This window comes from Silene latifolia, chromosome 8 (genome assembly GCF_048544455.1).
Source record: "Silene latifolia isolate original U9 population chromosome 8, ASM4854445v1, whole genome shotgun sequence".
Lineage (NCBI taxonomy): Eukaryota > Viridiplantae > Streptophyta > Magnoliopsida > Caryophyllales > Caryophyllaceae > Silene > Silene latifolia.
In genome coordinates this window covers 28,444,260-28,516,348 of record NC_133533.1, presented here as the reverse complement: position 1 = coordinate 28,516,348, position 72,089 = coordinate 28,444,260, and the positions used below count along the sequence as shown (strand labels likewise).

Here is a 72,089-nt window from a genome sequence, read left to right as displayed (position 1 = left end):
AGGGCTACGGTAGCCACTGCTTTAGCTGCTGCTCTAAAGGAATGTGGAATTAAGATTTCAGAGGATCTCGATTGTTAACCTTATGAGGGCAAAATGAAGACCGGCTTATATACTATGCGTGACTGCGTGTGTCTTGCTTGTGTGCTTTGTTGGACTTTCGTCTTTAAAACTTCAGAAGTTTGGAATGCAATGTTGTGTGTTATGTTGGGATTATTATAAATAAAATCTATCACTTTGTTTATACATTCTGCTGCAACTAGGCAAGGTATATAAGCATTCTAGACAGCGAAAGAGGAAAATTTAAGGAATTGCCGACTCAAAAGATGATCTTAGATATCTTAACTGCAACTACATTCTACATATCACGAAGCATACAAATGCTTGTGACAAATTACAACAAAATCGAAACAAGTAAAATGTAAACTTTTTGTAGTTCGTGTAACAGGAGATAGCTATTCTATCAGTGAAAAAACAATGAGTTAAGTTACATATATCATTTGCCGGAATCGCGTTAACGTGACTCCGGGAATTGACTAAAGCAGCAGTGTCTCAATCAGTATAAAATACAAAGGCAAGGAAAGTACCAAAAAAAGGGCTCAGAAATACCTGGTGTCTTGGATAAAAAAAAGGAGACCCAAGTAGACCAAGTTTAAAGCCAGCAATTAATTACTGTGGTCTTGAGAAAATAATCACTCGGTAATGTACGGCCAAGGTGTCAGAGAGCCTGCAGAAGGAAACAACCAGAATAGTGTCGACATATTTATCGTTTCACAATCAATTGTCGATTCAGAATGTCAGTTCCAGGCAACTACAATCCTCTACCATTTTACTGCTGAGACTTCCTCAGACAACTAACGAATAAGGTCGCCTCATTCAGGATGTCAGATCCAGGCACAACTACAATCCATCTACTGTTTCCTGGCATTCAAAGGACAATTCTCGCGTTTTTTCTTGGTATCACTAATATAGCGTTTCTTGACCCAAAATACCCCACAAGATTCTCCTAGTCCAAATGTTGATTCTGTTCTTACTGCACTCAATTGTCTCAAACTCGTGATTCAGAAGCTCACTAAACCTAGTTCATGGTGTCTTATTTTCAAATTTTATTGTCAAGCGGTTTATACCGGAACATTAAATCAGGGCACTGGGACACTACCATGCCCAAACTATTCAGGTGTTGAAGGCTAACACAACTATATTTTGAGACAGTACCAGCCACATTTATGATGGAATCGACAGAGATCAGGCTGCAGAACCGATTGCAAGACAAAGACTAAACAGATACATAGTACCATGGCAGTGCTTTTAGAAAACTATAATAATTGGTAATTAGATGAGATAACACGCCAACGACAAGAAAGATAGGACCATTAACATACAGCTGCTTATGCAGTGTTTTCTTTAGCTCAGGCAATTCTTAGTTGCCCCAGGCCCAGAAGCCAAAACATGCTTGTCATCAATGCTTAAGCTACCGTTTGGGTCCAGAAACAGACCACGGAAGTAATCCTCAAAGTTAGTATGGATTGTGGAACATGAGACAAGATGATGACTAATCAACAATTGCCTCAATAGCTCCTTGTGGTGACGTAAAGAGGTGCGATGCATGCAACACGAGCCATGTATTAAATAAAAAGAAGCTGTTTTTGCAGAGCTGAATGAAATTGTGTTATAAAACGCTACTGGATTCAAATAAAAAAACCACTGACTACTGAGTTCGCAAACAAACTCCATTACCATAAAGACATTTATGTTGACAAAACAGAGACACTTACAGATGTGATGATAGTTAAACACACAAGTATTTGGTTCATCAACTCCTACCCAGGCACTAAGATTGATACATACTGCAAGTCTACCACAGCTTACAAAAATTACTCCTAATTTCAGCCACTTTCCTTCCTCTCTTGAAACCGCCAATCAAGTGATCAACTGCCCACCTATCCATCATACCCCAATCTCAAACCATGCCAGAACTAGACTGAATCAGCTCAGTGATTCAGTACCAAATAGCAAAATCATTTAAAATGTCAGCATTTCTTTATGAATTGAGCAAGTTTTTGAGTCACTGTGTCCGCTCGGTATAGAGAAACCCAAGAGACCCATAAGGACTTGGTGAGTTGGAGGAACTTATTGCAGTGCTATTAATAAGCTTACTACCAAAAAAAGAGTACAATTTTTTTGTAAGCCTGCGCGGCAGGCTCAACTTACTGTTGCTGATCGTAAATCCAAAAACCGCCAATTCTATCTAATTTCTTAAAGATCACTGTCCGGTGCCCTTTAAGTTGGAGCTCACGGGCAGCAACCACACCCGACAAATCTACCGCTATTACAACTATACTAATGCCACAGTGCAAATTCTCTGTCCGCAGCTAGAATAATGGATTTCAACGTAACACCTTGCTACAGAAAAGAAAGTAAAAATTTTCACCAGTAATCCCCACAGGAGCACTTGCCTCCCTTAAAATGATGAAACCGCTTGTTGTCCCTAACAATCAACTCACGCCCAACAATCCTAGACATAATCTTGATAGCGTTGTGACAGTCGCCACAGATTCTAAGGTTCTTAATGATCCGAAGAGGAGTCCTTGGTGGGGTACTGATCAAGCCATATGCGATAGCTAATCTCTCACTGTGGTACAGTAGAGCTTGCTCCTTAGCCTCTTGATCAATATCGTGAAGAACATATCTAGTGTCTGGCACGTAACTTTGTTCCTTCATAGCAGCCTTGTATTTCTCATCATCTTTGTAAAGAGTCGGATTCTTAAACTCGGGAAGTCTGTTTCTTCCTTCCATCATATTAACCGCCATGCGCTTCTTTGGTGGAGGAGCAGGGATTTTGGTAGCATTAGCCTTGGAAGGATCGAGATGAGCTATGAGGTCATCTAGATGATCCTCAAGGTCAATATCCCCGTGAATCCTAGCATAATTTTTCAACACTTCCCAGACAGCAACTGTTGGCTGGAACGGCAACTTTTCAACATACTCCTTGGCTTCAAAAAGATGTCCAGACGCTCCGAGAACATCAAGTAAGCCCAAATAATGATCAAGGGTAGGCTCAATCCCATGGTCAGTCCTCATCTTTTCCAAATAAATAAAGCCTTCCTCAACAGCTTCGGCCCCAGCACAGGCAGCCAAGATCGCATGGAAGGTGTCGCTAGTGGGGTGCAGGCCGAGGTCCTTCATTTTCTCAAACAGCTGCAATCCCTCGTCTCCAAGGGAGTTAGTGGCATAGCCTGTTATCATCAAATGCCAAGAATCCATATTGCGTTCGGGCATATGATCAAACACACGGCGTGCATCGACCATGCTACCACATTGGGAATACATTTCAAGCACCTTATTGTTCAACCTAATGTCACCCCTAAAGGGAGAACGGAGATAGAAATCATGCACCTTTTTTGCATCGTCAAGCACCTTAACAACCCCACACTCATCAAAGAGCACATAAAAAAGGTCACCATTATCGGGTTTTGCTCCTTTCTCCATCAACTCGATAATCTCCTTAACTTTCCTTTCCATGGCCAAACTCATCAAGTTCACATTTTGGTTGGGATTCTGATTATTATTATTATTATTATTCCATTGATTTGGGGTGCTATGATTATTATTATTATGTTGATAGCTTTGATGAGTGAAATTAGGGTTTTGATTAAAAGGAGGGGAGTTTTGATGATTGAAATTAGGGTTTTGATTCAAAGGAGAGGAGTTTTGATGATTGAAATTAGGGTTTTGATTATGATTATTATTATAGGATTGAATAGGGGATGATTGATGATTGAAATCAGAATTAAAGGTGGAAAAAGAAGAATTAGGGTTTAAGAAAAATGAAAAAGGAGAGATCGATGAACGAACCTTAAGAAGGGAAGATAGGGAAAGAGGAACAATTGGAGATCGAGTACAAATCAGATGAGACGCCATTGCAGGTCTTCTAAATTCTAATGGAGGATTGGAGGAGCAGGAAAACGATGATAAACCCTAATACCTCATAAGTTTAAACACGATATCAACTAGGGCTGTTCATTCGCGGTTCAGTTCACTGAACCTCTAATTTAATTCGGTTCGACAAAACTCCGAACCTAAACCGCACCGCTAGAAATGGTTATAAACGGTTCAGTTAACCACTTTAAACGGTTATTAGTGGTTCGGTTACCGGTTAACCGATAATCGTTCTATATTACTTTTTTTTCAGTTTTCGTTAATTTTTGGGAATTTTTCTAATAGTTTAATTAAATTTTCATTATATACTATACCCAACAATAAAGTTAAAAAACTAAACTTTAGCATTAATCAATTTAAGAAATTTTAAATTTGGATACACTAAGAAAATTAAATGAACGAACAGTTTTTTATATAATATTTTAATTTTTTGCTTACTTTTTGTGAAACGTTGGTTCGCGTTAACCTATTATCTAAAATTGCGAACCTTAACCGAATCTTTTCCATAATAAAGTTAACGGTTCGGTTCAAATAACCGCTTTGTCGAAACGGTTCGGTTAATCGAACCTTAAAAATGGACGGTTTTTCGGTTTTGCGGTTCGGTTTATTCTGAACACCCCTAATATCAACTCTAAATAATCATCCAACGGCTTTCGAATAAACAAACAGTTCATCTTGCTTGTGAGTATAACTTACTACCACTAACACTCCTCTTAATTAGCCGTTTTGTGTCGGCGTGTCCGACATCGACACTTGTCGACCATGTCTAAATGTGTCGTATACCTATAAATGAGGAACGAAATGTCCAAAGATAGAAAGAGATTGATTAAAAGACAGATTTGAATGGAAAATGATAATAAATTATAATCAATGTCAAATTTTACCATCAATTATTTAAACTTAATATCAAATATTTTTACAAAAATAAAATGGTAACTATAACTATAAAATATATATTTTATTAAATTTAAATAATGTGTCACGTGTCCTCAATTTCATGGGATATCGTGTCATGTATCCGTATCGTGTCCGTTTTGGTGCTACCTAGGCAGTCACAACCTTGTGATCTCTAGATATTATCTTGACCTCCCACTTGCTCTTTGTGAGAGGTTGTGAGAGACTGAGAGGTACAAGCTTATGATGGAATAATGCCATCGAATAAGATGTCTCTTAATTAAGTGGCTTTTTTTTTTCTTTTTTTTAAAAAAAAACTTTACACCCTTCATTTCACGAAATTGAATCCTAACAAAAATGATCAAAAGTTCCTCTTTTAAGTATTAACTAAATTTCATGTCTTGCTCGGGTCATATCGCAATAATGTCTTTCGAGGATTTATCACGCGATTGTTTAAAAGGATCATTTTATAGCAATTATTTACCCATGTTTGGTCGTTCTGTGTGATAAGTAATTAAGTATAAACGGAGTACTATTTTTTTTTTTTTAGTCAGCATAAACGGAGTGCTATACTATGTTAAAGAATATGTACCAAAAAAAAGAAAAAAAACCTATGTTAAAGAATAGTACGAAATGGGATAGACTCAATTTTATGCGCAATTTACTCGTTCTAAAATTGTACATTAAGAAATTGATATGTATAATTTTTATTTAATATTAATTTTAGTAAGATAAAGGCAGTTCATAGACTATACATCTGAGGTAGTACCTCTAATTGTTTATTTTCTAAGTTTTATTTTAAAGTTTTTGAGTTCTGTCTTAGTATAAAGTTTTTGAGCACATTTACTAAAACATTACACTAAAAAAATATAATATTGCTCAAAAACTATATTTATAAATGGTAATATGCTCAGAAAAAAATATGTATATGCTCAAAAACTACAAAGTTTTAGGTACTAACTCAGATGCGTAATCCTTTTTTCCAGATAAAGGAAGGTTATCCAACACTTTCTACTCGTATCTTAGGTGTGGTAAAGAATTTCTTCTTATATGTATTTGGTCGGGATGACTATTACCGTGCGTCACTAAATTAATTATGATAAGCTGCGTAGGACTCTTATTGGGATGGTAGTATTTCAATAATGGTAAGTTACGGCCTACATGAATGAGCCCCTCATTTTCCTTGAGCTTACAAAAGTAAATTACCAAAATCATGAATTCTCAAAAAACTGAACCTCAATACATCATCATACAACCAATACAGTAACAAATGGCAGGAAATTTTTACAAGGGTAGGAACTAGGAACGTACATAACACAAATTATTTTTACTTGTGAGTTGTGACTGTCACAAATTATGACGGTACTCACAAAAAGTTTAGATAATGTTAAAAAGGAAAGGGTTGTAAGACGTCACAAGCTTTTAATCTTCACAAGCAAGACTTGGCACTCATAACACAAATACATAAAAGCCCTTAATTTTTAGGACCCAACATCAAGTGGCTAGTAGTGTTGTTTGGTATCTCCTCTACTTGTGGGTTAGTAATAGCATCCTTAAGTTCCGCCTCCTTGATCTTCTGTTTCTTGGCATTCAAAGGACACTTCTCATGCCGCTTTCTGTCATCACCAAAACTACATTTCCTGGCCAAAAACATCCCAAAAGCTGTTCCCAATCCAAACGTTAGCCCTTAATTTTTAGGACCCAACACCAACTGACTAGTAGTATTGTTTGGTAACCCTTCTACTTGTGGATTAGTAATAGCATCCTTAAGTTCCGCCTCCTTGATCTTCTGTTTCCTGGAATTCAAAGGACACTTCTCGTGCCGCTTTCTGTCATCACCAAAACCACATTTCCTGGCCAAAAACAACCCAAAAGATGAGAATGTCTGGGGCAGTAGATAGGGGAGGGTATTTATATACAGAGTATATACTTACGTAATATGTATGATCATAGTTAGCCTACAGGTCTTAGTTCACTGACTTTTCATATTTTTCGTAACCTCCAAGCTTTATTCTCCCAATCCGAGATTGGCAGAAGATGCAAGTAACTTTGATTTATTCCGTGTTGAGATCTCTTAATTTTTTTGATCTACAGATAGCTTTTTTTTTTTTTTTTGGCAACGGTGAAGAAAGTGTTTTACATTGTGGTGGTACGGCTCACTAAATCATACCTATAAACAACAGCATAAAACACGAAAATACTACTAATAACATAATCTAAAACAATAAGGTAAATGCATCGGCTGGCAATAATGTGTTGGTGGCGTACGACGGTAGGCAGGCCACAGACTTGGACTTCAAAAACATCCTTTACACTCTTCGATAGACGAGCACCGTTGGCCAAAGGAAGACATCCATCTTTGTTTGTCTTGATTGATGAAGCTTCGAAGAAATACCTACAACAAAACCCAATGAAGAGTCTCGGAGATTCATCTCCTTGGCTGTGATATACTTCCTCAGTAGACCAAAGAGCCCCCATAATCTCGTCTTTACTCGTCTTAAACGGTGCAGACTGTTCGAGAAGTACCTACAACAAGACCCAAAGAAGCGTCTTGGAGATTCATCTCCTTGGCTGTGATAAACGTCATCAAGAAACCAACGAACCCCTTGACCCAACGAGAGAGAACAAAGTACACTTACGCCCCAAGGACGTAGAAAGAAAAGGCGGAAAACAGACCATGAAAATCTGTCTCCAGAGGAGAACAAACTCCTACACTTTGGAACACCTCCCCCGCTAATCAGAACTTCGTGACCAAGACAAGCGAGTAAATAGGTGGGAAATAACTTAGAAACCCACTTGAACTTTTCCCTTACCAAAACCCTCCCGTAAAACCGCGGAGAGCTATGTGCAACACAAACCCGATGCAAAGTACCAGAAAGCCTAGTTAACCCGTGGATAAGGGGACAGGACACCCCAAACCATAAGGAGTTTATTATTTGAAAAAACAGAAAAAACGATAAAAAAGACTTAGACATCAGCTTGATGAGGATTCCACCGCATCCGACCCAAACCAACAACACAGCCAAGAAACCCGACATCACCATACCACACACATCTCAAGATAGAAAACCCCAAACCATGACCTCAGACACAATGAATGACGGAACCAACGGACCCACCAAAATCAAGACCGATTAATCAGACCGAGCTGACACAACGACACCAACGACAACACCCGACACCAAACCCAAAACTCCCCAGGACCATCGGCCCTACATGCAACTAGATCAATCCAACTGAACTCACATAATGCCACAAAAAAACGACACACTTTTAACGGTTTCACACTAGTGGGAGACACTATATGCAGATTTACCAAATTGATAAAAACATACAGGGGTTGTTTGAACAAAGCAACAAGAAGATTTGGAAAAGGAAAAGTCAAACCGCACCCCCAAAGGCAAAGATTGCAAGCAGGCAATCAAACAACACATCCCACAACACGACAACAAAGACCCCAAAACCAAAACACAAAAAATTTCTAATAATAAAACTTAAAAAAATATAAAATCAGTATTACCTCTGATATATAATCTATGAACTGATCCAAACACGCCCCCTATTAGTGTTTAAATGGTTACTAATAAATCCCGTTTTACGCTTATTTGGACACTAAGATTAAGGACAGAACTTGTCGATTTCTACAAATGATATACTTGTACACTACTTGTTGGTCAATAAACTTAATCTTGCTTTTGGAAGTAGTCAAAATCGGCGTTCTTTCATACAAAAAAAAACGACTTCAGATTGCATTGTTTATGGAAGAATACTAAGTTTGGGTGCTAAGACTCTAGTCCGATCAAGTTACAAAGGTTTTGAAGGTTACTGCAATCTTATTAACCATTATTTAATATAACATCAAAGATAAGGTCGCGTGATAAATTCCAAAACAAACTAAAACCGATATTTGATACCATAGTTAGTCCCTTTAGAAAACTATTATAACTGGTCGTCAGAAAAAAGATAAAACCAGACAAAATTTGGACCACCAACATAGTATTAACAATATATCTTCCTCTATTAAAATATCACAAGATAATCATTAGCCTTTTCCTCAAGCAATGTATTATTACATTTCTACTGTAAACATAGGAAGTAAATATCTTGTATATTCTCATAGCATTAGTATATATACCTTGTATCTATCATTCAATAAAATCATCTTTCACAATATCAAAACCCTTGTCTTATATGGTATCTAAGAGTCCTCATCGATCCTCGAAAAACTCCCTTCATCCACGCCGCCACAGCTTCAAACGCACCACCAAAACTACCCTCCCACCAACGATCAACATGACCAACCACGAAACCACCATTACCAACCCACACGACACCAACACCCCGCTCACTTCCCTGAATTTGAACCATTGTGTCAAATTAACACCACTCAACTACACTTCCTGGCATTTTCAACTAACCCACATACTGTTTGGATACAGCCTGCTCGGCTTTCTTGATGGCAACAACCCGTGTCCCTCCCCAACCATTGCCGGTTCCGACAAAACCGAGAAACCAAACCCGGCATACTACACATGGCTAAAACAGGATGGTCTCATCTTGGGTGCCCTTATGGGTACCTTGTCTGCGGCCGTCCAAGCCTTAATAGTCCGTGCGACAACCTCCAAAGAAGCGTGGGATGTCCTTGCTCGTACCTACGCTAACCCCTCAAGAGCACATATCTTACAAATTAAAGATCGACTTGACTCAATCGTCAAAACCACCGATCAAACCATCACGGACTATATGAACTCCATTAAAGCGTGTATCGATCAACTCGCTTTAATGGGAAAAGTCCTAGACCCTGAAGATATCATATCCAAGGTCCTCAAAGGCCTTGATTATAACCTCTACAAACCCGTCCTTGACACCGTCCGAGCTCGTGACCACCCCATCACATTTGAAGCACTACACGAAAAGTTGCTTTAACACGAGTTACTCATCAAACAACAACCCAACACCGATCTTTTCCAACCATCAGCCAACCCAACCTACCGTAATCACCACCACAACCGTAACAATTACTCCAACCACAAATACAACAATTCCTACAATCCACAAACCAACTACCAACCCGTCACCAATCCCAACCCACGTCCCTTCAAGGGACGGTGCCAATGGTGCCGCCAAGTAGGACATGTCATTGCCGACTGTCCTCTATTCCGCAAGCTTTTCCCCACCATAATTTTTCCCGAACCACCAACCCGTCAACACACCTCAACCCCTCAAGCCCACACGGCAACCCAAGGAGCATCGAACCCACCCAACCCGAACTATCTCTTGGACAGTGGTGCCTCAAACCATGTTACCCATGACCTCGACACCCTTGCTTGTCACTCTCCTTATTTTGGTCCCGACAACCTCATAATCGGCGACGGTTCAGCACTCACAATTGAAAACATAGGTTCATTCCGTCTCTCATCTCTTAAATTTAATACTGTTGTTCCGGGTGTAATTCCAGAGCAGATATTCGTTACCACTCGTAGCTTGTAGAATGTCGTCTTTTGGTTGAATCCTTCTTTCCTTAATTGTTCCTCTCGGCCTCTCCTGCAACAATGAACGAACTGAGGGCTTGGCTTTGTGCCAAGCGTACTCACTCCGACGCTCAAGTCAGTAAACTTAAGGGATAAGTTGTTACTTGGCTGAATGTATATTGTAGAGAGATAAGGAAGATAATACCAGATGAATAGTGTTTCTTAGGTTAAGTTGTGGATCTTCTCCTCAATGAAGGTTGAGGAGTATTTATAGACTTTCACCTTTTGTCGCGTAGTGGCCAAGTGGCCAAGTGGCTAGCGGGTGGAAAGACTGATCTACCCCTCGGCCGAGGGACCTATGGCAGGCCGGCGGGCCCTGTTGACTCACCGCCGAGGGGTCTTGGATATGAGCACGCGGGTATGTGTCCCGGTTTGGCGGTTGCCATCGAGACCAGCCGACATGCCGATGGGTCAGATCGGCTAAGGCCCTAAGTCGTTGACTTGCTGTGGATATCTTTGACCTTGCTTAATATGTTGACTTGGTCAACGGTGCAGAATATGCCCCATCAATTTGCCCCCAGCGTAGTCTATGCCGTGGTATGGGCTCCGATGTACGTTTGAGCGTATATTCTGCGCAAGTGATTTAAAAAATTTTCTGCATCGGCTTCTTCTACTGCGGCGACTTCTTTTACTTCGGCCTGATCATTCTTAGGCCGTACCATATCCCCCCTCCACATGGATGTGTAAAGGGCATCCGATGTGGAAAAGAAAGTGACGCTGGCCGAGACCAGGGTTTGAGAGTGCCGGTTGTTTTTGATTGCCCCCGGCCGGCGCTACCTAGCTTGGTTGATCAAATGGCCGGCGGAGAACAGATGCTTGGGAATTTTGTTGAGGAAGGTGAATAGGCGGAGAGATATGAATGGGCGTGTTGAAGACGCTTGGTCACTGTTGCATTGATTGACGTTCAACTGTTGCAACGATTGACATCCCGTGGTTGCATGTCCGACACGTGTGTGCACGCCCATTGGTTGACGCTTCATGGGCTTGTTCGATTTGGTCCTTCTTTATGGGCTTTTCCCTATAAATAGGGCAGTTATTCCGTGAAATTGGCCGCCAATTTCATTCTCCAAAATTTTTCTTCTCTCTAAACTTTCAAGGGCTTCTTTGTCTTCTAATTTTCAGAGTTGTTACTCCGGCGAGTGTTTTTCTTCAAGGTAAACAAACAAATTTCTTCACTTTTATTTTGTTAAATAATTATTGCTATTATGTCTTCTGCTGACGCCGGGACTAGCGCTTCTGTGCCGGAGGGTTCCCCGTCGCGTCTTGATGGGGAGGGGATACTAGACGCCATCCCGATAAGGTTTGGGGGCCCTAGGTCTCCTTCTCCCGTAGCCGATCCACCAATTTTGGAGGAGTGGGAGGATGAGGATGACGATGCTGATGAGGATGAGAAGACTCCTTCTGATGATGAGAGGCTGTCTATCCCGGATCATGGCGAGGCCTGCACGACTGGTCTTGACCGTGCTTGGTCCCATAAGTTCGCCAGTTGTTCCGGCGAGACCTTTTTCGGAGGCCATTTCTCCTTCGGTGAGGGGTACAAGATCGTTATCCCTAAGGAGGGTCAGGCGGTCTGTTGCCCTCCACCGGGTCATACCGGCGTGTACATCAAGCACCTGGAGTATGGGCTGCGGTTTCCTCTGAATAAATACGTCATGGCCATCATCAAAGCTATGAACGTCGATGTGGCCCAACTGCATCCGCTGGCCATGAGGACGATAGTTGGCTTTGTGTGGCTTTGTCTTTTTAGGGGGGAGATCCCGACAGTCAACTTATTCCGCCGCCTTCATCATCTACGGCCGTCAATCGCTGGTAAAGTGGGTTGGTATAGCGTGCAGGCGGAGCAAGGCTTCGTCTCCGTGTCCAAACTTACTTCTTGCAAGGACGGCAACGCGATGGGTGTACGTTCAAGTGCCGAGGACTACCCACCGCCTCGGTCTTTCCAGGCCACTGTTTACTTGCGGTGTGAGAACCAGGAAGAGTATGAGGAGTGTACCTCCCGGGGTAAAGTTAAAATGGGCGCTTCGATGGTCCCTCTTGCGAGGATGAGAAGCGGGCGTCTGGTTGTTTGATCTTTGAGAAGGGATGGTCTGCCCCCGCTCAGATTATTCTTCGAGGATGAGTCTGCTCTGCCACGTCGGCCTCATACCGCCCTCGGCCCGGGGTGAGTGGGGTCGGTGTGAGGCCCGTCTTTACTGTTATGCTCTTGTTTCAGAGCTTTGTTTTACTTCTTTTATGCAACCTTTGTTTGATTTCTTGCGAGACCGGTTTGGCCGGGATCTGCATGCGAGAGGACCTTGCGAGAGGTTAGGGCTTGACAAGGACGGGAAGGTCGTTAAACGATCCTACGGTGACTTGCGTGATCGTAGACCGTCTCCCAACGAACTCATGGATAAGCGGTGAAGTCACCGGATCCGGCGGCCCCAGGCAAGGGTTCTCGGGCGTGCCAAAGAGAACAAAGAAGGCGCGTCCGGGTTGGCGGCGGCGTCGTGCCGCTCCTCTTCGACCCCAGTGGTTCGGGAGCTGTGGAGGTCATCGAAATCACCGATGGGGCGGTGGCCGTTGCTAAGGCCCTTTCTCCTCTCGAAGAAGAGAAAAGAGCCTCCGTCTGCTTCCATCGTTGCCGGGAGGAGGCGACTCGGCCCGGCCCTCGAACGAAGAGGGTCCGGGGCTGGTACGGATCTAACTTGTGGTTCGGTTTAGGCGTTCGTTGGACATCCCGGATGACCTAGCTTTACGATGTGTCAATGCATGGTGACATGGATGCTCTGTGTAAATTTTTGTAGATCCTCCTTCGGCGGCCCGCGTTCTCACCGAACGGCAATTAGGGAAGCGACTGAGAAGGCTATTGAGAAGGCGGGTGTGAAATGTCATCGTTGACTCCTCAACTCAGAAGATTCCTCCCTCCGAGCTTGTGGCAGAGGGTGTGAAATTATATAAGAGGCTGGCCAAGTGGACCCAACAAGCCGGCTCCTACATCTTGGAGCAGGAGAAGACCATGGGCCAAGCTGCGCCACTGATCGCAAAGCTTAAACTTGATCTCTCTGCCGCAAAGGGAAGCGGGAAGGCTAAGGCTGGATCTCTTTCTTTGCCAAGAAGCGCGTGGAGGAAATTGAGAAGCGGTAGGGGCCGAGAGGGCCAAAGTTGAGGAAGGCGATGCCGCCACCGCCAAGATGATGGAGGAGCGGGACGGTACAAGGGTGCTTATGGCCGTGGTTGCCAAGGGGAAAAGTGGAAGGATCTGTTCCACAACCAGGCGGAGGCGCTCAGGGACGCGCAGGCTGCCCTTGCTCAAAAGGAGAAGGATATTGAAATGATTCAAGATGATCTTCTCCCCAAAATGTGCGCCCAATTCCGGGACCAGGCTGAGGAGGCGACCAGGGAGGCAATCAAAAGACTCGTCCCCGAGGGCTCTTTCCCGTGGGATAAATTTGACCAGCTTCTGGACGAGATGGGCGTCTTTGCGGAGGCGGCGGGCTGCGAGAAGAAGCGGAGGCGGCGGCGCTCGAGATAGCCGAGGCCAAGGCGGCCTATGATGCAAAGGTGAAGGAGGGTGACAGGCTAAAGGCACTTGAAAATGTCGGGCCCTCTTCGAGCCGGCCACCAAGATCTTTGCTGCTTCTTTGATGGAGGGAAGCAACAGGCATAGGGAGACGGGCGGTCGTCACCAGACTCACCCGGCGTCTCGGATAGCTTTAGCTGTTCGGGGGCCAATTATTGAGCCTTCTCTCCCTGCCATCTCTTGGCGCTTCAAATCCTAAGTCTGTAACCTTTTGTTTTTTTGTTTCCTAGCTTTTTGTAAAGCTTTGGTAGGTAGAGTTTAGGCTATCCTTAAGGGGACGGCCGTCGTCTGTACTCTCCTTGCAATTATTTTCAATAAAGTTTTATCTTTTTGGTCCTCGGCTTGGCCGGGACCTTGATCACGAACCTTTACTTATCTTCTTGCGTTATTAATTGAGTGCCTTCGTTTTTACCGTCGGCATGGCCGAGTCAGTTAGAATGCATATCTCAACTGCGTAATGTCTTTAGCATTTCTTCTAGCGTATCGGTCATTGTGTCCCCGTCGCTCTCGGCTAAGGCCGAGGTAATCGGGGTTATGGCTCGATAGCAATTCTTCTAGCGTATCGGTCATTGTGTCCCCGTCGCTCTCGGCTAAGGCCGAGGTAATCGGGGTTATGGCTCGATAGCAATTCTTCTAGCGTATCGGTCATTGTGTCCCCGTCGCTCTCGGCTAAGGCCGAGGTAATCGGGGTTATGGCTCGATAGCAATTCTTCTAGCGTATCGGTCATTGTGTCCCCGTCGCTCTCGGCTAAGGCCGAGGTAATCGAGGTTATGGCTCGATAGCAATTCTTCTAGCGTATCGGTCATTGTGTCCCCGTCGCTCTCGGCTAAGGCCGAGGTAATCGGGGTTATGGTGAAGGAAATGTAGATTCATATACATGTTAACATACTCTTATATGTCTAAATAATTTGTCATAAAATTAATTACGGATCTTATGCATGCAAACAATAATATAAATAGATGAGAAATCATGTCCTTACATAGTAGATTTCGGCTATTAGGGCACAAGAGAGATCACCTTTCTCTTCTTGTTCTTGAGCTTTTCCAATGGAAGAATAAAGATCTAAGTGTAAGATCTCTCCCTATGTATTATACCCAAGGCTTAACACTTAATCTAATTAATATTACAATACTAGTATAATATTAATTTTAGTAGAAAATTGAACCAAAAACTTTTATAAAACTCTTATAAATTTCGGTTTTTAAGAGAGAAGAAGAGAGGATTTTCTTCTCACTAGAACTTGTGTTTTTGGATGAGTGAATAGAATAGAAATAATACACTACCTTTAGTATATTATTAGGCAAAATTAAAGAAAAACAATGATCACATTTGCTTCCCCAAAACCGTGTAAGAGGAGCTTTAGGGTGAGCCAATGCATGGAGAAATTGTTCTTCACAAGGAACAATAGGCTTGCATGGCTAGGTTTCCTTTTAATCATTGTGTTTTCCACTAATTATAAGCAACATATAATTAGTATAAACCCTTCTAATTTTCGGCCCATTCTATAATATGGATTCCATATTATTTTTGTCAATTGTCTATATGTTACATGTCACATGTCACATATATTTGTTATGTATTTTTAACATATTAAAAATCAACGTATTAATAAAAATACGTCACATACAAAAATTGACTTAGTAATTTCATATTTACTTGTGCCAAAATTTTACCAATTTATAAATCACAACTGATTGTATTTATAACAATTCATTCAATTTAATTGTTACATTAAACAATTATTTCATCCGAGTAATGATACAATTCAGTTACTCAGACCGTATCTCATTTAATCACATTTCAATTTGATACGTAAATTTTACTTCCAAAATCGTCCGTCAATTTTCAAGTAATTTAATTAACTCGTAACATTATACGATTAATTAAATAATCAATTAAGAGTGTTGCCCTTTAGGTATGACCTAGGGGGTCAATCGATCACCACCGTCAACACGACGACGAATGTCAAACTCTAGTCAGCCAATCATTACCGATATATGTTGACCAGTTGACAGTAACAATATTACTTCCCAATTGTATTCATTTTTAACGAGACTTAAACATGTGATCATCATGATCAACAGTCGTGATCGCATTATTGTCGGAGGACACATATTCCAACAATCTCCCACTTGTCCTCGACAAGTGTGCGTCACCAATTCTCTTGTCCTATTACTATCTCCCACTCAATGCAAGGTGTCTTTCAGGTCGTACTTGCAAGTGATCATATCGAGAGTGGTTTCCTCGATCTGGAGAATAACTGATTGACCGGATTTATCCACTCTGGATACCTTCCGAGCGTGGCCACGCATTTCCAGTTCATTACTCCTCGAGTGGCCCTGAGATATTGTTATAACCCTGACAAGGGGTGGACAATTCCTATCGCACTCATTCCCTTCGACTAGCCACAGCCATCATAACCCAAAATATGCCCATTTGACCCCATTTACGAAGGTCGTAGTAACACAAATCAAAGTTAATCTGAAACTGTGCCATCTTAGGAGAATAGTCTTTAGTCAAAAGAATCAACTCATTTGAATACTATAGTAGCTCTCGCCACGACCAGGCTCTATAAATTTGCCAGAACTCTATAAGCGGTCATTAGGCCCGACAAAATGTTCCTAACAGTCTGCCTATGTGATCGACTAGTCATCTCACATGACTCTATGGCACTTGAACTTGCCATCAATCGCATCACACTCTAGTCACTTCGAGACGTCACCTCATATAAGTAACTATGGGCAAAACAATGTTAATCCATGTTCACTTTAACGGGGTTCAATTGTCTCTACAACCCGTTTGGATATAACAATGTACAAAGTGAGTTAATAATAACTCAAACGACAAATGTCGACATCACACTCGGGTAGTTAATATCATATTACAACCTTGTGATGTATATCATAAGTGTAAACACTCATTGATTTGCAATAGAAGTTTAACATCCCATGTGTCCATGTGTTCAAACTTCTTACACTTGCATTTTCCTTCACATTCATGTTCTCTCTCATAGCATGAATCTTACCAAGTACACATCAAGGTTCTCGACCTTGGTTTTGGTTCTTTTACTTGAAAGAACTTTCTTACCGATCATCTCATAACGAACGAATTTGCGATGAATAATACAACTTGTACTGATCAAGTATTCATCCACACACAATGCACTAGGTATATGTTTTGTAGAATCTTGTAACAATTGACAAGATTATTTAGCTTAGCACTTCTCATAAGTCCTAGCTTTACTAGGAAAGATTGTTTTTGAATAACTTCTTATTCAACCAAGCATCTTTCCAAAGCTTCTCATTTCTCTTTCTAGCTCGAAAGTTTTAGGATTCTCATAAATCCTTACCTGTGTTCGGATTTCATATATATGTGCAACCTATTGTCACATAATCGAGTATTCCGTCAAACACCGAAATCGCTCATCGGATTCTACTCGAGAATTCATGACGTTTCTATTATGGCTCACCAACCAATCATCATGCTCTTATGCATATGATTCAAAATTGGACATGTACATGATTATTCTAATGGCGGAAACATTAGTTACTAATAATCATGAGATCAACCGCTCTCAGGTTCAATGAACTACCATGACTGCTAATGGTAATCCCATTTTCATTCATATGAATAACCTATGTGTATGTTGATGTGATGTGTATCTCTTAATACTAATCCAACATCCCTGATGTAATTGGATTCATCATTGTCCATTTTCATCCAGAATTGAAAACTCAAAAGCTTCTTTATGAAAGAAGGTATTAGCTCGTCATTCTTTAATGAGTAATGGGTTTTATACATTCAAGTATGATAGCTCCCACTAAATTCCATGTCTTCACATGAGAATTTCCTAACTCCCACTCAATTCAACATGTTTCGAAATTGACTTCTCAATCGAAATTTGTCAAAGATATAAATATAAATTGCTTTGCCAAGTTACTAGGATAAAACCATATATGTTCCCATCATATCCTTTCAAAAAGCCTATTTTGAAGTGGTCTCATCTCAACCTTACGGAAAGAGATTTTTAAATCTCTAACACACTCATGTCATAATGATGTGTAGTAATGTCATTATTCAAATATAAACAATATTTAGAATACGTCCTTCGGAATACTCTTTCGAAAGGAGGATTAACCATTTCCTAGCGAGGTTAAGCAATGACATTTGCGTGGTTAAAACGTTGGCTATTGAAGATATCGGAATATCAATCTTTGCAACTTAATCTTGATCATAACTAGTATGTTACTTTGATTCATTTAGGCTCTTAAGTAAAACTCATGATTGAAACTATTTGGTCAAAATTTAGTCAAAACTTGTTAAGACTTTACATTAGTCATTTTTATCCAAAACTTCTTTTGGTCTCCTCGTGTAGTTATTTTGAGAATTTACTCTTATGATTACTACACTTGGTCTCATTAGTTATATAGAACTAACTTGAGACCATAGATCTCATCTATTTGGTATACTATGTAAATAGATATACCTTTATTCAAATCATTTTCTCTTGTGTAGATCTACATTTACACAAGTACACAATTTTATCTTGCCTTGTGTGTTGTGTCCTCATTTTTCTCCCACTCTATCTTTAGAATAAATACACTATGTATTCAAAGATAGCATATGAGACACTAATCAATGATGTTGAAGTATAAGGAGAACTATCTCATAGACAGACTAATATTAATTGATTTCATGTGTGTACTTGGTGATTGACATACCTTTAAGAGAGTTCATAGACTCAAAATCACTTCATAAATGATCATACACAAGCCTTAAGCATGTGGACATATAATGAAACCCGTCATTATAATTGTCTATTAGATCACCTTTAAGTGAATGATCTTATGTTTCAAAACGCAAGCATTTAAAGATGAATTTTAGAACATTAAAAGGATAAATGATAAAACGGGTGACTTGGGTTGCAAACCAAGTCACTATCATCCAAAATACAACTCATTATCCAAAATACTTTTCCATGTCGAACACGGAAACTCAAAGTTCTAGAATCCAAAACATAACTTAAAATAAGACAATGAAAAAACAAAGCTCCATAAAAGCTATCCTTAGCTTCTCCATGGTTTCTCATGCTTGTTTTTCTTTTCCCTTGTCTTTGCTTGGTGGAGGCCCTATTTACAATAAAAAGGAGATACATTATCACAACTTTGCATCATAATACCATAGTTGAATTTAGAAACATAAAAGAAGGTTAGTCATTTACCTCTTTGGAGTGATCTTTCCAACTTTGATATCACCAAGGTATTTGGAACAATTCCTCTTCCAATGTCCCATGCCATTACAATAATGGCATTTGTCAAGAGGACCCTTCTTGACTTTGGAGGTGCTAGCTTCACAAGACTTAGCTTTGGTGAATGTGGGAGCTTGCTTTTTACCCTTTCTTGCACTCTTCTTGAACTTCCCCTTACTCTTTGTGCTTATGTTAAGCACATCCTTGGGAGGGTTCACATTTAACCCCATGTCCCTCTCGGCTTGCACAAGTAACTTGTGCAACTCCTCAAGAGACACGTCCTTGTCTTGCATGTTGAAATTCACCCGGAATTGCACATATGCCTTGACTTTAGACAAGGAGTGTAGAATCCTATCTACGACGAGTTCTTTGGGGATTTCAACCTTTTGAATTTTCAAGGTCTCGACAAGCTCCATGAGTTTGAGCACATGAGGGCTAACCTTTTGGCCCTCTTTGAAGTCGAGATCAAATAATGCCGCGGCCGCCTCATATTGGACGATCCGCGGAGTTTGTGAAAACATGGTCACAAGTTTGGAGTAAATCTCATTAGCATTGCCCATTTTAAAGGCTTTCCTTTGGAGTTCCGCCTCCATCGCAAATATTAAGACATTTTTCATTGCGGCGGACTCCTTTTGGTAAGTCTCATGGGCTTCCCCTCGTGGCCGCGGTGGACCTAGTGGAGGTTCGGGTGGAGAGGCCTCGGTAAGGTAACGAAGCTTGTTGTCACCTTCGGCTAATTTGAGTTGGGCATCCCATTCGGAGAAATTTGACCCATTCTTTTCAAGTTTACATCGATCCATAAAGGATCGGAGCCAAGATGAAGTAGCGAGTGGTGTAGCATTAGGAGTTGGTGTTGCCATTTGTTATGAATAAGAAGTGGTCTACAAAACAAAATATAAGGAGTAAAACATTTGTCGTTTTAATTATACTCGTAAAAATGAATGATTTAAACAAGTTTTATGCATTTTTCTAGTGACCTCTACCCAACTAGAATAAATGATTCCAAGACCCAAATTCATATCGACTTAGGCACGGGGTAGCCGATGAAACCCTTATCAATATAACTCGGTGGATTAACCTTTTAATCGATTCTACTTTTAGAACTCTTGGTCGATAAAATTACTCTAATATTTATCTATAGCCCAAAACACATCAATAAGGGCACGGGGTAGCCGATGAAACCCTTATCAATTACTTTTGTTGAGTTCAATCCAAATTTCGAATAAATGTGTCCATTATCCAAACCCATATTAATTTAGGCACGGGGTAGCCGATGAAACCCTCATCAACATGAATTCGGTGGATTAGACATTTATCACCCACTTCCCCTACGTAACAAGGTTTGTACCCCGGGGTAGCCGAGTGCACTCCCTCATGAAATAGGTTTTCATGGTTTCTACTATTTGGTAAGGCTATGTCTCAATTGATAGTTTTAGCGAGAGGTCATGTCAATTTATTATCTATCACGTTTTAAGTGAACTAAAGCGGTGAACTACGATAATTCTAATTGACACGGTCGATAAACTCGATAAAAAGACAATGCATGTTTAGTTATGGCGATTTAGCGATGCATGTGACATAAAATAAAATGCAAGCATAAAGATAAAAATCCTAGTATGGCCTTTCCTAAAATAGAAAAACTATTAATCTATTACATATTCGGAAACCAACTCCATTGGTCCCTTGAACTTCGGTTGTGGCACGCATCTCGAGGTAACACCGTCTTTATGTATCGCCATTCTTGAAGTAATCCGTCTTTTGGAACTCCGGAATGAATAAAATTACATAATAAATTACATAATTTCCTATTATACATTTGTAACTAAAATAAAATAAATCTATTAAATTACAAAACGGTGATACGAGATCACAATAAAAATTACAACCGAATCGATATTCCCATACATTTCGGGAAATACCAATTAAAATCTAAGGCCATACTAAGTAAAATTACATAATTCAAAATTACATAAATTAAAATTATGACAATCATAAAGGAAAATGCAGCATTATAATATGTATGAACATGCTCAATTTTTATGCTAAATCGCCTTTAATTAGCCAATATCGTATATTACTCGGTTTTTACGGATTTGCGTGATTTCAACATTTTATAATCACAAAAATGCATAAACTCATATTTATGCATAAGTTAATTACCCTAACCTCTTAGGACTCAAAATATAGTCTTCACTAATAATTTGACCATAATTAACCTTTATTTATAAAATTGTTCAAAAATGGACCAAAAATTACAAAAATAAGCCATTAAACTTCAAATAAATCTAAAAATTTCAAATAAATTCAAAATTTGAAATTTAAATTCATGAACATTCTGGAAAAAATTCCATGACACTCATAATGTTCAAAATCTTAGGTTAAAAATTTCGAAATTTTTCCGGAAAAACAATGTTGCGGTTTATCAATTTATAATAAAATAATCATAAAAACATGGAAAAAATATTTTCATTAACTTTTCAATTTTAGATCTGAAAAATATAATAAAATGCAACATTAGACGTTTTTCCTAAGTCATAGATTATGTTTTATTAATTTTTCACTAATAATGTCACTATTTATGCTATTTTTCTTCAAAAATTCATAAATCATGCTAAAAGACTTCTTTATAGCCAATTATTTTACACACATCTTGTAAAATTGCATGTGACAACATATTAATTTTCTATGACCAGATTCGAAATTTAACTCATATTAACCTATTTTTTCTCTTAAATCCGAATTTAATAATGAAAAATTCATTTTTCGAGCATAACAAGTCCAAAAATTATGAAAATTTACAGGTTATCTCAAAATAATATATGTAACAACATATCCAAAAACCAACTTAAAATTCGAAGTATAGCTAATTTTCGACCAAAAATGACATTTTTACTCATAAAATCACATTTAAATGTCATTATTGTAAATTATGAACAATAAAAATCCGAAAAATTAACCAAAATATCCTAAAACACTTTAGGACCAGAAATATTAACATGCATGTAATAATTTCGTGATATATCATAATAACACAAATTTTACAAGTTTTATTTTGTTATTCATATAACTCGGAAAAACTTTTAACCAATTTGCATGCAAACAACCGTGGCTCATGATACCGATTGAAGGAAATGTAGATTCATATACATGTTAACATACTCTTATATGTCTAAATAATTTGTCATAAAATTAATTACGGATCTTATGCATGCAAACAATAATATAAATAGAGGAGAAATCATGTCCTTACATAGTAGATTTCGGCTATTAGGGCACAAGAGAGATCACCTTTCTCTTCTTGTTCTTGAGCTTTTCCAATGGAAGAATAAAGATCTAAGTGTAAGATCTCTCCCTATGTATTATACCCAAGGCTTAACACTTAATCTAATTAATATTACAATACTAGTATAATATTAATTTTAGTAGAAAATTGAACCAAAAACTTTTATAAAACTCTTATAAATTTCGGTTTTTAAGAGAGAAGAAGAGAGGATTTTCTTCTCACTAGAACTTGTGTTTTTGGATGAGTGAATAGAATAGAAATAATACACTACCTTTAGTATATTATTAGGCAAAATTAAAGAAAAACAATGATCACATTTTGCTTCCCAAAACCGTGTAAGAGGAGCTTTAGGGTGAGCCAATGCATGGAGAAATTGTTCTTCACAAGGAACAATAGGCTTGCATGGCTAGGTTTCCTTTTAATCATTGTGTTTTCCACTAATTATAAGCAACATATAATTAGTATAAACCCTTCTAATTTTCGGCCCATTCTATAATATGGATTCCATATTATTTTTGTCAATTGTCTATATGTTACATGTCACATGTCACATATATTTGTTATGTATTTTTAACATATTAAAAATCAACGTATTAATAAAAATACGTCACATACAAAAATTGACTTAGTAATTTCATATTTACTTGTGCCAAAATTTTACCAATTTATAAATCACAACTGATTGTATTTATAACAATTCATTCAATTTAATTGTTACATTAAACAATTATTTCATCCGAGTAATGATACAATTCAGTTACTCAGACCGTATCTCATTTAATCACATTTCAATTTGATACGTAAATTTTACTTCCAAAATCGTCCGTCAATTTTCAAGTAATTTAATTAACTCGTAACATTATACGATTAATTAAATAATCAATTAAGAGTGTTGCCCTTTAGGTATGACCTAGGGGTCAATCGATCACCACCGTCACACGACAGTAATGTCAAACTCTAGTCAGCCAATCATTACCGATATATGTTGACCAGTTGACAGTAACAATATTACTTCCCAATTGTATTCATTTTTAACGAGACTTAAACATGTGATCATCATGATCAACAGTCGTGATCGCATTATTGTCGGAGGACACATATTCCAACATATGGCTCGATAGCAATTCTTCTAGCGTATCGGTCATTGTGTCCCCGTCGCTCTCGGCTAAGGCCGAGGTAATCGGGGTTATGGCTCGATAGCAATTCTTCTAGCGTATCGGTCATTGTGTCCCCGTCGCTCTCGGCTAAGGCCGAGGTAATCGGGGTTATGGCTCGATAGCAATTCTTCTCTTTGAGTGCCCGCCTGGTGACAACTTGTGGAGGGGACAAACACTTTGATGGAAAACTTGGGTGATTCATTTGTTTGTTATGATCGTGCGTTGGGGTGTCCACAATGGGTTTGGACACCTCCGCCGCTATACAAAGTATTTTCTTAAGTTATCGGTGTTCCAATGGCTCATCAAAGGCACACCTCCCATGTCATCGTCCCGGTATGTACCGGCCTCATCTCTTCGACCACCCCGTAGGGACCCTCCCGATTGGCCGTCGGTTTATCATGAATATTTCCTTTGTTGGTGGCGGTACTTCCTTAGGACTAGGTCTCCCACTTTAAAGTCCCTTTTGTGGACTCTTCGGTTGTAAGCTCTTTTCATCCGGTTTTGATATACGACCAAGTTGAGGCGTCTTTGTATCTCGGCTTTCTTCGACCAGTCTAGGAGGCTTTCGGGCCTTCCTCGTTTTCAAGCCCAGGCTAAAGGTAGCCGTTACGAATGTTGGCACCGTTGCTTCATTGGTAGGGCCGCCGGGCCGTAGACTAGGTGGAAGGGGTGTACCCGTTGCTTCTTTCTCCGTGGTCCGAAGGGACCACAGGACACCGGGTAGTTCATCGGCCCACCTTCCCTTAAGGTCTTCGACTTGTCTTCTTCAAACCGTTGAGGATTGTTTTGTTGGTCCCTCACTTTGCCGTTGCTCTGTGGGTGGCAGACGGAGGAGTACGCAAACTTGATGCCAAGCTCTTCTAACCGATTCATTATCGGTCGCTCCAAAACTCTCGTGTGGTCAAATACCATAACTTGGGGTAATCAAGCGAGTTATAACATTTTCCCAGATTACCTTTCGACGGCCGTTGTGGTCTTCGGCAGTCGCTGCTACGACTTCAACCCATTTGGTGAAGTAATCAACGGCGACGATCAAGAACTTCCTTCCTCCGGAGGCCGTTGGGAACGGCCCTAGCATGTCCATCCCCCACTGTGCGAAAGGAAGGGGACTAAGCACCGATTGTAGGTCCCTGGAGGGAGCGTGTATCACCGGGGCATGCATCCGACGATTCGTGCACTTCTTGGTCTTTGTTACGAATCTTGAAGCATGGTGGGCCGGAAGTAGCCGGCTCGGAGAGCTTTGTGGGCTAGCGTTCTTGCCCCGTGTGGTGTCCACGAGATGCCTTCGTGAATCTCTGTCGATGCTCGATTCTGCGTCGGTGGACCGACACACTTCAAGAGTGGTCTTATTACGGATCTTACCGTACGGTTCCCCTTCGAACACCAAGTACCTGGCGGCGATCCTTTTTATTTTGGCCGAGGGATTGCGGTCCTCCTCCCGAACTCACCCGTGAGTTTGTATTTCATTATCGGAGTCATCCACGTTGTCTCGGTCTCTATGTTGCCCACCATGCCGACGGTCTCGGTGATGCTCTTCGCATTTCGATATCTACCGCACGGTTGGTGACATTCTTGATGGTTGGTGGCAAGTTTGGAGAGAGCGTCGGTCCGGTTGTTCTCGGATCTGGGAACGCATTGGATTTGGAAAGATTTCAATTTCGCTATGTCGGCCTTTACCCTCTCTAGGTACCTCACCATTCCGTCGTCCCGAGCCTCAAACTCCCCTCGATTTGGTTAGTAACCAACGGTGAGTCTCTTCAACACAATGTGTTACTCCGCGACCCTAGCTAGCTCGACTTCGGTTATCACCGCCTCGTATTCGGATTCGTTGTTCGAGGCCGAGAAGGTGAATTTCAAGGCGTACTCAAACTCGTCCCCGTTTGGGGCCGATGATAAGGATGCTGGCTCTGAGCCGTTCGTCGTGGAGGAGCCGTCGGTGTAAACCTCCCATATGCCTGGTTTGGCTCTTCTTGATATGTGCATTCGGCCGGAAATCGCAAGTGCTTACCCCTTTATCGAAGGCCTTGGTTTGTGTCGAATGCCGAAACCGGAGAGTTCCACCGCCCATTTGATGAGCTCTGCTTGGGATTGTTCGAATTTTTCCAAAGCTTTCTCCAATGGCGATCGGTTAGGGGCCGATCACGGGGTGTGCGTCGAAGTAGGGTTTTAACTTCCTCGTGGCAACGACGACGCGAAGGCCTTTTTCAATTAGTGGGTAATTTCTCTCGGCGAAACAACGTATGGTGACAAAGTAGATTGGGTGTTCTTGTTTGTCTTCTTCCACGATGATCACGGCGGCGACCGTGGCCGAGGTAATGCTTCTATGTATAGGTATAGCGTCTCTCCCGATGTCGGCACAGACGAGTTGGGAGAGTCGAAGATGAGCTTTCGATTGCTTGAAAGCCGTGCTCTGTTCCTCCCCCAGCTGAAGTCTTTATTCCCCTTCAACACTTTGAAGAATGGGGTGCTCTTGTCGGTGACCGAGAGATGAAACGGCGAGGGCCGCCATTCTCTCGGTCGACATCATAACCTCTTTTCGATTCCTTGGTTCCCGGCGGTCTAGGATTGCTCGGACTTTGTCCGAATTTGCATCGATGCCTCCGCACCGACAAGTACACCGAGGAATTTACCGCCGGACACCGGTTGCATTTCATTGGGTTGAGCTTCATCTTGTATTTCCTTAGTGAACAAAATGTTTCGTGTAAATCGGCCGGTGCTCATTGTCGGACTTGCTTTTCACAATAGCATCGTCGACGTAGGCCTCGATGTTTCGCCCTTTTTGATTTTGGAACACTTTGTCCACCAGACCTTGTATACGTTAACGCGGCGTTTTTAAACCAAACGGCATCATTTTGTACATGTATGTGCCGTTAGCGGTGATGAATGCGCATTTAGGCATGTCTTCCTCGGCCATGAATACCTGGTGATACCCCGAGAAGGCGTCTAGCGAGGCTCGGCATGGTGTAGCTGCCGTGGCGTCGATTAAGCTATCTATCCGAGGCAAAGGGTAACAATCTTTGGGGCATGCTTTATTAAGGTTGGTAAAGTCTACGCACATTCTCCATGCCCCGATGATTTCCTCACCATCACAACATTGGCTAACCACTCAGGATAAGTGTAATGCGTAATAAAGCCCGCCGTAAGTAGTTTATCTACCTCGGCCTTGATGGCCTCATCTTTCTCGACTGAGGAGTTCCTCATCCTCTGCTTGACAGGGCGAGCGGTGGGGAGTACATTTAGTTTGTGAATAATTACTTCCCGCTCACGCCGGCATCTCGGCCGCCGAATAGGCGAAGACGTCCTTATTTTTCCTTAGCGAGTCCGGAGTTCGGCTCAATTTTGGTTCCAGGTTTGACAGAACCGCGGTTGCGGTGCGGCTGGATCAATCTCCACCTCCTCTGTCTCTGCTCCTTGAACCATGCTTTGATGGTTCGGTCGTTCTCGGACACAGGGAGTGTCTTTGTATCGGAAGGATTTTAATTTTGAAGCGCCGTCTCTCACCCTCTCTAGATACCTTGTCGTCCTATAGTCCCGAGCCTTGTACTCTCCTTTGATCTGGTTGGTCAATAAGAGCGAATCTGTTTTTACCACGACATGCTCGCCCGGCGGCTCGCTAGCGACTCGGTTATCACCGCCTCGTACTTGGATTCGTTGTTTGAGGTCGAGGAGGTAAGTTTCAAGGCGTGCTCAAACACGTCTCCGTTCGGGCTAAAAATAACGATCTCGGCTTTCGAGCTATCCGTCGTGGAAAGGCCGTTAGCGTGTATCTCCCATCTGTCGGATCCTTCTCGTTCTTCGAGACGAGTTTATGTGCTTCCCCCCGGTCCGAGACGTATATCAATGTCAGGGCCCGTATGGATATCACAGCGTCGATTTCGCTCAAAGTGACCCGACCTATGAGAACGTTGTAGGCGGGACGTGTCGTCGATGACTACGAATTCGGACATAACATTCTTGGTTTGCACCTCCTCCGCCGAACCTCACGTGATCCCGACCGACCCCGGGGTACCGGGGCCGGCCCCGGAAAAGCCGTACAACGGGTTGGTGCGGGGCTCAAATCTTCAACCCTCGGGCCGAGGCCGAGAAAGCATTCTCTGTACATAATGTTCGTGTAGGCGCCTGTGTCAATCGGGCACCTCTTCACCAAGTGGTTGGCTATGTCCGGGTGGATTTGTAAGTGGGTCGTTGTGAAGAGAAATGACTCCCTCGTAGTCCTCCCCGCCCGATGGTCATATCGGGGATGTTGGGAGCGGGGTGGGTGTGTTGGGCACAAAGTTGATGGCCCGATATGGTTCATTCGGTGCCGTTTGTGCCCATGAGCGGACCCATCGTTCCGTCGCCCCGATGACGACATGGATTACTCTATCCGTTCAAAGACGGACTTGCTATTTGACCCGCCATCTTTTTTTGGCCTCCGGCAACATATTTGCCGAGGCTCCCCTTCCGATCGGTTCTTGATGGCATTCTTCGGATGTCGGCGATCGTTGGTTAAGTGTCCGGTGTGGCGTGGTACTCACGATCTTGGCTCGTGTCACCGTCACTCCTCGGCCTAGGGGTCTTTCCCACTTCTGACCCTCGTTCTTGCTCAAAGCGAAGACCTCGGCGGCCGATACGACTAGGGGGTGTGATCATCGTACCGTTTTCCGTAGTACGTTCCCGAGCTCCCAGCATCCGCCGGTTCTTTTCTGGCAGACTTGTCCGACCGTGACCTATTATTCTCACGGCGTCTTTCATCGGACCGTGACCCGTTGTTGTCGCGGCGTCTTTCATCCGGTTGTCCTCCCGGCGCTCTTCTTTTTTCTCGAGTGCTCGGCCTCGCTAGGGCCTTCCCGGGTCTTGTGATAGTCCTCTACCTTGATGGCACAGTCGGCCATCTTCCTGGCGGCATCCAAGCTCGAGCCTCCGCACTTGATGAGCTCATTTTTAAGTCTCCCCTTGGGAGGCCCTTCATCGCCTGAAGGCCGCCGGTTCGGGATTAATTTCTCGAATCTGTTGGACCTTTCCATCGAACCTCTTCACATAGCTTCGTAGAGACTCGCCCCCCTTCTGTTTGATAGTTAGGAGGTCCGATGTCTCCACGGCCCTTCTCTTGTTGCAAGAATCTTTGGGCTAGAAAGGCGTCCCTTAGGTCGGCGTAATAGTATACTGAGCCGTCGGGAAGCCCCTTGTACCAACTTTGAGCCATCCCATGCAAAGTTGTTGGGAAAACTCGGCACCAGACCTCGTCGGGTTGCTCCCATACCGACATGTAAGACTCGAAAGCCTCGGCGTGGTCGGTTGGATCACTATCTCCCTTGTATGATATGGGTGGCAACTTGAGCTTAGTTGGCACCCGGACTTCTAGGGCGTGGCGTTGAGGGGTGTCGACCACGTGTCGATCTACACGTGGCGATCGGCTCCTCGCATTCCTAATCCGGCTTCTCTCCTCGTAGCGGGAAGGACTCCTTCTTCGACTTGGACTTCTTCTCCAACTCTGCCGAGTCGGACTCCTCGCTCCTTTGGGGTAAGCCTCGTTCGCGGCTGCGGACGACGCTGTCCTCCCATGAGTACGGGAAGGACTTAGGTCTACCACGCCCACTTTGGGCTCCCCGGTGACTTGACTTGGTCGGCTTCTCCTGTGCTCCATTCAAATTTCTCGGAGTCACATTTGGGCCCCGGTCTCTGGACGGTTTCCGCCGCTCTTGTCGGCGTGACGATTGTGAGCGGGCGTATTACTAATTAGGTCCAGGAGCATTTTCACTTTTGCTACGTCAACCACATGTCCCATGATGGTGACATGGTTGGTTGGCGGCGGCGTGTCTGTATTATTGGCATCCGAACTCCGGTTGGATTACTCACGGTGGAGGGAGCACGACTCAAATTTTTGAAGGTATCATCTTGGTAGAATGCGGTTTCGTCGGTCACGACTGCGTCTTGTTGTTTTGACATCTTAGCTTTTTGGTGGGTTTTTGTTGTTTTTTTTTTTGTTTGGGAATGAATGTGACTAGCTTCTAGTAGCGATTCCCCACAGACGGCGCCAATTGTTCCGGGTGTAATTCCAGAGCAGATATTCGTTACCACTCGTAGCTTGTAGAATGTCGTCTTTTGGTTGAATCCTTCTTTCCTTAATTGTTCCTCTCGGCCTCTCCTGCAACAATGAACGCAGGCGAGGGCTTGGCTTTGTGCCAAGCGTACTCACTCCGACGCTCAAGTCAGTAAACTTAAGGGATAAGTTGTTACTTGGTTGAATGTATATTGTAGAGAGATAAGGAAGATAATACCAGATGAATAGTGTTTCTTAGGTTAAGTTGTGGATCTTCTCCTCAATGAAGGTTGAGGAGTATTTATAGACTTTCACCTTTTGTCGCGTAGTGGCCAAGTGGCCAAGTGGCTAGCGGGTGGAAAGACTGATCTACCCCTCGGCCGAGGGACCTATGGCAGGCCGGCGGGCCCTGTTGACTCACCGCCGAGGGGTCTTGGATATGAGCACGCGGGTATGTGTCCCATTTGCGGTTGCCATCCGAGACCAGTGACAGTAGATGGGTCTCGGCTAAGGGCCTAAGTCGTTGACTTGCTGTGGATATCTTTGACCTTGCTTAATATGTTGACTTGGTCAACGGTGCAGAATATGCCCCATCAACTGTATTACACGTACCTCGCATATCTCGCAATATATTATCAATTTCTCAATTATGTCGAGACAACAATGCCTATGTAATATTCACTTCTTCTTCTTTTGTTGTTAAGGAACTGTCGACGAGAACAACGCTGCTCCAGGGACGGGCTAACCATGGAATTTACGAGTTGAGCCAACCACAACCAACCGCGCACGCAACGACCAAAGGCTCCAACTCGGCTTCTTGGCATCATAAATTAGGGCACCCTAGTATTGATGTTATGAAATCAATTAATAAAAGTTTATCATTTTCTATCTCTGATTTTACCTACTGTGAACCGTGTCAAATCAGTAAAAGCAAAAAGCTACCATTCGCAGTTTCATCGTTTCATACAACCGCACCGCTTGAACTCATTTATTCCGACCTATGGACTAGCCCAGTTTATTCTCGAGACAAATACAAATACTACGTTGTATTTGTTGATCATTTTAGCAAGTATATATGGCTTTTTCCAATTAAAAATAAATCCGACACAACCCAAGTTTTTGTTCGGTTCAAAGCACAAGTCGAAAATTTCTTTCAAAAACCCATCCGTAAATTTTTTTTCCGATAATGGAGGTGAATTTATAAAACTAAATCCAACATTACTAGACAATGGCATTAGTCACTTTACATCCCCACCTCACACCCCGGAACATAACGGATACGCCGAAAGACGACATCGTCACATTGTCGAAACGGGCTTGGCTCTTCTTTCTCACGCCAAGTTACCCACCACACTTTGGCCGTTTGCTTTTAGTACCGCAACATATCTCATTAATCGTATGCCTACTAAAACGCTCCAAGGCCGAACACCCTATTCCATAATGCACAATTTACAACCCGACTATACGAAATTACACAACTTCGGATGCCTTTGCTACCCTTGGCTCCGCCCATACACCAAGCATAAACTCGAATATCGATCTACCCCATGTATCTTTGTTGGATATTCATCCACTCAAAGTGCTTTCCATTGCCTTGATCCTACAACCAATCGCATATATACTTCCCGTCACGTTAAATTTATTGAAGACGAGTTTCCCTATACCCGTCTTCTACAAAACCCGCCTCCCACGTCCACTCACACCAACCCGGATGACTGGTGCTCCCTTATTCTTCCCATAATTCCCACCACCTCACCCACTGTTGAGAAACCGCCATCACCACACACCACTCGCCATCCCATCACGCAAGTCTACACCCGTAGGCAACCACCCATTACTCACGACACTACTTCACCTACAACTCCTGTTCATCATACCACGACCCCACCATCATCCACTCCTAGCTCACCCACAACTACCACGCCTAGTACTCCTCGTATTCCTACACCACCACCACCACCACCTATTAAAAATCGCACCGTTGTCACACGTCTTGCTAACAACATCATAAAACCAAATCCACGTTATGCTAACACCGCACTCGCTTCCGCTACTAATCAAACCTTACCCACCACGGTTAAACAAGCCTTAATTTCACCACAATGGCGCACAGCCATGGTCGATGAATTTCAGGCCCTCGAAAAGAATAAAACATGGACACTAGTTCCTAAAAACCCATCTCAGAATATAATCGGTTGTAAGTGGGTCTATCGGATAAAATACAATCCTGATGGATCGCTCAAACAACATAAAGCTCATCTTGTCGCGAAAGGTTTCCATCAACGACCGGGAATCGACTACCATGAAACCTTTAGCCTGGTTGTAAAACCTACCACGATTCGCTTACTATTATCTCTAGCTGTCACCAACAATTGGATATTACGACAACTTGATATTAACAATGCCTTCTTACAAGGCACCTTAACCGATAACGTATATATGGCCCAACCACAAGGCTTTGTTGATGCATCCAAACCCGATCATGTATGCAAACTACACAAAGCTCTATACGGCCTAAAACAAGCCCCACGAGCTTGGTACACCGAGCTCAAAGCATATCTCGTCACATATGGCTTTCGTCAATCTATCTCTGACTCTTCGCTATTTATACTCAAAACCAAAAACACATGTATTTATATGCTAGTGTATGTCGACGATATTATTATTACAGGACCAAATCATAATCATTTACAACAGTTTATCACTACATTATCCCATCGCTTCTCGTTAAAAGACCTTGGACCACTTTCTTATTTCCTCGGCATTGAGGTGACTTACAATGCTCTTGGAATACACCTAAATCAAACTAAATATATACATGATCTACTAGACAAATACAAAATGTCCAATGCTAAACCAACTACAACCCCCATGGCAACCGACACTCACCTAATCCGTGAAGATAATAAACCCATACATGAACACTCGAACTATCGAGCAATTGTAGGCAGTCTTCAATACCTATCACTTACTCGACCCGACATAGCATTTACTGTCAATCGTCTAGCGCAATTTCTCCACCATCCTACTCACAACCATTGGTCGGCTCTAAAAAGACTACTCCGCTACCTTCAAGGTACTCAAACTCATGGCATTCAACTGCATAAGACAACTCCACTTTGCCTTCATGCATTTTGTGATGCGGACTTCGCTGGCGACAAAGACAATTTCTTGTCAACAACCGGATGCGGACTTCGCTGGCGACAAAGACAATTTCTTGTCAACAACCGGATATATTATCTACCTTGGCCGAAACCCCATTTCATGGTCATCGAAAAAGCAACGCGGCTTGGCACTCTCAACCACCGAAGCCGAATTTCGCGTCGTTGCAGCTGTCACCACCGAAACCCTATGGCTGCGAAACCTTCTCACCGAACTCAATATTCAAGTTACACGACCTCCAGCTATTTACTGTGACAATATGTCAGCCACTTTATATGCAAAGAATCCAGTCTTCCACTCTCGCATGAAGCACATGGCGCTCTCATTCCATTTTGTCCGAGAACAGCTGCAGCAAAGCCACATTCGCATTCAACATGTTGCAAGTAATGATCAACTGGCCGACGCTCTCACCAAACCACTTCCAAAGCAACGCTTTCTTGAGCTACGAAACAAGATTGGCCTTCATCCTTCGACGTCCATCTTGCGGGGGCGTATTAACAATATATCTTCCTCTATTAAAATATCACAAGATAATCATTAGCCTTTTCCTCAAGCAATGTATTATTACATTTCTACTGTAAACATAGGAAGTAAATATCTTGTATATTCTCATAGCATTAGTATATATACCTTGTATCTATCATTCAATAAAATCATCTTTCACAATATCAAAACCCTTGTCTTATACATAGAAGATGCAAATGTAATGTTGCCTTTGGCTCAGGTAATTTCTGGTTACCTTCTGAAGTTAACCTAGAAAAGAAAGCTAATTAAGCTCATATAGGAACACATGCTTGTAGAGTTGTAGTCCCAACACTACCATCTTCAATGCATAAGATACCATTCGTGTTAATAAACGACACAGGGAAGTAATCGTCAGGGTTAATGAATAGAGGGTAAAATATGACGATTAGTAAGAAAAAGTTATCCGCAGTAGACTTACTGGTTATCCTGTGGTCTTTGCTATACAAGAATATGCTGGCCTGAACTAATAATCGTAGCCAAACTAAGCGGAGCCATCTTTCCTTCTTGTCACGAACCTATAACACGTCAAGCACATTATTACAGCAACAACCAACTAACTTTGTTACAGTGATGTCCATAGGAAACTATTCTAGTTGGCCACCAAACGAGAAAAAATGTCGACGATCTTTGGCTCAGGTAAGTGTGGTACCGGTGGGAACAACCACCTCACCCAACTCACAGTTACATCGTAAAACTTTTCTGTACGTCCTAAGTGCCTTACATACCTTCTTAGATAAAACTGCATGTTTTTCTACCCAAATATCTACCAACCTTCTTTGAGTAAAATGTCCACCAGCTCAAATATGGTAGTAATAAAACTGTATTAATGGCATGATTCTTTAATCTTCTTATTTAGCACATTTTACATTCATTTAGTGTAAAGCGATCTTTCAGAGAAACTGAACTTGCGTACAGCTTTATCAATCGTGATTGGTGGGAAATTAAACGACAATCATGGCACAATTAAATCAAAACTACCAGGTTTATAATGATATTGCTATTTTTAAGCCTTGCATAAACACTCGGTTCATTCATCTACCTCCTCCTTACTGATACTTTGCGGAAAATTTTCCAATACAAAGAAGATTGATTACGCAGCCACTCCCCACGAAATTCAGTAAGCTACCAACCGTCTACCACCCTACCAGATCTTCAAAGTAAAAACATCGTTCTCATCACTTGGCATCTCACAGACGTTTTTTCGCTCCGTGTTAAATACAAAAACCTAGATGACCCTACCAATCAAAAAACTGAATCCAATGCCAACTTTTTTCGCTCTATATATACCATGTTTACACTATGAAGAGTTCCAGTGGAAGTCATTAGAGAAGATGGATTTCAGAAGCTCAAAAGCAGTTGCCTTAATTGTTCTTATGAACATCTTGTGCTTCACATATATCTCTTCTTATAATGACCCATACTCTCTACCTTCAAGCAAAAGTGGAAAAGTGCCAGAAGAAATTACGGCGTGGTTGCTGTGTGAAAAAGTGGCTAGTTTGGTAGCTGCCAAAAATGCAACTGCTGTACCTATCAAAAAATGTTGTTCTCTACTGAAGGATGTTGATGTTGATGAGGTTGAAGAAGGTGTATGTGCCGAATTGAAGGTCAAGGCATTGGATCTTGACAAGGATCAGTTAACCGCTGCTCTAGCCGCTGCTCATAAAGGATGTGGAATCAAGGTTCCAAAGGATCTCGAATGTTAACCTTACGAGGACAAAATGAAGACCGACTTAAACACTACTATGTGTTACTGTGTGTGTGTGTCTTGCGTGTGCGCTTTGTTGGACTTTGGCTTTAAAACTTCAGAAGTTTGGAATACAATCTTGTGCGTTATGTTGGGATTATTACAAATAAAATCTATCACTTTGTTTATACAATTATGCTGCAACTAGGCAAGGTATATATTTTGTTTTATGCAAGTGATTCAGCGAGGAATGACAATAACGCTAACCTAACATCAATTTTGTGTCCACATTACTGAGTCCTAAAGTTGCGTAAGCAATCTAACAGGGAAATCGGAAAATGTAATGAATTGCCAACTCACACGATGATCGTAGACATCTTTACTGCATCTACACATCAAGAAGCGTACAAATGCTTTTGGCAAATTACAACAAAATCGAAACAAGTAAAATGTAAATGTTTTTCTCAGTTCCTATTCTCTTAGCGAAAAAACAATGAGTCAAGCAGCATATGTCATTTAACGGATCCAAGATAATGTCTCCGGAAATTGACTAAAACAGTACAGTCTGATCTCAATCAGTATAAATAAATACAAAGCCAAGGGAAGTACCAAAAAAGGGCTCAGAAATACCTGATGTCTTGGATAAGAAAAGAGACCCAAGTAGACAAATTTAAGGCCAGCAATTAATTACTGTGGTCTTGAAAAAATAATCACTCTGTAATGTCCAACTCAAGTTTCACTAGCACGGCCAAGGTGTCGGAGGACCTGCAGAGGGAAAAACCAGAATGTCAACATATTCATCATTTCACAACAAGTATTCGATTCAGAATGTCAGATCCAGGCAACTACGATCCTCTCATCATCTGTTATCTTACTGCTGCGACTTCCGCAGACAACTAACGAAGTAAGGTGCATAAGACCCTAACACTTAATCAGTCTAATTACCAAGATCAACTGTATTCCCTGTAGTATTGTTCTTGGACAATAATCTTGTGGATAAGAAAGCAGGTTCTCAACCACTGAGACACAACAATTAACATGACATTATCTGTAACTAATATGTATACAACAACAACAACAACATCAGAGCCTTAATCCCAAAATGATTTGGGGTCGGCTGACATGAATCATCCTTTCGAACCGTCCATGGGTGAACGCACGCCTCAAAATGCGAATAAAAAGGGAAGATGAAAAACAAAAAGGGAGAACGAAAATGTAATGTAAAGTCAAGGTGAACTAAGGGGTTTTAAAATCGAATTCCGTCTTTTTTTTTATAAAAACTTAAAATTTAAATCGAGAGAAAAGATTAAAACGATTTTTAAAAACCGAAATAGAGTTAAGGATCCGGAATGAACCAGGTAAAATGTATAAGAAAGTGGTTGTTGAAAAAGTGTGTAATAAAGGAGAGAAAAATAAATAAATTAATTTCTTTAAATCAAATAAATAAAAAAACACTAAGTCTGTCAAAAAAATATCAAATACTAAAAATCCACATGTATCATTTCCCATCCATTGTGCCCTCTCTCTGTCACCATACTCTCTCAAGCCCCCGGCTCTCATATCGTCTTTCTATCACTCTCAACCATGTCTGTCTCGGTCTTCCTTCCTCTCGCCTCTAGGGACCTTTTTCTCTTTCCAAGTCTCCAGCCTCCTAACCCAAAGGTGCGTCCATGGTCTCCTTCTCACATGGCCAAACCATCTTAGTCGGTTTTCCATCATCTTGTCTTCTATTGGCGCCACTTTTACCTTTTCCCTAATCACCTCATTCCTTAACCGATCTTTCCTCGTATGTCCGCACATCCACCTCAACATGCGCATCTCCGCCACACTCATCTTTTGAATGTGACAATGTTTCACGGCCCAACACTCGGAGCCGTAAAGTAGGGCAGACCTAATTGCCGTGCGATAAATTTTTCCTTTAATCTTTGGGGCATATCTTTATCGCATAGAAACCCCCCAAGCACTCTTCCATTTCAACCATCCCGCTTTAATTCTGTGAGCCACATCTCCGTCTAACTCCCCATCTTTTTGAATAATAGATCCTAGATATCTGAAGAAATCCGAACCCTCAACAACATTCCCATCGAAAATAATACTCCCCGCCTCTGTCGATCTCAACCCCGCCACCTTAGTGAACCGACACCTCAAATACTCGGTCTTACTCCCGCTTGCTTTGAACCCACGAGTCTCTAAAGTCTGCCTCCACAATTCCAACTTTCTCTCCACCCCTCTTTTGTCTCATCAATCAACACAATATCATCAACAAACATCATACACCAAGGGATGTCGTCCCGAATATCCCTTGTCAACTCATCCATAACTATAGCAAAGAGAAAAGGACTAAGTGCGGAACCTTGATGCACCCAATGGTAATAGGAAATTCTTCCGTTCTCCCAACATTAGTGCGAACACTTGCACTAGCCCCCTCATACATGTCCTTTATGAGGTCAATATATTTTCGCGACACACCCTTTCTCGCCAAAGCCCACCAAAGTACTTCTCTTGGTACCCTATCATATGCCTTTTCCAAGTCAATAAAAACCATATGCAAATCCTTCTTCTTGTCCCGATGGTATTCCATCATCTGTCTCATGATAAAAATCGCATCCATAGTCGATCTCCCGGGCATAAATCCAAATTGGTTTTCCGAGATGTCTACATATCTCCTAAGTCTTTGCTCGATTACCCGCTCCCACAACTTCATTGTATGACTCATAAGTTTAATTTCCCGATAATTGGAACACTCTTGGACATCACCTTTGTTCTTGTACAAAGGGACAAGAGTGCTTTTCCTTCAAGCCGATGGCATCTTGTTGCTCCTCCAAATCTTGTTGAAGAGCATGGTTACCCATTCAATCCCTTTCTCCCCGAAGCACCTCCAGGACTTCTATGGGTATACCATCCGGTCCCTCTCGCTTTTTGACCCCATCTTCCTTAACGCCTTTCTAACTTCACTCTTTTGTATTCTACGCACAAATTCCCGATTAACCATGCTCGGTGTTACCTCTACATCCCCAAAACCTTGTTCCTGATGTCCATTGAATAAATTATCAAAGTAAGAACTCCATCTAGCCTTTATCTCGTTATCCTGAACCAGAACCTTGTCGTCCATATCTTTCACACACCTAACTCTCCCAATATCTCTCGTCTTTCGGTCTCTTATGCGAGCCAGTTTATAGATATCCTTCTCTCCTTCTCTCGTGTCCAACCTCGCATACACTTCTTGGTTAACTTTTGCCCTCGCATCCCGTACGGCCTTTTTAGCGGCTCGTCTAGCCTCCTTGTACTTTTCAAAGTTCTCGTCACTCATGCATTTCCCCAGAACCTTATAGCATTCACGTTTAGTCTTTATCGCTTGTCTCACCACATCGTTCCACCAAGATGTGTCCTTACTTGATGGTCTATTCCCTTTAGATTCCCCTAACACCTCCCTCGCCAAATCCTTTACAACATGCTCCAATTTATCCCATGTTGCATCAATATCTTTCTCTTCGCAATCCGACCAAATATCGCTACTTCCAACCTTATCCAAGAACGCTTGTTGGTTTCCCCCTTGTAGCTTCCACCACTTGATCCGTGCCTCACCGATTATCTTTCTCTTCCTCAAGTCTCTCTTACCCCGAAAATCAAGAACCACTAGTCTATGTTGTGTTGCGGCACTTTCCCCGGGTATGACCTTGCAATCGGTGTACTCTTTCCTCCACACATTCCTTACCAAAAAGAAGTCAATTTGACTAGCATTACCTCCACTTCTATAAGTCACCAAATGAGAATGTCTTTTCTCGAACCAAGTGTTCATTATACCTAAGTCATATGCCAAAGCAAAATCCAATATGTCACTTCCTGCTTCATTTCTCTCCCCGAACCCAAAACCCCCATGAATGTTCTCAAAGCCAACTCTACTAGTACCCACATGCCCATTGAGGTCACCACCAATGATCAATTTCTCTCCAATAGGGACTCGTTCTACAACCTCTTCCAAATCTTCCCAGAAGGCTCGTCGTAAAGAAGCATCCAAACCTACTTGAGGTGCGTAAGCACTTATAACCGTCACCACCTCATCCCCGACTACAAGCTTAATACTCATAATCCTATCACTCTTTCTCGATACTTCTACCACATCATCAATGTAATCTTTATCAATGACAATACCCACTCCATTACGACTTTTGTCTTTACCCGTGTACCAAAGCTTATAACCCCAAGGCGCTATCACTCTTGCTTTATCTCCGACCCACTTTGTCTCTTGTAAACACATTATATGCACTCTCCTCCTTTTCATAACCTCCCCTACCTCAGCTAATCTCCCTGTCAAAGAGCCGACATTCCAAGTACCAAACCGTAACCTACTACCCTTCCTAAAGTCATGTCCTGATTTCTTTACCCGCTCTTGACCATGCTTCCTAGATCCAAACCTATTTGACACCACACCCATACTTCGAGGTGGCGCGCCGCTTTTGGGCAACGACCTAACAACCCTTGCATATTTTTCACTACACCCGGGTCTAGAAGATGTAGCGCACCCTTGTCTATTTGACACCACCCCCAGATGTAAAGATGGCGCGTCGCTTCCGGGCGACGACCTAGCAACCCTCACATACTTTTCACTACACCCGGGTCTAAGAAGTGCAGCGCGTCGCTTCTGAGGAGACGCCCCAACGATGTTCAAATTCCGATTCATGTCCATAAAATGTGACTAAGTTTTTATGCTGGCTGCCACAGACCTACCGCAACCCTCCTCCTTTATCCGGGCTTGGGACCGGCAGCGAATGCCCGAAAACACTCACCGGCGGAGTTCTGTAACTAATATGTATATGTATCTAAAATAATGGGGGATGCAGACGCACCCACTGCACCCCCGTGGATACGCCTCTGCTCCATACCTCATGACTATATCACCAGTATGAATAGTAGCCAATTGAACAAGGGTAGGAATATACAGTCGCAAGTCATAACCTCAGTTGCAGATGAAATGCAGCCAAACATGAAAGCGAGATTATATAAGTGAAAACAAAAGAATGAACATACAAAAACAAATGTTACTTCGTGTTGCTAACATAAGGGTAAGGCTGCGTACATATGAACCCTCCTTATCCCGCAATTTGCAAGAACCACTAAGGTAATGTTGTTCTATTGCCAAGTGGTTTATGCTGGAATGTTAAATATGGGCATTAGGACATCACCTTGACCAAGTTATACAGGTGTTAAAGGTTAACACAACTATATTTTAGACAATACCAGCCACATTTATGGTGGAACGACGGAGATCAGAAGGTTGCAGAAGCAATTGCAAGACGAAGACAAAAACCGACATTTAAGGCCATGGCAGTGCTTTTAGGAAACTATAATAATCCGTAGTTAGATGAGATAAAACGCCAGCTGCAAGAAAAATGGGACCATTAACATACAGCAGCTGAGCTGTATAAGTAGTGTTTCCCTTTGCTCGGGTAATTTCTAGTTGCCTTCAATAGTGAAGCCAGAAAGGAAAGCGAAGCAGGCTCAGAGGTCAAAACATGCTTGTCGTCCAGCATTATTGTCATCAATGCTTTAGATACCATTTCAGTCAAGAAACAGAGCATGGAAGTACTCCTCGAAGTTAGTATGGAGTCTACGACTCACCTTGCTGGTCATAGTCTCATAGACCCAAAAACCGCCTAGTCTATCTAATATCTTAAAGATCAATACCCCGGTTCCCCCGACAAAGCCACCACAATCACATTTAATGGTTGTGTCTAAAACTAAACTAAACAATCATGACAAAAGTAAATTACTCTATAATACAACTAGGTTCCAGTAATGTTATTGCTCTTGTTAAGCCTTCCATAAAGACTGGATCTAGTACTTCAGTGGTCTACCTCTTTCAATTTTGCAGTTTCATGAAGATGGAAAAATAAATGCAAGCAAGATTAATTAGGCAGCCACTTCCAATAACATTTACTAAGCCCCCCACTGTCTACCAGTCTACCAGATCTTCAAACTACAAGATTGTTCAATGTGAATATTTCACCTACCTCAATCTACAATTCATCTGCATGTTCTACCAAAAAAGATTATTATCGAAAAAGGTACCACCGTGGATTACAACTATGTCACAATTTGGGTCATCATGAACCCTATTAGGGTTTGAAAACATAAGTCCATGCTATTTTGTGAATCCATATCAGGACCCGCAGAGTTGTAGTCCCAGGATTAAGGTTCTAGACGTACACTCCGGTCATGTTTGAGAGCATCCCCTTCTAAATTGTAGTTTTAACCATTATCAGAAAGTTGGGATTTGTCAATTTCATAATCTAAGCAAATATCCAATGATTTTGAAAAATCCCATAACTTTGCATCAAGTTGTTAACTTGTTTCATGTTCATAAACTAACTTATTCAATCACAATCACAATAGAAAAGAATCATACGGGCGTCGAGGTGTGGAAGTTATTCGTTTGGTAATAGACTGATAGTAGTTACTCATACCTTTGGCGGCATCTAAGAAGCAAAATAGACAGAACCCCAGAGGTTGATGCTAAGCAGCCAGGTACTTCTCCGGTAAACAACAGTAACCAGAAAGTGTTAGGGCGCTACCAGAATGGCTAAATGTACTAATTTTCAGTAACGATAGCATAGCATCATATGCACAAACGTTTTAATAATAATTTTCAGTAACGATACCAGAATGGCTAAATGTACCCACACCCGAGTCTAAATAACATAGCATCATATGCACTAACGTTTTGGGGATTATGTCTGACCACACTTAAGTGAAATCACACTAGCAGAATCAGCCATTCCCTTACCCGGTCAGTCAATATTAACTACAGAAACCTAGATGACCCCACTCATCCAAAAAAAATAAAATTAATAATAATTCCCAACATTTTTCACTATATATATACCTTGTTTACACCAGGAATACTCCAGGAAATCTTGTAATCAAGATGGATTTCAGAAGCTCAAAAACAACTGCCCTGACTGTTCTTTTGTATATCATGTGCTTCACATGTACCTCATCTTGTAATACTACATACTCTCCGCCATCAAGGAATGTCACAATCTCTCCACCTTTAAGCAATGTCACACACGCTCCGCCTTCAACCAAAAAAGCAAACTGTGAGACAGACATTCAGAGTTTTGGGGTGTGTGTTATGCCTAGCCCACAGTGTTGTACACTAGTGAACAGCATGACAGAAGTTCAGGCTGCTCAGTGTCTATGCAACGCGCTCAAGGCCAGTGTGTTCGGACTTGTCAAGGTTAAGGTAAATGTTCCTCTAATTTACCTGCTAAGTGGATGCGGACAGTCCCTTCCACAGGGTTTCAAATGTTAAACCTTAGGGTTTCAAGTGTGACAATGTTAGCTCGCTTCGCTTGTGTCTTATGTTTGACTTTAGTCTTTCAGTTTCACTTGGTAGTTGGTAATCCACTGCTGTATGTTATGTTAGCTTCATCATGAATAAGATCTAGCACTTTATGGTACGTATTCTTTATGCAAATTATTTGGCAAGAAATGAAATTAATGCTAGCCTAACACAGCAATTTAGTTCCACTTCACTAAATCCTAAACTAGTAGGACGGTTCTCAACTGCGACTATACATCATCACGGCACAATAGCATAAGTACAATGTTTAGATTAACGGAGGCGAGTCTTGAGGAGTTATGCATAGATGATAACTAAAGCAAGAAGTAGTAAAAGATCAAAAACAGCATTTTCCATCTACTGTAATCAAGCTAATTTAAATAAAATAGCAGGGTTTCAGTCAGTCTATATATAAAAAATTGAACCAAGGAAAGGAAAAAGAGAGGTGCTTAGAAATACCTGGTGTCTTGAATAAGAAAAGAGTGCCATGTTTAGGACAATGAAGTAATGAGGTTATGACAGGATAACCACACGGTGCTGTCCTACTCGAGTCTCACTGATACATCCAAGGTGTTGGAGGACCTGTAAATGAAAGAAGCGGGATACTGCCAACATATGCAGCGCTCTCATTAAGCTCTCACTGAAATCCTCCCGTATCATACAGCTGAAACTTTTTTCAGACAACTAATGCTCCCCCAGTTACACCTAACATGGCCATTAAGTGCAATGGACGATAAACATGTGCCAGTAAATCACAAACAAGTCTTTTTCTTAGCCAACTGATGCAAATATAGCATCAGCCTTCAGACTAGTATATTAACAGATGGACATTAATCAGATGATAAACACTCTACAAAAATGCTCAGCACTCTTTCCTCAAAAAAAAAATCTCAACGCTCATGCTTAGTATTGCCTTCCCTGAATCGTCAAGTTTTTCTGAAGGTTCCCTTACACCATGCCACTTTCAAGGAAGAAATATTTTCCTTCAACTGTTTCTGTCATCGTAGTATCCCACAGTGTCACAGTTCCTACGTTCACATAGCACATACAAGCAAACCTATTCTATTTGAGTAAAGCATTCGACATCTAACTGGTCTGTGCTGACTGTAATTAGAAGTAACTGACCGAATTACTCCTTACTGAAAGAACCGTAATTCAGACAGTAGCGCAAAGTAGAGCATAAAGTCTTGGCTTGATTAGGACAAGTGTAACAGGTGCGTAGCATTATAACATTCTCTTTTGGGGAACCTTTCTCCTTGCAAGATGTCGGGCTTTACCGGTGAATGGTGTAGAGAGACTCGAGCTGTCGAGCATAAGGATTGACAATAATGAAAACCGCACCGAATCGCTATGCTTTCCTAATAGAACAATTCGACCCTTACTTTAGTGCCTGGGTTGTATCGAATTTTCTATTGAGATAAGACGGTTGCCCTCTGTATTCGGCACAAAATACAGAGATATAATTAAGAAGTATTTTATCGTAGGATGTTATGTTGTTCGTTCTTTATGATGCAAAAGAAGATTGTTTGTTCCCTTTTTCTTCTTTTCCCTTTGTCTATTTATAATGACAAAGAAAACTGAAAGCAGGGGGATTGGGAGATGCGTTTATGAAGAGTTCAACTTTCTTCGAAATTCCGGTTTCAATTAATTAAAACCCGAGTAATTTAATTACTACCAACCTCCGTCATAGTTATTCGAACCGAAAACTATACCGTAATTCCGTAAATAATTATGCGAGTGTACACTCCGTACTTCCCGAACTCACATTATATTATTTAGAGATTACCCATCTACGAACCAATCTTAATTACGCTAAATGAACCGGTAATTACTCTTAAATCACCAACATTCCTCCCCCATTTAAGCGTAATTCAAGAATTTAAATAACCTAACAAACATACCAATTTATGCATAAATGAAAATGTCACGAAGATTGAATTTTCACATAGTGAAATTACACATTCCAAATATTCGAGTATCGGGGTGTGACTAAGCATTGAACCCTTCCTACCCATTTTGAATACATGAAGATAACTCACACATAAACTAATTTACTTCTAAAAATTACATAAACTGACACTTAATTACAAGCCTAGTGTCCCATATCTATTCATGAACATATCGAGTCAAACCCATACTCCTTGAAGCGGTTACTGTACTTCATGTTCATATAGGTTGATTCTTTTCATCGTGTCCTTGCAAACACACTTTTTCAAAAGATCAACCATACAACATGCAAGTCTAAGCACACACCTCGGGATATAAATTATTGTGTGCTTCAATCTCTTAACAATAGGCCTTCCACATTGAATTCAGCCTCTAACATTGTATTAGAGGGGAATTGGGTATCCTATCGCCAAGGATCTTATACGAGTTTTAGTCTCATCCCGTCAACCGACTTTATAACCAAGTCCCTAAATGATCCTTTATGCAAAGTGATCAACTAAAAATTGAGATCTCACAAAATAACCGATATCATCTCATTTTGATAGTTTATATATCACGTTTTAATAACATCTTGGTGCGGCCGTCACCATAATTCACTTGACTATAAACTTAGTCATAGTAACATCCCTATCAAAATATGAGTGAACTCGGTCTGGTTCATAAATGAAACTCGTAGATCAATTTATTAAGCCACATAACCTTTTTACCGGTTGTAACTAACAATCTACGTTGTAATGCAAATTAACTTCTTGGAAACCCATGTATTAATGGTGCTTCCCCCAAGCAATAATACACAACCACTTGTAGAAAATAACCATCTACTAAGGTAATACAAATCGCATACAACCATCCTTCTAAACCGAAAGAAAGCGATATAAGATAAAATATATATAAATCATGTCTTACTTTTATACCTTCACACTACCTAATGCTTGCCAAACATGAGTATTAGTATCACTAACATTCTTACTCAATTTCCAATTGCAAATTCTATACGAGGCCTTGTGAACCTCGAGTTATGATAACACTTTAATTATTGGATAAATGCACCATACTCGACCCTTGGGAGTACTAACTGGAGAATAATAATCATACTCTCACCCTACATCCTAATACCAAGAATCATATTACCTCCCCCATGTCATCCTTCATAGAAGAACATGATGACAAAACCACTTTTTACAAGATAAATCATCTTTGATCTACACCAAAGATCGATTTCTCACTAATCCTACAACAAATGACAACTCCATAACCGGACTTGTCAATAGTTGTACATTCAACGTTGTTGTTTTACCTCTTACATGGCTATACCACCATGATTCCTTAATCTCCCCTTGGTTATCACAAACCATCATTCCCGAGATATATATCAGCAAACTTAAAATGTTTTACATATGACATTAACATGTTGAACAACCATTACAACACAGTTAGTATATTAACAATATTATTAACTACCCGATGAAATATCCATTGATTATAACATCATATTTTATTCATTCTTACTCCATAAGACTAATCTTATTAAGTATAGAGTAAACACATTATAAATATTCATACCGTAAACTAGCTGCAGTATTATCTGAATGTACCAACGCAAAATGGACCATCAAAACTACAAAGATAACAATCATCTAAAACAAAATCATGTTATGAGATAATGCATATAACCACATTACAAAGGCATGATCAATATCATTAAATCAGATGATCAACAAGTATATTTAACATGGCATACACAAAGATTATATTAATGACTAACTTTGGTCAAAAATTAATATGTATACACATCTTATTAAACTTACCCCAAATAAAACACAAGGTCAACAAAAAAAATGACAGACTTAAAAATGTATATTTTCGTTATGACATACACCAGATCAAGTTATACATCCTGCCTATTGCATATTTCACCGTCTACCAAACCATAGACGATCGTAATTAATGAATTATATGAACAAATTTGACCACATCCAGGGATAACAAGATAATCATTGAAAATCATGCATTAATCATAAAAGCATGTTATTACCCATTGAGGATTATCACGAGAATACATAATTTGTTATGTATTAAACTCCTTTTGTTAACCACATATTACCCATACATGATACTTAATGAATTGTACGGTGAAAACAAACATCATGTAACAACCTTTCATTTCCATGCGAAAAATTGTAACCACACATAATACCACTTCATCATTCAAGATTACTGAAAGCATATACTATAATACTGGATAATGTTTTTCAGAATTTATCATTCCCATTTTCCAAGTCATCAGATTCAACAAGGTGATGAAATTAAACACATGATCAAATAATATTATCTTAATCTTTCATCATTCTCCAGTTTTCACCGGTAGTACTTTCGTTGTTGGCATGCATCGCAAAGGATACCATAATCCGATTTAGAATCGTAGCATGTGAAAAGCAAACTCACATACTCGCCACTCGCAAACCGAAGCCCTTCGTTGTAACTCACTTAAAATTCACAGACTTTGTTTGGCAATGTTATCAATACACACAGCAATAATGCCAAGATTCAGATTTGACATCGTCTCACATAACGATTCTATCATTAATCCGGAATCGATAAATATTATTTAAGAATGTGTCATCACAAATATAATCATTATCCCACACTCATAACAAGATTAGTTATGCAACAATGTAAAATAACCATTCAAATATCTATGCCACATCATTATCATTAAAGAACAAGATTATTTAATGTAAATCTATCGTTATCACAAATGATGCAAAATAGTAATAAGCCATGCAAAGTTTAACATCAGCCTTGACAAAGGAAGGCCAAAGCAGTATTGTATCAATTATCATCCAAATATATAGCCGACAATATCAAGCATTCACAACAATAATTATCATCCAAATTCATGTGTTAAAACGGATGCAACTGCACTTATCTTTTGCGAGGTTGCCGTATTAAATTTGCCAACATTACTTTGTGATCACTCCACCTTTTATAGAAACACAGTGCATTGATCATATTAGTGTACCAATATGATTTATCATCATGCAGTGCAATACTTAAAATGCACTTAAAACCATGGTTAACCATAAAAGATGAGAATTTTGTGATGAACACCGAGCATTGCAGAAACATGGCAAATATTACATACACAATCACCATCAAATTATTAATTATAGCACAATTACCAAAGCAGCAATAATTTACTTATCTGCGGTGATGATTCACGGAGAATATAACCACCCAATAATTGAACCGAACCCCATTCGAACAGCAACACAGTCATTTGAAGCCGTTCCATTAACTTGCTATCAACATGCTCCAATTCCAGATTTTGACACCGTTACGAATCGATATCACAACAGAAATACTCTTAAGGATCCTTCATTGCCATTCCCTTTACATTCGTCATCTTTAAAGATTTCGAAATTGTTCTATTAGATTGTTAGAAATTTGTTTATGCACGAATAAGGATTGACAATAATGAAAACCGCACCGAATCGCTATGCTTTCCTAATAGAACAATTCGACCCTTACTTTAGTGCCTGGGTTGTATCGAATTTTCTATTGAGATAAGACGGTTGCCCTCTGTATTCGGCACAAAATACAGAGATATAATTAAGAAGTATTTTATCGTAGGATGTTATGTTGTTCGTTCTTTATGATGCAAAAGAAGATTGTTTGTTCCCTTTTCTTTTTTCTTTTCCTTTGTCTATTTATAATGACAAAGAAACTGGAAAGCAGGGGATTGGGAGATGCATTTATGAAGAGTTACAACTCTTCAGAAATTCCGGTTTCAATTAATTAAAACCCAAGTAATTTAATTACTACCAACCTCCGTCATAGTTATTCGAACCGAAAACTATACCGTAATTCCGTAAATAATTATGCGAGTGTACACTCCGTACTTCCCGAACTCACATTATATTATTTAGAGATTACCCATCTACGAACCAATCTTAATTACGCTAAATGAACCGGTAATTACTCTTAAATCACCAACAGCAACAAGCTCCTCATTTATGACCGAACCAAAACCAACTTCATTATTACAATGTCTCACCTGCAAGTTTCACCAAATCACCGGCGACAAAAATACCTAAACTGCTATACAAGGAAGTAATTCAAACAACTCACTGAACATTCGATCATTTAAATCTAAAATGATCTCACAACTCAATATGCTGAAAGGAAAAATGTCTCTGTATACTATTTGGCTATATCAGGAAGCACGAGAGAGGCACGGTCATGCTCGTCTCGTGCCTTGGATGTGTACTATATAAACACGATTAATCATGAATGAAAGGCCTAATCATTTCAACATTACCATTTATTTTGACTAATTCAGCAGCTCCTCCAAATCCTAATCGCATAATTGATACACAATATCAAAATTGTTGACGAAAAAATCTTCTACATGATCAATAGAGGAGCGAAGAGGCAGGAGTTTTTTTTTCTAAATCTTCAGTAAAAATTATCGATTTTTTTTAAAATTACTCTATTGCATTAAATATTGGACAGTCTACAATTTTCAATTTATATTTTACGTAATCCCTAAATTATAAATCCTGGTTCCGCTACTGGTTTTGGCTCAACAACAACGGCAGAGACAGTTATAAGATTCTAAATTGATCGAACAAAACATAAATTACAAACACATAAGAGTGAGAAACTAAATGAAGGGAGGAATAAAGATTACTGTTGGTCTGTTGCTAGCAATGATGAGTTCATGGAGATCGGCAAACGGCAGTTATTCCAAATATTTGGCGGGATTATTTTTCGTGTACATTTTTTTTGTCGACCAAGAGCCCAAGAGGTCAAGACCAATGCATAGAGCATGTACAATAGATGATTCACCCTCTTCTTAGCCCACATATATTAAGACCATGTCCAAGTAAGGTCAATTGCTAAGTCACGATCCTGCTTGGTCACACTAATCATCAATTAACCAAAAAATTATGGTGACCTTTGGAGAGAAAAGGTCAATTTGTGACCTTTGGTAGAGCAAATTGACCCAACTCATGACCTATACGTGGAGATATGTGATTGGTTGACAATATTAATAATTAATAAAAAAAAAATGAAAAGGTGATATAATGTGGAGAGATGTAATTGGTTGGAAAGTGAAAAATGATTGGGTTGATGACCTAGGTCGTGACCTTCTGCTTGAGAGGGTGAAGTAGGTCAAGATAAATAAAGTGGGATTAAGAGTAAAACTGGGTCGCGACCTAATTAGCGCGACCTCTGCTTGGGGACGGTCTAAATCAGATCATTTCAGGTTTGGGTCACTTTAAATCGAGTCATTTTCGAGTATAAGTTATTTTAAGTTAGGTCGATAGTAAACACCTTAATTAGTACTAATGTGACTAATGAAGGGTAACTTGCAAAATTTGTTTTTCATTTACCTTATTTTCGGATGGTTAAAATACTTTAATTAGTACTAATCATTTCAACCACTGAACCCTTTTATGTATATAATATTAATATGACATAATAATTGTAATTTTTCGGATCATGTTGGATCACTTCAAATTAGGTTAGTTTGGTTCAATAATGGATCAAGTGGTTATGGTATGTCGAGTCAACATTGGATTAATCAAAGTTCGGTTCAGGTCTGGGTCGGTGGGTCAATAATTCATGTTACGAGTCGTATAGCAATGAGTAAGTCTCTTAGGCCCTGTTCTTTCTGGCTTTTTAGAGCCGAATCCCAATCAATCAATCAATGGAGTCAATCAATCAATCGAGCCGAATAACAATCGAATGGAGCCAATCGAATCGAATCAATCGAATGGAGCCGAGCTGATCAATCAATCAATAAGAGTTTAATCGAATCGAATCGAATAAAGTCAATTGAGTTTTATCGAATCGAAATAATCATATTAATAATAATAATAATAATATTTAATATTATTGTTATTATCAACTATAATAATAATAATAATATTCATAGTATAATACTATTTATACTAAAATTAATATTTTTAAGAAAAAAATTATAATATTATACTCCCTCTGTCCCGGTAATTTGTTGTCCTATTCCATTTTGGGGTGTCTCATTCAATTATTGTCCTTTCTATTTTAAGAATGAAATTGATGAACAATTTGATCATTCACACTCAATTTGGTCCGCTTGTCATTTTATAATTGGCCACTCCTCTTTCCTTGGTCTTTGTGCCAAAACCAAAGGACAACAATTGACCGGGATAGAGGGAGGAGGATATGAATAATCATAAATTATAATAATGAAAAAATAGTAATTTTTTACTAATAATATTCCTAATAACAATAATAAATAATAATGTCAATATTAATAATGATATTAGTAAAAATAATTGTTTCGAATAAAAACACTCAAGTAAGCGTTGCTCGAATCCGGTCGGGTCAACGCGCTCCTCTCGAACAATGGCACCTCGAACCTATGCTTGCTCTCTCCGGATGGATCTTTCACGCGTAACAAATAGGGCCTCGGAGGGTTCGCACAGGTCCTTCTCCGATGCCTTACATCTTGTTGGATAGTTGGGACCTTGCTTGAAGCTAAGGTTTCCGTGCCCTCTCATAGTAGCTCGAATAGTCTTACTTCTAGAGAGAGGAAGTTGTTGGTGAGAAGTATTTTACCATTGATGGGTGAATAATGAGGTATTTATAGATTTCTATGTGTACCTCAAATGATGGCTGGCAAGCATAGTTACCATATTCGCTATGAATACGCCTTATCGATTCGCGATTCGCTTATAGAAAATGTGTTATATGTATTTTCGATGTCCGTTGATAGAATTCGCTTTTAACAATTCGTGATTCGTAGAGTATCAAGCGAATCCGTAACCATGTTGGCAAGCGTGTTGACTTGTATGACCCCGTATTGGCTACTGGGTCAAGTCGGTTGGGCGTGCCCCATCAATAATATTAATAATAAATGTTATTAATTTTAATAATAATAATAATACCAATAATTATAACAACAACAACAACAATACTACTACTAATAATAATAATAACAACAATAATAAATAATATTATTATTATTAACATTATTAACATTATTATTCATTTTAACAATAACAACAACAACAATATTATTCATTTTAATAATAATATTCATAATAATAATAATAATAAATAAATTATTAGTAACATTATTATTAACACTATTATTAAATATAATAATAATAATAATAATAAAGAATAATATTAAAAAAAATAGTATTATTGATAACAAAATTAATAATAACTATTAAATTTAAGATGAGTAAAATGAAATGAAATTTGAACTTAATGGAGCAATCAAATCAATCGAATGGAGCTGAAATAGCCGAATCGAATCAATGGAGCTGAGCCAATCGAATCGAATCAATCGAATGGAGCCGAATCAATCAATGAATGTAGTCAATCAATCAATCGAAATGAATCGAATCAAGTAGGTGAAAATAAGCCAGAAAGAACAGGGCCTTAGTCTATGTAAAAGGGTTTACAATAAAACATTGTAAAATAATATATTAAAGATAATTTTGATGTCCTTATCATCGAAATGGGGTGGTTGATAAAAGTTATTTAGTGGTTATTTTAATTTTTGGAAAAATCACTTGGTTTTACTATCACACATTTTCCTATATAAAACTGTTGTGTATAAGGTCCTGTTCTTTCTGACTTTTTAGAGTGAATCGAATCAATTGAATGGAGTGAATCAATCAATCGAGCTGAAGTGAATCAATGGAGCTGAGTGAACTAAATCGAATCGAATGGAGCCGAAATGAAATTTGTGGACTGAATCGAATCGAATAAGTTTGAATCAATCGAATCGAATCAATAAAGTGAATCGAATCAATCAATCGAAATAATCATATTAATATTAATAATATTAATAATAATAATAATAATAATAATAATAATATTTAATATTATTGTTATTATCAACTATAATAATACTAATATTCATAGTATAATACTATTTATACTAATACTAAAAAATTTAAGAAAAAAATTATAATATTATATATGAATAATCATAAATTATAATAATGAAAAAATAGTAATGTTTTACTAATAATATTCTTAATAACAATAATAAATAATAATGTCAATATTAATAATGATATTAGTAAAAATAGTTGTTTCGAACAAAAACACTCAAGTAAGAGTTGCTCGAATCCGGGTCGGGTCAACGCGTTCCTCTCAGACGATGGCACCTCGAACCTATGCTTGCTCTCTCTGGATGGATCTTTTATGCGTAACAAATAGGGCCTCGAAGGGTTCGCAATAGGTCCTTCTCTGATGCCTTACGGTACTGGTGGATAGTTGAGACCTTGCTTGAAGCTAAGGTTTCCGTGCCCTCTCATAGTAGCTCAAGTAGTCTTACTTCTAGAGAGAGGAAGTTGTTGGTGAGAAGTATTTTACCATTGATTGGTCAATAATGAGGTATTTATAGGTTTCTATTTGTACCTCAAATGATGACTTAGAAAGCATGGTTACCATATTCGCTATGAATACGCCTTACCGATTCGTGATTCGCTTATAGAAAATGTGTTATATGTATTTTCAGTAATCAATTTGATAGAATTCGCTTTTAACGATTCGTGATTCGTAGGGTATCAAGCGAATCCGTAACCATGTTTGGAAGCGTCTTGACTTGTATGACCCCGTATTGGCTAGTGGGTCAAGTCGGTTGAGCGTGCCCCATCAATAATATTAATAATAAATGTAATTAATTTTAATAATAATACCAATAACAATTATACTAACAGCAACAACAACAACAACAATAATAATAATAATAATAATAATAATAATAATAATAATATTATTATTATTATTATTATTATTCACAACAACAACAACAACAACAACAACAACAACAACAACAACAACAACAACATTAACATTAATAGCATTATTATTCATTTTAATAATTATATTCATAATAATAATAGTAATTATAATAAATAAATTATTAATAACATTATTAATAACAATATTATTAAATATAATAATAACAATAATAAAGAATAATAATATCAAAAAAATAGTATTATTGATAACAAAATTAATAATAACTATTAAATTTAAGATGAGTAAAGCTGAACTTAATGGAGTGAATCAATCGAATCGAATGAAGCTGAGTTGAATCGAATCAAATCGAATCGAATGGAGTCAAATCAACCGAATCGAGTGAATCAATCAATAGAGTGAGAACTGAAATAGGCTGAAAATAAGCCAGAAAGAACAGGGCCTAAGAATTATCGGTGAGACGGAGTGAAAGTTTTGGTAAGTCTTTCATATGACTCTGGAATATTTGCAATGGGTCGTATTATTCCACCACGCTCGACATTGTACCAGGCGCACTTGTATGCTGGCTTTGCGCTATAACCTTCTAGCTAGCCCAAGAAAACACTACAATATCGGACGACGTCACTACTAACTAGCGTGCGGCCGTGCGCTATACTTTTTTCTAGCTCCAAGCCAAACCCAGGGGCGGCCATGGGCCCGTCAATTCGGCCCGCCGCACCGAGGCCCAAGCCCAATAGAGGCCTCCTCTGGATAAGAAACATATAAGAGTAATTGATGCACAAGATGTTTAGTGATTCTTGTGTTGATGTATTGGTGAGGAGGAAAGTATTGGAAAATAATTTATAGCAGAAGGTCCCGGGTTCTATTCCCATAACTAGCTTTTTTTTATGGGTTAAATGGCAACCACCATTTTACATTAGTTCAACATTATAGGTGATATATTTATTTTATCTTCGGAGTTTTCATATATTTATTTACCATGAAAATGCCATTTCAAAAAATAACACTTACGAATATTTTATTACTTCAATTTTTTGATTTAATCTTATTTATCAATTATTATTTTACAAAAAAAAAATTGGTAATAATCGAGCTAAATGGAAGAATACATCAATACTATGATTTATTTACATATCCTAAATGCATTACGATGATACGCCGTATAATGTTTCTGGTTTTTATTAGTTCAACATGCCTAATAAATTTCGCTTTTTAAATTTCAAATACTCGATAATTTATAATTTAATACTACGCCGTTGCCAAGTACTAAAGGCACCAAATATTATTATGTCTGCATTCGTAAGGCGTGGAAATTATGAGATGTTTATGACAAGGGTCTTCATAAAATACATAAAAAATTATGATTGCATATAACCCGAAAAATATGAGACGGTTATAACATGGGCCTTTATATAACATTTGGAACAGGGCCTCAGAATACTATTGGCCGCCCCTGGCCAAACCTCCGTAACAACATCAACTCGGAGGGCTGAGGAATAAGGATGTACTCCCTCCATTCAACCCCATACAAATACTATCCTTTTTGCACAAGTTTTAAGGAAGAAATAAACAATGAATAAAAGGACGATAAATTGTTGTGTAAGATCACTTTATCTATAAGACTAACCCAATAACTAAAAGCCCAAATGAATTAGTTAATAAACTTGTAGAAAATTATTTTATTTTGAGAACCTAAAATTTTATATTGATAAATTGTATATTTTGATATGTTAGTTTAATCATAAAATGTCGGGTCGTTAAAATAAAATTAAAATATAAATAAATTTAATTGTTTTTTTTTTTTGCTTCTCTCCTTTTGGGCCAGTCCTATGGTCCTATAGGAAAGTTGCTGTAAAAGGACACTTGCTTGAGAAAATATCTGCTTTATTAGTGGAAAAGTAACTGGGATTAACAAGACAATTAGGGAATAAAATTCCCACCAAAATTACAAGGTTTTAAAAACTCCACCAAATGGTGTGTTTTTTAGAGTTTCCCCCCAAAAAACATCAACTCTCAGGTACAAAAGGATACACCTACCCTAAGTAAGTTCTGATCCTTCATTACACCACCAAAAATTACACACCCAATAAATTACAGACTTTCTCTCAAGGAAAAAAAGTCAACCCTTGCAAAAAATATACAGCCCTTGCAATAAAATTACAGTCCTTCCAGCAGAAATTACAAAACCAAAAGCTATAAATTACATGATCTTCAATCAGCAATGGGAGCCAAGTGCCTCTTTGAAGATTACAGGCAAGAAGTGGCCACTTATTTGCTTCATAAATCAAAACAAGGCAAGCTCACCCGTGGTGATATGAAGGCAACAGCTCTCAGGTTTGGTGTGAAGGATAAAACAATCTCAAACATTTGAAAACTTACAAAAGTAACAAGAGAACTAGGTCAAGCATTAGATGTGAAGAGTAAAAGAATGGGTAACAAGAATAGGAAAAAGACTACAACCTGATAATTGAGCATATAAAAACATTGGAATGGAGTCAAAGAGACACCATGATTAGAGTCTCAGAAAACTCGGGAGTATCAGTTGGGACAGTCCACTCTTGGGTATGTCAAGGTTTACTTAAACCACATTCAAGCCCACTACATCCTCACCTCACTGATGCAAACAAGTACTACAGATTGAAGCATGCTTTGAAGTGCTTACTGGTTGAACATGTTTTACAAGATTTTTTAGATCTTAATGCAATGTCAATCACAAGAATAAAATTTGCAGAAATGAGCCATATAATCCATATGGATGAGAAGTCGTTTTACATTACTTATGATGGTCACAAATTTTATGTGGTTAAAGAGAAAGAGCTACCGTACAGGAGTTGTCAATCCAAGAGGTATATCACAAAGGTTATGTTTATGTGTGCAGTATGTAGGCCTATATATTCAGAGGATGGGGAGTTTTTATTTGATGGGAAAATTGGTATGTTCTGTTGGAATATGTGTCCTCCGACAATAATGCGATCACAGCTGTCGATCATGATGATCACATGTTTAAGTCTCATTTTAAGAATACAATTGGGAAATAATATTTTACTGTCAACTGGTCCACACATATCGGTAATGATTGGCTGACTAGAGTTTGACATTACTGTCGTGCGACGGTGGTGATCAGTTGATCCCCTTAGGTCATACCTAAAGGGTAACACTCTTAATTGATTATTTAATTGATCGTATGACGATACAGGTTAATTAAATTACTTAAATTGACGGACGATTTTGGAAGTAATATTTACGTATCTCATTATAATTTGATTAAATGAGATACGGTCTAAGTGATCGAATTGTTTTATTACTTAGATGAAATTATTGTTTAAAGAAACAATTGCATTTGAATGAATAATTTATTATAAATACAAGATGTTGTGATTTATAATTGGTAAATTATTTTGGTACAAGTAATTATGAATTACTAAGTCGATTTTGTACATGACTTATTTTTATTAATGCGTTGATTTTTAATATGTTAAAAATGCATAACAATTTTACATGACTTGTGACCTGTGACAAATTGACAAATTGACAAAGATAAAATGGAATCCATTTTATCTTAAATGGACCGAAATAGAGGGTGTATTAGGATAAATATTGTGTTGATTAATTAAGTGGAAAGCATAATCATTTTACCTAATTACTAGCCATGCAAGCCTAGTTGTTTTTGGGAAGAGCACATTGATCATGCATTTTTTTTTTGATAAGGTAAGAAAACTAGGTTGATTCTCTAGGGTAGGACCAACCTTGATCATGCATTGGCCAACACCAGCCCACCCTACCCAGTTTTGTCATAGAGAAAAGCCAAGGGTTTTTTCTCTATAATTTGTCTAATATACACTATATGCATTCTAGTGTATTATTCATTCATTCTATCATCTAAAATATAGAGTTTTAGAGAGACAAAATTACTTCTTCTTTTCCTTTCTCTTAACCGAAAATTAAGAGACCAAAATCAATATTTTGGGTCAATTTTATTTAGATTAATATTGTTCTAGTATTAATAATATTAATTTTATTAAGAGGTTATCTTGGGTATTATTCCTTGGGAGGGATTCTAAACTTGAATCCTTTGTTCATCCAATATTAGGAGAGCTCAAGAACAAGTGAGTAGGAGAACTCACTTGTGCCCAATAATCTGAAATTCCCAATGTAAGAATGATGATTTCTTCTCTATATTTACTTATGTTTGCATGCATAAGATCTAATTAAATTTATGACTAAATTAAATTGTAACATATGAGAATATGTTTATTATGATATATCACGAAATCTAACATGTTCCCTTTCACAAAACACCATCCAGCAGCAAGGGCAAGTAAAAACAGGCCAAGGGGTACATTGGAGATGAAGCCTATTGATTCTGCTACAAAACAAGTAACAAGAGAATGCATCATAGAATAAGTCATACCAGCTATCAAGACTAGATGGGCTGAAGGAGCAAGTAAAAATATTTTCATTCAACAAGATAATGCAAGGCCTCATATAAAGAACAATGATCCAGAATTCATGGTTGTTGCTAACTCAGAAGGTTTCAATATTCAATTAATTTTTCAACCTCCTAACTCACCAAACTTAAATGTTAATGACCTTGGGTATTTTAGGGCATTACAATCCTTACAATCCAAACAAGCAGCAAAATCAGTTGATGAATTATGCAATTTAGTCATGCAAGCATTTGTTAATTATAATCATACAAAACTCAACAAAATCCTCTTAACACTTCAATCACTTATGGTTGAGATTATGAAAACTATGAGTCATAATGACTTTGCAATCCCCCATATAGGTAAGGATCATCTTGCTGTCCTTGGCATATTACCAAGAAATTTGGAGGTTAATGAAGAGTTGGTCAGGGAATGTATTGGGTATTTAGAAGGAATAGGTCAAATAAAAGGTTTAGAGTACTTGATGGGTGCATTAGGATACAATGTTCATGCATTAGTAGTTTAGAATATGTAAGTATTGAATTAGGATGTTCACTATTTGTGAAATTTTTTTAGAGCATATACATTTCTATACTAAGAAATGTTAAACTTGTAATCAAATTATAAAAAATGCAATTGTATATAATGTAAGACAATCTAATGCTATGCAACTTTTGAAAAATTTGTGAACAATGCAATGTTTACTTTTAAGTTTTAAGTTAAGTTCAGATTAAACTGCTTATGCTAGGCAGAATAATTAACTGCAATTAAACATCAACTCCCAGACATAATTGACCTCATCATTGAGTTGTGTCAATTATTAAGCCTTCCTACACACACACACACAAATGAAAGTTGACCATGTTAAGTCCATTAAATAACAGTAAGGCAAATGACAATAGCAATCATAATTACTGCAATTTAGATGGTTTCACACACACACACACACACACACACACACACACACACACACACACACACACACACACACACACACACACACACACACACACACACACACACACACACACATTCATTTGTAGACCATGTGGTGGCTTACCTACTTCAACAAAATGGCCACTAAGGTTTTGTCAAAGTATAAAATTGAAAGTGCTCTCAAACCATTAAGGCTTCATCATCACTAAGCCACATAACTCTAAAGCCTAATTGGCCTCATCATTGAATTATGTTAAGTAGTAATGCCTCCTACAAACACTCACATAAGGTAGACCATGCTATGTCCATTAAATAACAGTAATCATCAAGGCAACAACAAACATTGTTCTCAAACCAGTTCAGGTTCATTCATCATTGAGTTATTACTGCAATTAAAATGGATAAGCACACACACCCATTCAATGGTAGACCATGTGGTGGCTTTACCACTTCAAGTTATGGCCACTTACATTGAAAAAATATTTCAAATATATTAGCTCTCAAACCAGTAAGGTATTAACATCATTGAGCCATCTCTCAGCCCATAATGGACTTCACTAAGGAACAAACTGCCAAGATAAAAACCAATATCTGTAATACCCCCATACACCAAGGTGCCTTACCAAGGACCACAAGGACCACCCTACCATATCAAGGTGCTACCATCTCAGTTGCCCGAGGTAGAGTATACCAAATTGACCATCAAAGAACAATTATTATAAAAATGTTAAAACTGTTTAAAGTGTAATTACAACTAAAAATAAACTCCAAACATTTACAACCGAAATTGTCATGGAACTAAAGCAAAACTGTCAATGGAAGTTAGATAAAACCGGTGACGACTCGACCTTCATGCAAACCTGCGAGTTATCCACAGTTATACCTGCTCAATCAACTGCTCACCATCCCGAATGGATCTTCACAGTTTTTGAAACATTAACGGGGTCAGTCAACTGTATAATCAAGATAAGAACTCACAACACAAATGATACAATCAATTCAATTTCAATATCAATCTCCAACTCCATTATCAATCAATAACTGTGTAGTCCTGGCAGATTACCCATCGCAATAGGTAATCCTCACCGCCAATGGGGGACCGCAACCGTTCCCACCTAAGCCCCGCTTATCGCAACGAGCGCACCCAGATCATTAATGTGCACATACCCTTGTGGCGGGAGCCACAATAGGCGAACATGGGGTTGGAACCATCTCCCGAACATGGTCCCATCTCAACAATACGAATCTCAATATCAACAAACCAATATGAATCAACCAATATCAAATCCAATATAACATGTTAATCAATCAATCAATTACCACAATCTTAAATTCATTACGCAATCGACTGAGTAGGGAAACCCTACCTTATCAGCGAATCTGAAATCAACAAACAACGGCGGAAGCTAGAATTGTTCATCTACGAACTCGTCACCTAGAAATAAATCACAACAATACTATATCACAATCATGCCAATTAACCCTTTTTTTCCCAAACTAATCAATTAGGGCAAAATCCTAAAGGACAAACATAACTAATTAACAAGGTACTAGTGACTTACCAATGAAACCGATATGGAAAAGACGGATTGAAGACTAAAGATCAATCAAATAGCCTTGGGAGTGATTAGGGTGATTAGAGAGGTGATAAGCGTCATTAGGTTTTGTAAAAGTGATGTGTAAATTGATAACACGTAATTTATAATCTCTAATCACCTTAATAAAAACCGCGAAAATTAATCCCATCATACCGGGTACTCGGTCGAGTATCTGGGGTACTCGACCGAGTACGACCTACTCGGCCGAGTATCTCACTACTCGACCGAGTGCTCCTGGACAGTAACCTGACCAGAGGTCACACGACGACCTACTCGGTCGAGTTCTACTTACTCTACCGAGTAATTAAGGATTAGAAAACCGTGGTATTACAATATCAGATAACCTAGCAAAATTGTGACATGCTCAACCAAATACTAACAACAGAAACAAAATCACAACGTTAGAAACCAAATCCCAACTGAGTCATCTCTCAGTCCATAATGGACTTCACTGAGGAACAAACGGCCAAGATAATAACAACCAATATCAGATAACCTAGCAGAATTGTGACATGCTCAACCAAATACCAACAATAGAAACAAAATCACAACATTAGAAACCAAATCCCAACTGAGCCATTTCTCAGTCCATAATGGACTTCACTGAGGAACAAACAGCCAAGATAACAACCAATATCAGATAACCTAGAAGAATTGTGATATGATCAACCAAATACCAACAGCAGAAACAAATCACAACATTAGAAACCAAATCCCAACTGAGCCATCTCCTAGTCCATAATGGACTTCATTTAGGACCAAACAGACAAGATAACAACCAAAACTAGATAACCATCTCCCAACAACATAAATGAAAACCCAACAGATACTCCTAACAACAGTCATAAGCTTAACCAAATCAGAACAACAAAGAACAAACCATAACCACAACATCAGTTACATGTCAAAAAACTAAGTATAAATGTAAACAAACAACAGAATACCATCATAAATTAAAGAAATTAGCAAAATCAAATAAAACAGAAACAAAAGACTATCATAAAAAAAATTAAACAAATTAGTTTTGCAAAACAGAAACTACAGAATAACAACAGTAACCTCATACCCCCATCAAAAAAATTAAACAAATTATCAAAAAAAAAAAAAAAACAGAAACAAAAGACTATCATAAGAGTGAGAATAAAGGTTTAGAAACAGTTAAGTACCTCCCTATTTTGACGTCTTATTTAGTTTTGCAAGCATTCTCTTCTCATAGTTTTTGAACCCAATGGACTCCTCAACGGCCCTTACATGAACATTGAGAGTCTCATCAACCTTACTCCTCTTATTCTTCATTTTTTTCACAAAATCTCGAGACATAATTATTGAATTTTATTGAGCTTGGTGATTCAGGCTCGTTTTCAACTTTTAGAGGCGTACTATAGAAGATCTACAACCATCATCAACACGATCTCACAGATCTCAGGTATATCATCATGGTCAGGCGTATTAGGAACATAGAAACCAAGATCGTCAAACTCAGTTTCCCCAACTTGAGTCCCTAAATCATCCGGACTCAAAGAATCGGGGACACAAGTTGTAGGAGGAGGTGAATCAAACTCAACATGGTTAGGATTAGGTGAGTTAGGGATTGATTTTTCATCATCAACTTCATCATCTGATGAACTAAAACGATACCATTCAAGAACACATTACAAGCACTCCTTGGAACAGTTTGCATGTGGATGTCCCATGTTAATCTAAGAACAAAGATGAAGATTTGGATAGTAATGAGTGATAACAAGAGATCTGTGAAAGTTTAATCGTATATTGGGAGTTTTTGGAGAAGACGTGAATCGTTTAGGGAGAAGAGAGTTGAAGGCGGCGTTTAGAGAGGGAGACGATGAAGGGAGATTAGGGTTAAAGTGGAAGGATCTTGAAAGTATAGAGAGAGGAGAGTAAATAATGTGGGGGTGGTTGAGGAGATGAGTAAGTGAGGAGATAATTTGAACGGCATTATGGGGTATATGGGGCGAGCCTTATTTTTTTTGGAGGGGGGAATTAGTGGGTTGGATTGGGTTAGGAGAAATATTAGTGGGTTGGATTGGGTTTGGGTGGGTTTTGATGGAGAATTAGAGTGGGCCAAGAGTGGCATTTTGTGTAAATTTTGAGTTTTTATTAGGATAAAATGGGGATATAATTTGTCAAATAAGGAAAGTGGTAGTGTGGAGTTGAATGGATGAAAATGGAATAATGGTAGTGTGGAGTTGAATGGAGAGAGTATGTAGAAGGTTGAACAGCTTGAGCTGATAGTTAACTCTGATACATTAACAATGATATGGGAATATGGGATAGCTCGCTCCAAAAGCTAGTTCAAATGGTGGTCAGCAGTGGCAATTTTTCGTTAACGTAATAGGAGATCAAGTTTCTTATAACCGATGTGAGATAATTTTTAATAGATAGTACGTATCATTTTCAAAAAAATGTTAAATTAAAGGGTGAGAAGAGATCACGCAGGTAGACTTTGAATTGAACCCTTTGATCGCACAAAAAGGCATAAAACTAAAAAAGGTGCACGAAATTGTTCCGTGTAGTAAGGATTCAAATAAATGTATAATTTGTTGTTATTGCATGGCAAGCACATGAAATGTCATTATTCTTTGGTTTCTAATAAAACATGATCAAAATCCCTTTACTGGGATTTACAAATTATTGCAAATTTATGTGTTTAAAATACATTGTGCATGGCTAGCTTTTGGAGACATTCTTGGAAAAGAGATACTACACTGTCTCTCATAGTCTCATGTTATTGCTTTTACTTAATTTCAGCTTTGAATCTGCTGCATTATCGCTTACTTTATAGTTTTATACGTACAGTTGCAGTAAACCAGTAAGTAAAAAAGAATGTCGTACCAAAATCAGATATTCTAAGATGAGTAAGATCGAACGTCAACACCTATTATTATTGTATGAACTACTGCTATAGTTAAGTTCGGATGGTTTTTAAAATCGGCTTGAAAATTTTTAAACTTAAATACAGTTGTTCCGGGTGTAATTCCGAAGCAGTTATTTGTTACCACTCGTGGCTTGTAGAATGACGTCTTTGATTGAATCCTTCTTTCGGCCTCTCCTGAAACAATGAACAAACTGAGGGCTCGGCTTTGGCCGAACGTACTCACTCCGACGCTCAAGTCAGTGAACTTAAAGAGATAAGTTATGTGTTACTTGGCGAAGTATATGTTGTAGAGAGATAAGGAAGATATTACCAGATTATGAGGTGTTTAGGTTAAATTGTGGATCCTTTCCTCAATAAGGGTTGAGGAGTATTTATAAACTTTCACCTTTTGTCACGTAGTGGCCAAGTGGTCAAGTGGCTAGCAGGTGGAAAGACTGATCTACCCTCGGCCGAGGGACCCATGGCAGGCCGGCGGACCCTGTTGACTCGCCGCCGAGGGGTCTCGGATATGAGTACGCGGATATGTGCCCCGGCTGGCTAGTTGTCCTAGCCGAGGCACAAGAGACAAAGCCGACAGTGTCGGTTAGGGTAATTTGTCTAAGTCGTTGACTTGCTGTGGATATCTTTGACTTTGCTCAGTATGTTGACTTGGTCAGCGGGTGCAGAATATGCCCCATCAACAGTACATTCCCAACTTAAAATCGTTAAATGAGCTAAATTAAGTCCAAAGGAATAGGGTCAACATCATGATCAGTTAAGTTCATCGCAAGATTATAACTCCATCTACATTAATAAACCTCCTATATATAACTGAATTATTTACTTAAGTTCAAGGCCGTCAAATAAATTTGGTCGGCCCAGTTTCAAAAGACCACATACAGGTCACATGTAATAGAAAAATTTACATTTTATTGTTGATGATACTCAAACCTAGACATTTAGCTAGCAAATTAACTTTTAAAAGTTTAGGACCCGATTCTAATAATCTTTTGAGTTTGCTATTAAAAAGTTTAGTTAATTAACTCGTGAATTCGGACAATAGTAAGTATAACTATTGACTAGGACGGATGGAGTAATAACATATACTCTAACTATAAATATAATTTTATAATTAGAAAATGAAGAGATATTTTAGCTAGACATAATGCATTCATCCCAACATTCAGCTCGTGAGTTCGGACAAGAGTATGGTAAGTAGTGAAGGATTTATGGAAGTTGGCAAGAACTTGTATTTTGAGAATAAAAAGTTTGCTCTTATTTTTTAGTCATTTGACTTTGAATTAGAACTTTATCAACCTCGTTTCTTGGATTTATTTAGCTGTCATATGACTTGAAACATAAGCCTGCTCGCCAAAAACTAAGCTTGTCTCTTACGAGTACATAATACGAGTATTAACTTTATAACTTACGCTCAATATGTATATATTAATGCTTTAACTAACACAATTAGCGGAGTCAGGATTTTAACGTAAGGAGTGAAAATTCTCAGTGGTGTCGAATAGTATTAGTACAAGGTAAACTTGTAAAAAGTTCGAAAACTTTAATTGAAAACATCAAAAAATTTATCGTTCAACTGGGACGAGCTCCCCTACTAGCCATTCCCTAACTTCGCCACTATTTACCATTGCACCAAATAGTTCTAAAATAAGACTTATTCTGCATGACATAATTCATGCATGTCCATATATATTAATGTTGAGAGAAAATCTATCAAAAGCATTTAGCAGAAATTTGGAAGGCGGCGACTCGGATTAATAGACGTAAACACCAATTTTATGTTACCCTATCAACGTGTTGAATAATTGAATTAATGTATGAGAAATTGGGATATACGGAGTACGTACTAAAGAAGATGAAAATACAAGATAAATCAAGTTTAAGAAAACTAAAGCTTACGTCAAAACTAAAATTGACATGCATCATGCATGGTAGATTGGTAACGGTATACTTAAATAGCTCACAAATTCTTTTGTAACGCGTTACATGCTTATTACATCTCACAAACGATAAAAATAATGTTATGAAGGGAGGTGGTTGTGAGATGTCACAATTCACTTTTCGTGACAGGCAAAAGTAGCGGTAATAAATAAATATGTAGGCAAAAGCATTGCAACTTGTCATCAATAATTAACTTAAAAATCTGATATACTTTCAAAAACATTATATCATTTACAATAATTAAGGATGTTATACTAATGATCATCATCATATCCCGGGATACAAATCCCACGTAGTGATGTACTAACCCTTTAGATTAGGCCTCCTGCTTAATATCCTACATATACATATATAATTAAACGTAAGCAAATGATATTAATTCTCTGACGATTATGTTATAAAGAGAAATTAACATCAATATTAACTCAAAAAGAGGTTGCAAAGTTGATTAATTGTGAGTAGGAGGGTGCACTTTAGGTGGTGCATAATCAAGATTGAAACCTGTATAAGGTACGCCATTTTTGTTCCTTGGTACACGCCACGTTACCTCGACTTTCCGAAACTTATTACCTTTGATGTGCTTTGAGTTATTAGGGATCATCCTCTCTTCATGTTGATATTGAACTTGAGTGAGTTTGCTCATTTTCTTCTTGTTTCGCACTTCTTCGACCTTCGTCTTATCGTGTACATTATTAGACGATGTTATAGTCATTCGTGACGGGGTGTTTGTGGTTTGTTCCATTTTTGGTGTCGCAATATCCTGAAATAACATACAGAATAATATTAATCATATTTGACCCGTTTTAATGTTAAGACAGATAAATTGGTCTCAAGGGAGACTAATTGATTGGTTACTTGGTATCCTAGGTAGCTAAGCTAAGGCAACTTAGCTTGCGTTGCGTTTTGGCAAGTTGTTTGAAATGTTTTCCTACTTGTAACCCTAACAAACATATGACCACACTATATTCAACCTTTAAAATTTAATTATTGCCTCTGTTCGGTTGAATTTCATACGTTTGATTACAATATACCTTACATATATCAAACAAACCTATAAAACTCAACCGAACGGAGGTAGTACTTCTTAGCTTGGATGATAATCCTCTCCATTGCATACAATACAACATATGATACATTGGTCATAAACTAGATTGATACCTTCATTCTACTACTATTGAAACTATTTGATCATTATTTAATTTATGTAGTCATTTTAATCATTATTTTCTCTAAACATATACTAGATTTTATACATTTTTCACCACCATTATCATCATATAAATAAAATTATATATATAATTTAGTGTATATATTGGCATCTTTCCAAATAATTTTTTTTTTTAAAAAAAAAACTTATATAAATGAAAGTAAAAAAAATCAACATAAATGTACTATTTCAAACAATCTTCTAATTATTAGGATGGAATTAATTTAACACAAATAAAAAAACCCTAATTTATTTTTTATTTTTGCTATAGGTATATGTAGATGGACTATATTAAGCACGAGGATTCAACAAAATAGATATACAAACCTTTGTAGCATCTTGAGCTATGAAGATCGGACGCTCATCGTCTTTCACAACACCGATATGGCGGCCATCAACGACACTTATTCTTAGGAAGATCATACATAAAATAGAAATAACAAGAGAGGAGATGGTTGACATGCTAAGTATATATTATACGAAGATAATGCAAGCAAACTACGTAGACGCAGTTGGTAGTTGATCACTTGTGTTTTCGTAAAGAAGTTTAGTTAGTTATATATGTATATATAGTGTGAGCTTGGAGGAGAGAAACAAGAGATGATAATTAAGCATTAAATGAGGAAGAACATGGTATGGTATGGTTGGTCTCTCTTTTGTCTTCCTGTTTTTTTCACTATCTAATCAATTCAATTGAATAGTATGTGATGAGATGAACCAAGAAAACAAGCAAGTTTGAGATTTTATGGGCTAAATATATATAGAGACTTAGATATATAATTTGATTGTGAAAGGTTTGGAAAAGAGAGGAGACGAAATAATGCAAAGTTAAAGATTTTTGAGCTTATAAGAATGAAAAATTAAAGATAATATAAGATTATAAGAAGATTAAAGCTTGTAGTATGTAAGTGTATGTGTTATATACTCCCTCTGGCTTATAATTTTCTTCCCGTTTCTCTAATATATGTGAGGAGTATTATAATGAAATGGGAATAAAACAGCAAGCCGGAGGGAGTAGTATGGATGAGATTTAAGCCCCTTCTTTTCAGCCGAAAAAAGTTAAATTGAATTAAATAGAGTCGAGATTAACTGAATTAAATGAAGCTGAATTGAACAAAACAGAGCTAAATTAAAAATTAATTTGAATATAATTAGGTCCTGCTCTTTTCGGCTGAAAAGAACTTAATTGAAATAAGGCTCTTTTTCCTCGGCTTATTTTCGCAGCTCTATTCGATTCATTTCGATTCGATTCGACTCGGCTCTATTGATTCGATTCGGCTTCGATTGATTCAACTCGGCTATATTGATTCGATTCATTCGATTCGATTCTCTATTGATTCGATTCGGCTCGATTCGATTCGGCTCGGCTTCTATTCGATTCGATGCAGCTCATTTCTCATTCTATTCGATTTCATTTCAGCTCAGCTCACTTCAGTTCAGCTCCACTAAATTCAGCCAATTTCAATTTTACAAATCTTAAACTTAATAATTTTTATTAATATTATTAATATTATATATTTATTATTATTATTAATATTATTATTAGTATTAGTATTAGTATTATTATTTATTATTTATTATTTGTTGTTCTTGTTGTTGTTATTATTATTATTATTATTATTATTATTATTATTATTATTATTATTATTATTATTATTATTATTATTATGAATATTAATTAATAATAATATTATTAATAACATTATTAATTTTAATATTACTATTATTAATACCTAATTATTTTTTACTATACGAACTTTACTCTTTCCCATACACTTTTTCATAATGTTCTGTTTTTACTCTTTTCACCTAAAACAGAACGAAGTTAACTCTTAAATCAATATTTTTCCTTAAAACTTAATTTAATTGCTCAAATGACTTAAAACTTACAAGATGGATTGTAATTTATCAAATAATAAATTAATTTATTTGTTATCAATTATTAATATTATTTGTTGAGTTTTAATTAATCAACCAAATTTTATATATTTGTTAAAGATGAAATTAGGCTCTGTCGATTTTTATTTATCTAATTAATTAAATTAGGATTGTTGGTGCTTCGTGGTGGACTGGTGGCTACCTAATCATTCACATTCGGATGATAAATGGCTAGACTTTGAACATCAATCTACCAAATCGTTGCTCCATTATTTCACCTAATTAGATTGATGGTGAACCCTGGTTCATGGTGGCTACCTAGTTAATCATTCAATTAGTATAATTAATAGTATTATTATTATTATTATTATTATTATTATTATTAATGTTCTTCTTCTTCTTCTTCTTCTTCTAATAATAATAATAATAGTAATAGTAATAGTAATAGTAATAGTAATAATAATAATAATAACAATAACAATAACAATAACAATAATCGTAATCGTAATAATAATAATAATAATTATTATTATTATTATTATTATAATAACAATAATAATAATAATAATATTATTATTATTATTAATACTATTATATTTAGTATTAATATTAATATTATTTCAGTTCAATTCGACTCAATCACTTAGTTCGATTCGATTCGGCTCGACTCCATTGATTCGATTCGATTCAACTCGGCTCCATTCGATTGATTCGGCTCACTCCATTCCATTCGATTCAGCTCCGTTCAATTGATGCGGCTCCATTCGATTCAATTTCGTTCGATTCGCTCTAAAAAGTCAGAAAGAACAGGGCCTAAGAGTTCATTTGTGAAGAAATGAGCTGAACTGAATTAAAATAAGCTAAAATTAAGTCCAAAAGAATAGAGCTTTAAATTGCTGAGTTGAACTACACTAAATTGAATAAATTTAAGCTAAAATTAAGGTAGAAAGATAGCGTCTGAAACTGTTATTTTATAATTTGTCTAAGAAGGTAGGGTGAAAAATAGATTAGGGTAGTGCATGTCCTAATGGTTGGTTTTTACGAGGGTATGTATGTACTTCCTACTATAATTAATTAATTAGACCTTAAACTGTCATAAAACTACTCCACAGATCTGCTAAAAAAGTGCATGGGATTGATTTCTTGTTTCTTGTTAAGCTACTTGTTCATTGCTTTTGACCTCGATCGACTTAAGATAATACTCATGTTGACATGAATTTTTTAATTTGCTAGTAAAAAGTAAGACTATGGACCATAAACAATTGAAAGTTGTTTAATGCCCTAGATATTGCATAATGAGGTGAGCTAATAGAGGCAATGCCCTTGTGAATTTGAAAAAAAATTAATACTTGTATTTTATTTTTTGGAATGACTTGGTGATTAAAACTTGGTCGGGTTCTTCTCTTAACTCGGTGGTAGAGTGTATATATTCACACACAGTACTAGAATTTGACACTTCTTATATTTTTATTTGAATTTCTGCCAATGGACGGTAATTTTTGAAAAAGAAGAAAATAAACTTTTATTGAAATAAATTATTTTTATTTCAAAATAATATCCCGACATCAACTTCCACGCACCCAACATACCGTTGAAAATGAAAAAAATAGTATACAAGGGAAAACAAGCACTAATAAATGTTAATGTACCTACCAATAACAAAAACGTGTATGATGGAATGTATGATATATATAGGCCAATATAATTGTAGGTGCCTTCTTGAGGTGGTAAATGATCATGGAGCACAAGTCTAATAATTTGCCGCGTTCCACTTAATTCACTTCATCTAAATATAGTTAGCAAATGTGTCAAGCAAGCTAAAATATAGATGATGACATGCATAATTAAGCATCAATGCTTAAAACTAAGCTAATTTACGAAATGGAATCGAGTTAAAACTACTTATCGTACTAGTTCTAGCAGTTAAGTTAACTCGTATAAAGGTTTCTGATGGGGCATATTCTGCACCCGCTGACCAGTCAACATATTGAGCAAGGTCAAAGATATCCACAGCAAGTCAACGGCTTAGACATCCTAGCCGACGAGGCCTGTCGGCCTGTCAGATGGGTCCCGCCGGGGCAACCAGCCAGCCGGGGCACACATCCGCGAACTCATATCCAAGACCCCTCGGCGGTGAGTCAACAGGGCCCGCCGACCTGCCATAGGTCCCTCGGCCGAGGGGTAGATCAGTCTTTCCACGTGCTAGCCACTTGGCCACTACGTGACAAAAGGTGAAAGTCTATAAATACTTCTCTACTCTCATTGAGTAGAGGATCCACAATTTAACCTAAGAATCACTATTCACCTGGTAATATCTTCTCTATCTCTCTACAATACGTACTTTGCCAAGTAACAACAACTTACCTCTCTAAGTTACTGACTTGAGCGTCGGAGTGAGTTCGCTCGGCCCAAAACCGAGCCCTCAGTTTGTTCATCATTTCAGGAGACCGCAAGGAGGATTCAACCAAAGACGTCATTCTACAAGCACGGGTGGTAACTTATAACTACTCTGGAATTACACCCGGAACAATTGGCGCCGTCTGTGGGAAAGGGATACTAGAAGCTAGTCACATTCATTCCCAAACAAAAAAAAAACAAAACAAAAACCCACCCAAAAAGCTAAGAAGATGTCGAAACAACAAGAGGTATTCGTGACTGACGAAACCGAATTCTGCCAAGATAATGCCGTCCACAGTTCTAGAGTTGCGCAGCCCTCCACCGGCCGGGTAATTCAACCGGAGTACGGATGCCAATAATACCGATCTCGCCGCGCCGCCAACCAGGTCACCATCAAGGGACATGTGGTCGATGCAGCGAAACTGAAGCTACTCCTGGACCTAATTGCTAGTACGCCGGCTCACACTGTCACACCGATAAGAGCGGCGGAACCCGTCCAGGAGACCAGGGCCCAGAATGTGACTCCAAGAGACTTGAATGGAGCACTGGAAGAAGCTGGCCCTGTCAAGACGCCGGGGGAGCCCAGAGCGCTAGTGGTAGACCTTAGTCCTTCCCGCACTCGCGGGAGGATGGCGTCGCCGCAACGCCGACGAGGCACCCCCCAGAGGAGTGAAAGAAGTCCGACTCGTCAGAGTCGGAGAAGAAGCCCGACTTACCATAGTCGGAGGAGAAGCCCCACCCAGTACGAGGAGAGGAGCCGGACTAGGAATGCGAGGAGACGATCGCCGCGTGTCACTCGACACGTGGTCAGACAGCCCCTCAGTGCCTATGTCCTTGACACCGCCGTGCCAACCAAACTAAAGTTGCCGGCGTTCACATACAAAGGGGATAGTGACCCCACCGACCATGCCGAGGCCTTTGAGTCGTACATGTCGGTGTGGGAACAACCCGATGAAGTCTGGTGCCGAGTCTTCCCAACGACCTTGCATGGGATGGCTCAGAGTTGGTACAAAGGGCTGCCCGACGGCTCGGTATACTGCTACGCCGACCTAAGGGACGCCTTCCTAGCCCAGTACTCTTGCAATAAGAGGAAGGTCGTGGAGACATCGGACCTCCTAACTATTAGGCAGGAGGGGGGCGAGTCTCTACGAAGCTATGTGAAGAGGTTCGATGCCGGGGTTCAAATGAGATTCGAGAGATTAATCCCGAGCTGGCGGCCTTCGCGCTGATGAAAGGCCTCCCGAGGGGAGACTTAAAAAACGAGCTCATCAAGTCCGGAGGCCTGGGCTTAGACGCCGCCAGGAAGATGGCCGACCAAGCCATCAAGATAGAGGACTATCACAAGACCTGGGTAGGCCACAGCGAGGCTGGGCACTCAGAGAAGAAAAGCCGCCGGGAGGACAACCCGGACGAAAGACGCCATAACAATAATAGGTCACGGTCTGATAGATCTGCCAGGAAGTAGAGCTCGGCGGGCGCCGGGGGGAGTTCGGGAACGTACCACCAAAGGCGGTACAGTGATCACACCCCCCTGGTTGTATCTGCCGCCGAGGTCCTCGCCTTGAGCAAGGGCGAGGGCCAGAAATGGGAAAGGCCCCCCAAGCCGAAGGGAGACGGTGACACGAGCCAGTACTGCGAGTACCACGGCCACACCGGTCACCTTACTGACAACTGCCGGCATCTGAAAAATGCCATTGAAGAGCTAATCCGGAAGGGGAGCCTCGGCAAGTATGTTGCCAAAGGCC

General features: G+C 39.0%; 3 protein-coding genes and 1 long non-coding RNA gene across 6 annotated transcripts; 1 reads left to right on the top strand and 3 right to left on the bottom strand.

Moving 5' to 3' along the window:
* Window positions 1-1,713: 1,713 nt before the first annotated feature.
* On the bottom strand, window positions 1,714-4,017 carry LOC141596661 (pentatricopeptide repeat-containing protein At2g15690, mitochondrial-like). Its single transcript, XM_074416872.1, has one exon. The coding sequence runs from the start codon at window positions 3,916-3,918 to the stop codon at window positions 2,425-2,427; it is 1,494 nt and encodes a 497-aa protein (XP_074272973.1). The 5' UTR covers window positions 3,919-4,017; the 3' UTR covers window positions 1,714-2,424.
* A 28,261-nt stretch (window positions 4,018-32,278) lies between these two features.
* LOC141596660 (uncharacterized) lies at window positions 32,279-36,286 on the bottom strand. 3 transcript variants are annotated; one of them, XR_012522540.1, is made up of 5 exons: window positions 35,949-36,284; window positions 35,634-35,768; window positions 33,738-33,834; window positions 33,425-33,547; window positions 32,279-33,306 (listed from the first exon to the last, which is right to left on the bottom strand). It is a non-coding gene; the product is annotated as an uncharacterized LOC141596660 (long non-coding RNA). The 3 variants fall into 3 exon arrangements; XR_012522539.1 differs by having other exon boundaries at window positions 35,634-36,286; XR_012522541.1 differs by lacking the exon at window positions 33,425-33,547 and having other exon boundaries at window positions 35,634-36,284.
* A 5,642-nt stretch (window positions 36,287-41,928) lies between these two features.
* LOC141594919 (putative lipid-binding protein At4g00165) lies at window positions 41,929-42,315 on the top strand. Its single transcript, XM_074414900.1, has one exon. It carries the CDS (start codon window positions 41,929-41,931, stop codon window positions 42,313-42,315), a length of 387 nt encoding a protein of 128 aa, XP_074271001.1.
* A 22,716-nt stretch (window positions 42,316-65,031) lies between these two features.
* On the bottom strand, window positions 65,032-66,835 carry LOC141594243 (uncharacterized). The gene is made up of 3 exons (XM_074414382.1): window positions 66,397-66,835; window positions 65,364-65,622; window positions 65,032-65,199 (listed from the first exon to the last, which is right to left on the bottom strand). Exons 1-3 carry the CDS (start codon window positions 66,529-66,531, stop codon window positions 65,192-65,194), a joined length of 402 nt encoding a protein of 133 aa, XP_074270483.1. The 5' UTR covers window positions 66,532-66,835; the 3' UTR covers window positions 65,032-65,191.
* Between the last annotated feature and the right edge of the window lie 5,254 nt (window positions 66,836-72,089).

Bases quoted from the DNA above. Each gene is read 5' to 3' on its own strand.
- LOC141594919 (XM_074414900.1), top strand. From the start codon at position 41,929: ATGGATTTCAGAAGCTCAAAAACAACTGCCCTGACTGTTCTTTTGTAT.
- LOC141596661 (XM_074416872.1), bottom strand. From the start codon at position 3,918: ATGGCGTCTCATCTGATTTGTACTCGATCTCCAATTGTTCCTCTTTCC.
- LOC141594243 (XM_074414382.1), bottom strand. From the start codon at position 66,531: ATGTCAACCATCTCCTCTCTTGTTATTTCTATTTTATGTATGATCTTC. The intron at 65,623-66,396 runs GTTTGTATATCT...ATGTTATTTCAG, and splicing joins TAGCTCAAGATGCTACAAAG to GATATTGCGACACCAAAAAT.